This window comes from Eschrichtius robustus, chromosome 19 (assembly GCF_028021215.1).
Source record: "Eschrichtius robustus isolate mEscRob2 chromosome 19, mEscRob2.pri, whole genome shotgun sequence".
Lineage (NCBI taxonomy): Eukaryota > Metazoa > Chordata > Mammalia > Artiodactyla > Eschrichtiidae > Eschrichtius > Eschrichtius robustus.
The window spans coordinates 61,446,188-61,501,005 of record NC_090842.1 but is presented as its reverse complement, the minus strand read 5'-3'; the positions used below and the strand labels follow the sequence as shown (position 1 = coordinate 61,501,005).

At 52.5% G+C, this 54,818-nt stretch overlaps 2 protein-coding genes across 15 annotated transcripts; one reads left to right on the top strand and one right to left on the bottom strand.

The window, feature by feature from the left end:
- The first annotated feature begins 1,483 nt into the window (after positions 1 to 1,483).
- Positions 1,484 to 14,235, top strand: MEIS3 (Meis homeobox 3). 12 transcript variants are annotated; one of them, XM_068529089.1, is made up of 14 exons: positions 1,484 to 2,028; positions 3,592 to 3,706; positions 3,814 to 3,995; positions 4,218 to 4,377; positions 4,474 to 4,524; positions 5,653 to 5,694; positions 5,926 to 6,024; positions 8,895 to 9,006; positions 9,170 to 9,342; positions 10,300 to 10,376; positions 10,616 to 10,674; positions 10,778 to 10,864; positions 11,217 to 11,286; positions 13,762 to 14,235. In XM_068529089.1, the coding sequence occupies exons 2-13, from the start codon at positions 3,650 to 3,652 to the stop codon at positions 11,264 to 11,266; spliced, it is 1,149 nt and encodes a 382-aa protein (XP_068385190.1). In that variant the 5' UTR covers positions 1,484 to 2,028; positions 3,592 to 3,649; the 3' UTR covers positions 11,267 to 11,286; positions 13,762 to 14,235. The 12 variants fall into 12 exon arrangements, with proteins under 12 accessions (XP_068385190.1, XP_068385185.1, XP_068385189.1 ...); XM_068529084.1 differs by having other exon boundaries at positions 1,485 to 2,028; positions 5,875 to 6,024; XM_068529088.1 differs by having other exon boundaries at positions 1,485 to 2,028; positions 5,644 to 5,694.
- Positions 14,236 to 24,239: 10,004 nt separating this feature from the next.
- DHX34 (DExH-box helicase 34) lies at positions 24,240 to 51,745 on the bottom strand. 3 transcript variants are annotated; one of them, XM_068529070.1, is made up of 17 exons: positions 51,676 to 51,745; positions 47,826 to 48,818; positions 45,135 to 45,446; positions 43,636 to 43,890; positions 40,486 to 40,588; positions 39,310 to 39,527; positions 35,545 to 35,719; positions 34,008 to 34,201; positions 33,226 to 33,327; positions 31,397 to 31,639; positions 30,963 to 31,136; positions 30,471 to 30,603; positions 29,178 to 29,284; positions 26,524 to 26,805; positions 25,561 to 25,737; positions 25,207 to 25,345; positions 24,240 to 24,481 (listed from the first exon to the last, which is right to left on the bottom strand). In XM_068529070.1, exons 2-17 carry the CDS (start codon positions 48,528 to 48,530, stop codon positions 24,348 to 24,350), a joined length of 3,453 nt encoding a protein of 1,150 aa, XP_068385171.1. In that variant the 5' UTR covers positions 48,531 to 48,818; positions 51,676 to 51,745; the 3' UTR covers positions 24,240 to 24,347. The 3 variants fall into 3 exon arrangements, with proteins under 3 accessions (XP_068385171.1, XP_068385172.1, XP_068385173.1); XM_068529071.1 differs by having other exon boundaries at positions 30,486 to 30,603; XM_068529072.1 differs by lacking the exon at positions 26,524 to 26,805.
- Between the last annotated feature and the right edge of the window lie 3,073 nt (positions 51,746 to 54,818).

Genomic DNA, 54,818 nt, shown 5'->3' with positions numbered 1-54,818 from the left:
AGTTCACAGGCCTCCTGATACCCACTTATACATCCCCTCGGGAATCTGAGGCCACCAGAAGATAAAGACACTAGTGTAGAAAAGCCAGTGAGAGAATGAATCCCAGGGGTCTCAACCTCCCTCCCCCCAACCCCATGCCCTCTCCTGCCCTCGCTGGCCTCCAAAACATTCCTGCCCCAGAACCTTTGCACCTGCCATTCCTCTGCCTGGAATGATCTTCCCCAGACATCCGTATGGCTCCCTCCTTCCCCTTCTTCAGGTCTCTGCTCAGATGTCACCTCCTCTGAGAACTTGCCCTGTCCAGCTTTTGTCACCCCCCTGTCCTTATTCTGCTTTGTCTCAGAGCACTTATCACCTCCAGGCATGATTTTATACTTACACATTTATTTACCGGACTAATCTCTCTCCCCCACACCATCCCCAGTAGCATGTGAGCACCAGGAGACCAGGAACGGTTGTCTTTTGTTCCCTGCTACATCTCCAGAACGTCACCCAACACACAGTAGGCGCTCAATAAACTTTTGTTGCAGAAATCTTTCTTTCATTAGAACACCAGTTTCAAAGGCTGCCTGGGTCCCAGGCTCCTGCTCCTCCAGGAATCAGATCAGTGAAAAATTGGCAGAGGTGCAGAGTGATAGTTCCAGGCATGTGCACGCATGCGCGCGCACACACACACACCACTTACACACCCACTATATTCAGAAACAGAAACAACACACCCACACCAGGCATGATCCAACAACCAGACACACACAGACACAGCTGGGGACACACACACACACACACACAGATGGCTTCAGGCAAGCGCACAAGTGTCCTTGTCTCCCGGGGTGGGAAGTTAGGGGGGGCTGGAGCAAGAAGAGAAAGTACAACATAGGGTTTGGTTACTTCCAGCCTCTGGTTCTCCTCTGAGCTGTCTCCCAGTCAGAGAGAGAGAGAACGGGGAAAGGGGGAGGGGGAGAGGGACTGATCAGAGGGCCTGAGTGGGAGCCTGGGCGGCCAGGAGAGGCAGAGATGTGGGGAGCAGAGACGGGAGAGAGACACAGACACAGAGACAGAGACAAAAAGAGAGAAAGAAATGGAGAGAGAGAGACTTGAAGACCTAGAGAAAAGAGGGAAGCAGGGAGATGGAGAGAGAGAGAGACGGAGACGGGTGGAAAGGAGGAGGAAAGGGGGGAGAGAGAGAGACAGGGACCTGGGGCGGCCGGGAGGGGGAGAGGCGGAGAAGACCCGAGCGCGGTGGGAGGAGAGCGCGCGACGTGGAGAGAGGAAGGCAGGCGGGGTGGGGACCGAGGCAGACCAGACACTGCGAGACTCCGATACAAAAACCCGCCCCCGAGAGCGGCCGCAGCCCCCGGGAGGGGGGAGGGCGAGGGGAGGGGAGGGGGCTCCGGACGCTCCCGCCCCGCCCCGCCCCGCCCCGCCCCGCCCCGCCAGCGGCCGAGCCGCCGGCGGACAGTGGGTTAAGCATCTCCGCTGTGGAACTTCCGGATGTGACCACAGAGAGAGGGAGAGACCGGGAGAGGGGGAGAAGGGGAGAGAGGGAGAGACGGAGCCGCCAGCATCCCTCCGGCCCGCCACCGCCGGGACCCCGCACCGCGCGGGGAGCCGCCGCCCGCCCCCCGGGCCGGGCCCCCTAGCGCCCCCCTCTCCCCCGCCTCTCGGTCTGTGGATCTCGGGCTGGTTCCATCCTCCCAGGACCCGGGGGAGGGACTGGGGGCCCCGGGGAGGGGGCCTCGGGCGGCCCTCCCCCGCCTTCTCGCCCCTGCCCTCGCTGGCAGGAGCCCCTAGCTGTGACCCCCGCGGGGGCAGGAGGCTGGGGGTCCATGCTCGGAGCCTCCGCTCGGCCCGGCGCCTGCCGCTGACGGCGGTGGGGGTGGGGGGGCCGGGCACCCAGCCTCCTGCCCCACCCCCTGGCGTCGGCACCGCGGGCCATCTGGGGCCGCTGCCCCTGGCTGCGCCCTCCCCGCCGGCCAGGCCCTGGAGGGACCCGGGAGCTGCCGCCGGCATCAGCCCATGGCCCGGAGGGTAGGTCTGAGGGCGGGCGATCCTGTGCCCCGGCCGGTGGTCGCATCCCCCATCCTTCCATCTCCTCCCTGGGGAGCTCTGGCCCCCATCAGCCCATCCCGCTCTCTCCACCATCTCTTTCTCTGCCTCCCCTCTTCCTAACCCCGGGTCTCCCCTCTGCCTGCCCCTCAGTCTCCCCTCTCTGCCCCTGGTCTCCCCTCCACCTCAGGCCCTTTATCCTACCCACCCCTCTTCTTTTTCATCCCTCCCCATCCTTCTCCCTGGTCTACTTTTGTTCCAAGTCCTCCAGAGGGTTAGGCGTGGGGACAGTGCTGGGAGAGGTGGGTCTCACCAGGCAGGGCCAAGGGATTCTCTTTCGCTGTCCTGGGGATGGAGAGACAGGCGAAGAGGTGAGTAGGCACCTTTGGGGGTGGAGGGGGGCAGGAATACCACAGGATTCGAGGACATCCTAAGATGTGCGATGAACAGTGGGGGGCAGATGGATTCAACTTCAGTGCTCAGGAGAAGTTAGGAGAAAAGGAAAGACACACACACACACACACACACACACACACTCAGAGCCCTCCGCGCACACACCCGCGTGGCAGGAACACTGGTGCTCCCCCCTCCCCAGTCCCTTTGCCTCTTTGAACCTCAGTTTCTTCATCTCCGAGGAAAGGATTGGACGTGGGTGACTTAAAGGTCCCCTGGCTTCCCCGGTGCGTGTGCTTCTGTGATGACAGGACACAGAAATCTCACGCGTGATTTCTCTTTGGGGCTATTGGCACAAGTGCGTTTGTGTGGTTGAGCCGGGTTATACTTTGGTTCAACAAGTGTTTACTGAATGTGCGCCAGCCACTGTGCTAAATGTCTCATGCATTGATTCATTCACTCACTCATTCATTCCTGCGCCTGGCTTTTGGCTGTGTGTGTGTGTATGTGTGTGCGTGTGTGGTGGGTTCACATGGGGAGTGGAGTGTGACAAGTTAAGATGCACTCAGACGTGCATATTCATCTGTGAAACGAAATTGAGCGGGGGAGACTGTATGTGTACATTTGTGTACAAACAATGCACTGCTTTGATGGGCAGTGCCCACGAGCGAGAATCAATTTCTCTCCCGGCTCCTCTCTCTCCCCTTCTCTGTCTCTCTGTCTCTGTCTCTGTCTCTCTCTCTCTGCCCCCTGTCTCCCTTTGCCTGTTTCTCCTGTATCTTCTCTCTGTGTGTGTCTCTCTCCCTTTCTGCTCTTCCCTCTGACTCTACATCTCTCTTTATCTCTTGTCTCTTTCTCCACCTTTTTTGTCTCTCCCACCATTTCTCTCCCTCCCTCTCTCTCTCTCCCTCTAATCTCTCCTTCCCTCTGTCTTTCTCTTGCATCTCCCTCCCAGTCTCTCTCTTCCCTCACATCTCTCTCCCTCTCTCTGAATCTCTCTTCCCCCCAACTCTCTGTGAGAAGCTGGCAGTTACCAGCCAGCCATCCCTGACCCCCCAACCCTGACCCTCAGATCCAAGACCTGGGTCAGTCTCTCTCCCCTGGATCCTCCTGCCCACACGCTGGGAATCTCTGACGGGACATTTTTCACAGTCCACGGGTCCAAGGGAAGGCTTGAGGACAGGGCCTTCAGTCCCACCCAGACAGCTCCATGGGACATCGGGGGCCTAAGGGAGCACGGCTGGGACACCTGGGGACAGTAGGGCAGGTGACTGGGGCAAGGAGGGGGCATTTCCTGGGTGCGAGGGTAGGGAGGTTTCTTGTTGGTGCTGACACCTCCCTGGGGCTCTTCCCCTCTCACCTCCCCCCACCCAGTACGATGAGCTGCCCCACTACCCCGGCATCGTGGACAGCACTGCAGCCCTGGCTGGCTTTTCGGAGGCAGTGCCCTCGGCACCGAGAGACCCCAGGCCCTACGGCCCCCACCGGCCTCCCCAGCCCCCGCCCCTGGGCTTGGATAGTGATGGCCTGAGGAGGGAGAAGGATGAGATCTACGGGTGAGTGGGGACAAGGCTGAGGGCTCCATGGGGTCTCGGGATGCGCCCCCCGCCCTGTTTCTTTGTCTCTCTGGATATGTTTCTCTTCTCTGACTCTGTCTCACTCTGTTTCTGTCTCTCCACCTCTTCCCTCTGGGTCTTCTCTCCACCTCCCGGTTGTGCCATACTTCCCAGCCCCCCTGCCCTCCCCTCATGAACTCTCACCTCTCCTGCTTCCCCCAGACACCCACTCTTCCCGCTGCTGGCCCTGGTCTTTGAGAAATGTGAACTGGCCACGTGTTCTCCCCGTGATGGGGCTGGGACTGGGCTGGGCACACCCCCAGGCAGTGACGTTTGCTCCTCCGATTCCTTCAACGAGGACATTGCAGCCTTTGCCAAGCAGGTGGGCACCCACCATCCACTGTGCGCCAGCAGAACCAGTGAAGTGGGGTGGGCAGGAGACAGGATGTGCCCTCCCTGGCCTCTCTCTTTCTCTCAGGTCCGCTCCGAGAGGCCTCTCTTCTCCTCCAACCCGGAGCTGGACAATCTGGTGAGACCTGGGCCTTCCCCAACTCCTCCTCCTCCAAGGGGGTCTCCTGTTCCACCCTACATAGCCCTGGGATTGGTTGTGGGAGCAAAGAGGAGACTGCCTGGCCCACGTCCTCAAATAGTGATAATTGTTGCCCGTTTGCAATGCAGTGTAGCCTAGAGTTTGAGAACAGGGACCCGATGGCCTGAGTTCGCATCCCAGCTCTACACTTACTAGTTCTAAGAACCAGGGCAAGTAGTTCCATCTCCCTGGGCCCCGTTTTCCTCATCTGTGAAGTGTAGCTAGTAATAATTTCTATCTTGTAGGGCTGTTGTGAGTGTATAATGAGTTAAAGAGAGTCAAGCATGTAGCACAATGCCTGGCACTGAATGGGGACTCATTAAGTGTTCGCTGTTCTATCAGTCAGAACAGGGCTCACACCAAAATGAATAAAAGCAATTAGCTGTAAAGGAGAGAGGAGAGGAGAGAGAAGAGAGGGAAAGGGAAGAGAAGGAGGAGAGGGAGAGAGAGGGAGAAATACCACGGCTTGTCCCTTCCTTTTGCGGGCCAGCTCCCACCAGAGCTTCCTATTGGCTGAACCCTTTTGGCAAAGGACTCTGGGAAATGTAGTTTTCAGGTGAAGGGTGGGAAATGGATCCAAGGGCAAGCCGACAAAGGATGTGGTGTTATTATTAGAGCATACCTTAGCTCACTCCTCTTGTGATGGGTCCTCTTCTGTCTCTTGCACCTCTTGCTTCTCTTTCTTTGTCTCTGATCTCAATCTCACTCTCCCTTGTTCCTTAATTCTGGGTCTCCATCTCTGTTCTCTGTTTCTCTCTGCCCCTGTAATTTTGTCTTTGTCTCTCTTTGCACTCTTTGTCTCTTTGTCATCCAATGCACTTTTTGTTTCTCTCTCTTCTTCTTCCTCCTCCTCCCCCTCTTCTTCTCCTTCTTCTTCTCCTTCTTCTTCTTCTTCTTTCTTCTTCTTCTCCTTCTCCTTCTCCTTCTTCTTCTTCTTCTTCCTCTTCTTCTCCTCCTCCTCGTCCTTCTTCTTCTCTTTTTACACCTCCTCCTCTTCCTTCTTCTCTGTCTCGCTCCCTCGCTCCCTCTCTCCCTCCCCTCTTGTGTCTCTGTTTTCAGATGATACAGGCCATTCAAGTGCTCCGCTTCCACCTGCTGGAGCTGGAGAAGGTGAGTGCTTGTCACTTCCCCTCATGCCCTCACTTGCCCCCCATCCCTTCCCTTCTTGCCCCCTCCACCCCTCCTTCAGGCTCTCTCCCCACCAGAGTTGCAGCAGAAGGCCACCCCCATCCCTATACACCCCAGCCCTGGCCCCCGGGTGGCCCCCCCAGTACCCCGGTGCCCCCTCAGGTCCACGACCTGTGCGACAACTTCTGTCACCGCTACATCACCTGCCTCAAGGGAAAGATGCCCATCGACCTGGTCATCGAGGATCGGGACGGCGGCTGCAGGGAGGATCTCGACGACTACCCGGTCTCCTGCCCGAGCCTCCCAGATCAGGTGGGCCCCAGGATGGGGCAACAGGCATTGCCCTGAAACCAAAGGCATGCCCAGAGAGCTGGGTTCCAGCATCAGGGCGCACACAACACACCACACAACCTCAGACAGCCACTGTCAGACATGGCCTGACCACAGGACATGCACCAACTATGCAACAGCTACATAGACTGCAATACAGCTGGATGACAGCACACATATACACCCCAACAGCTGCAGATACCACACATAGACTTGGCTACACCCACATAGGTTCACAAACAGCCACAAAACCCATTATACTCACAGTCAGGTGACATCATACGCCACATACTTAAACACTCACAGCCCAGCAGCATAATAGCGTCATAGATCACACAGCCTGATTGAGACACTGCTGTTCTAGAGTGTGTGTGTGTGTGTGTGTGTGTGTGTGTGTGTGTGCAGTACACACACCTCAACAACATAACAGCCACCCAGCTGGAGATGGAGGAAAATGGCCCCAGATCCTGCGACATAAACTCAGCTACACCCACACTTAGACCCAGAGCAGCCACAGTGCCTGCACACACACACACACACACACACACACACACACACACACACATGCTACCCTAACCTCTTTTTCTTTTTTATAAATTTATTTCTTTATTTTTGGCTACATTGGGTCTTCGTTGCTGCATGCAGGCTTTCTCTAGTTGTGGCGAGCAGGGGCTACTCTTCCTTGCAGTGCACGGGCTTCTCATTGCGGTGGCTTCTCTTGTTGCAGAGTATAGGCTCTAGGTGCGCGGGCTTCAGTAGTTGTGGCACACGGGCTCAGTAGTTGTGGCTCACGGGCTCTAGAACTCAGGCTCAGTAGTTGTGGCACACTGGCTTAGTTGCTCCATGGTAGGTGGGATCTTCCCAGACCAGGGCTCGAACCCGTGTCCCCTGCATTGGCAGGCAGATTCTTAAGCACTGCGCCACCAGGGAAGTCCTACCCTAAGCTCTTAACAATTGGACTGCTGTAAGTGTGGGCACACACCTTGCCACTCAATGGCCACGTGGCCCCAGATTCATTCAGTCTCAGATACAATGAGACTATAGTTTCATAGACTTAAGCACCCAGGCAACAATCACACAACAGCTGTGTGGATCCCAGTGAGGCCCATACCCACAAGGCGGTCACACTATCAACACAGCAATTATACAGCATGACACCCACACCCAAATACAGACACGTGGCCGTACCACAACTACGCAGACTCGAGCATGCGCACACAGCAGTCACAGGTGAGCCTCAAGGACCCTCTGCTCCACGACCCATATTATGCACCTGCTCAGTGGCACACCATGTGCGTGTGCTGATCAGTTACAACCCCCTTGGAGGCAGAGCCATATTCTATATCTTCACACAGCTGCCAACACACGCCTATGGCCATCACCCCCCGCCAGAGAATCACGGAGCTGCCTGCCCACTCATGCAGGAATCAGGATAACCACACATTGTCTCCCAAATAGGACACCAACCCCTAGAACTACAGCCACAAGCTTAGAAAAATAAATGTAGCCTTGCAGTTGTCAGATATAGCCACCTGGCCGGTTGAGAGAGTGACACAATCATGCTCAAATACGGCTGCGTGTCTTAGCTCTGCCCACGTGACACCTCCTCTCCAGGGACAACCTTGCCTTGTCGGGCACGGACGTAGGCATATTCACACTTACATGCTGCGTGACAGTCTCAGGACAGCTTCAGGTACACTGACATGGACGCTTATCCGATCGGATCCAGTGCCAGAAGGGCAGGGTGACAATTCCAACAATGCTCAAAAGCCTTCAGACCTAATGATTCTGTCGTTTGCACACAACCCATCCCCAATGCCCTCAAACTCTAAATTCCACACAGATATTCTGAGCCCGGAGAAAACTTCTCTAAGGTGCCATGTCTCAGGCTGAGCCCTGGCAGGACACAAATGATGCATCCACACTGGGTCATTTGCAGGGGTGGGGGACTAATTACAAAGCAGAGGGCAGGGTCTAGGACATTCAACAGGGGCAGGGGTGTACCCCAGGGCTCAGCAACAGCAGGCGGCTGTTTCCATCCCCACTTCCACCCAATCTGCCTCCCAACAACTGAAGAACCTTAAACCAAGTGACAAAGAAATGATGCATCTATACAGGTGGGTGGGCCTCCTGGGACACAGAGCTGTGGCAGGGGGTGAATTCAACACATTGTCAAGTTCCTCAACGTGTGTAGGAGTTTAGATAAAGAAAATACAACCCCCGACTCCCTGATCTGCAGTTTGGAGGCCCCCAAATCTCTGAAAACTAGAAGTTGGTGGTTTTTTCCCCATAAGTTTAGTGCAAACTCATTGGGCAGCAAAATCTGACCTGAACTAATGAGAGGCTATTTATAGCCTTTATTTATTCCACTTAGTTAAATATTCATCCATTCTGCTGCAGAAATGTTAATGAGTTTGATGACGAGGTTATGCCCCAGACCCTGTGGAGGTGTTTGGAAATACATGGCGTGTGCACTGATTTACTGCCTAAAGATGTGAAAAGTTTTGAATTTTGAAAGAGCGCTGGCTTCCAGGGATTTCTGATAAGGTGCCAGAGATCTGTACAAGCTCATCTTTCCTGAGTGATTGCTGTGTGCCTTTACGTAAGTTAACTCACTGAATCCTTACCACACTCTGTGAGGGCGGTGGGGATGGCTATTGTCCTCCATTTTTCCAGTTGAGGAAACTGAGGCACAGAGAGGTGAAGTGACTTGCCCAAGGTCACACACAGCCAGGAAGGAGGCAGACACAGTCTTCACACTCAGGACTCCTAGCTCCAGAGCCCGTGGTCTTAGCCACCGTAGTATATTATACCCCAAGCCTTGGCACTGACTTCCAACTCCTATTTTCCAGAATACTACATGGATTAGAGACCATGAAGACAGCGGGTCTGTACATTTGGGGACCCCGGGTCCATCCAGCGGGGGCCTGGCCTCCCAGAGTGGTGACAACTCCAGTGACCAAGGTGAGAAGCTTGAGAGGTGGAGGGGAAAGGTGGGAGTCAGTCTGAAGATTGAAGCTAGACAGCAGGTAGGACTTCCAGAGGGGCAAGGATGACTGGGGTGTGGAGTGGTGCCTTGGGGGAGGGTTCTGGGTCCCTCTGGTCCCCCCACCTTTCCCGTCCACAGCACAGCGTGCCTCTCCCTGCTCAGGAGATGGGCTAGACACAAACGTGGCCTCTCCCAGTTCTGGGGGAGAGGACGAGGAGCTGGACCAGGAGCCGCGGCAGAACAAGAAGAGAGGCATCTTCCCCAAGGTGGCCACCAACATCATGAGAGCCTGGTTGTTCCAGCACCTCTCGGTGAGAGCCCTGGGGCCCTGGTGCGGGGTGGGCAGAGAGAGAGAGATGGGGAAGGATGGCTACACAGAAACTGAGGCCCGGAGAGAGACCCAAAGATGGGAGACTGAGGCAGCAGGGAAATATTGAGGGAGAATCTCAAGCAGATGGGAATTGACAAGCGCACACACCCATGAGCACTACCTGTGTGCCAGGTGCCACTAAGGGTTCTTGACTCATTCAGTCCTCTCCCCCACCCCCGACCCTCCCATCCAGTCACCCACCCATCAGTCATCCACCATCCAGCCAAACATACCCCGTGAGGACAGGGATGTTATTAGCTCCATTTCGCAGATGAGGAGACTGAGGCCCAGAGGTCTCACAGCCAGAAGTGGGTTCAAATGCAGGCAGTTTGACCTTAATTACCAAACCACCCTGCCTCAAGGAGACAGGAGGACAGACAGGGAGAGGCCGAAACAAAGATAGAGATGGGGAGTTATGGAGAGCGTTGAGTCAGAGCAAGAGAGACACAGGGGGAGACTGAGTCACATTGGGGGAGAGACAGACAGACAGATAGACACAGAGAAAGATAAGAGATTGGGATGGGGAGAGACATGCACAAGGACCTGACGGACTCAGAGAGGGCTGGTGCTGGGCTTTGCCTCCTTTCTCCAGGGCGGTGGAGTTCCCCCAGTACCCCCCTCCCCCAGCTCCACCTCCCTGATGAGAACTGGCCAATTAGCCTCTAATTGCTGGAAGAGGTGGGGGGACACCCACCGGTGTAATTGCCCGAAGCTTGGCTCTGCCTCCCTCCATTGGGCCCCGGGGAGCACGGAGAAGCTCAGACACGCCGCCATCTCTCCCGTCTCTCCCGGCCTTGCCTCAGCCTGGGCTCACCAACTCCCTGGGACCTGGGCAGGCCAGGCCTTGGGGATCAGAGGGCAGCCAGGCAAGCAGGGTGACTCTTGCTGGTGGCCACAGCACCCGTACCCCTCAGAAGAGCAGAAGAAGCAGCTGTCGCAAGACACGGGGCTCACCATCCTGCAAGTCAACAACTGGTGAGAGACGCGGGAGGCCGGGGCCGTCCGTGCGCCAGCCCGGGGTGGGAGGCCGGGCGCTGTCCGCGGTGCTGAAGGAGGCCCCAAAGCCCCTCGGAGCCTCTCTTCTTCCTGCCTCTGCTTTGCCGCCCCTGTACCCGTCCTCTCTTGCCTGCTCTCTCTCTGTCCCTGTGTATTCATTTCTGCCTCTCTTCTACTCCCTCTTTGCACCCTCCTCCGTTTCCATGACCCCCTCCCAGGTTCATTAACGCCCGGAGACGCATCGTGCAACCAATGATCGATCAATCCAACCGCACAGGTACGGGGAGAAGGTGGGAAGAGAGGGCCTAGTGTTCCTGGGGGAATATCAAAGCCTGAACCAGGCATCCTGGGGCTCAGCCTGCACCCGTCAACTCCCCTAGCAGGGCAGGGTGCAGCCTTCAGCCCAGAGGGCCAGCCCATGGCGGGCTACACGGAGACTCAGCCGCAAGTGACTGTCAGGCCCCCAGGTAAGCCCCGCCCCCTAACTAAGCCACACCCCCAACACTCCAGGCCCCTCCTCCAAACAATGTGCCCCACCTTCTGGGATTAAGTTCTTGAAAAATACCTTGCTTCATTTGCTTAAGAGGGGAGTCGAAGATGCAAATGCAGATTTCCTGGTTCCCATCTTTCCTCCCGGACTTTGCTTCTTCCAGGCTTCAACCACCCATTGGAAAGCTCCACTTTTCCTTAAAGGACCAACACCCTCTTAAAGGATGACTCAGTTTGTCCTGATAGAGGAGTCCCCTGGGGAAGGAAGGGGGAGTGGGGCATATGGGGGTGTCTGGTGAAGACCACTAACACTCCTCTTTTGTCTTCCAGGATCAATGGGGATGAGTTTGAACTTAGAAGGAGAGTGGCATTATTTATAGAGGCTGGAGTCAGAAGAAATGTGAGTGTCCTAGGTCTAGGGGCACTGGGTTGGGGATTGTGCTATTCTCAACCCTTCGTAAGACCTCCAGACTCCCAACAGTGAGCCCACACAGAGCAGGGTCAGCCTGCATCCCTGAACTGAGGGTTCTCCTATTCATCCATCCATCCATCAATTCACCCATACATACATTTATCCATCCATCAGTCATCCACCAACCCACCATCCATCCAAACATACATTCACCCACTCATTCATTCATCCATCCACCCACCTAGCCACTCATCCGTCCACCTCCAAACTGATCCACCCACCCACACATCCACCCACTTATTCATGCATTCATCCACCTACCTACCTACCTGCCTACCCATGGATCCATCCATGTATGTATCCACCACCCTTCATCCATCAGAAGATACATCTACCCACTCATTCACCCACCTCCACATTGATCCACCCACCCACATGTCCACCCACTTGTCAACTTACCCATGCATTCACCCACCTACCTACCCACCCATTCATCCACCCATCCACATATTACATACATTTCCAAACATATATTGACATGCCTCAGGTAAGGTCCAGCTCTTGAGAAGATTCTGGGCTCATGAGGAAGTGGACATCAGAAACCAATGGCAATCTAGTCCAACAGTTCAAACAATAAAACACAGCTATCATCAGCTATCTCTGAGATATCAGGGAAGACTTTGTAGAAGAAGTGGCTTCTGGGTAGGGCATTGAAGGATGAATAGGAGACCACTGGGCAGAAGGTTGGGGGCAAGGTAGCAGGGTGCATTCTTTTACTCTCCCAGGTCTTAAGTCTAGAGTATCTTCTCAGTCTTTACAATAACCCCAAAAGAGAGAAGCTATTATTATTTTCATTTTACAGATAAGAAAACTGAGGCTCGGAGAGAAGAGTTCACATGTGCAGGTTCACTCAGCTTAGAAAAGCAGAGGGAACAGCATGTGCAAACGCCCAGGGTTGAGAGGCTGCCTGGAGTTTCTAAAGCACACATCAGATCTTGACTCTCCTTGTATTAAAACCCTTCTGTGGCTCCCTAGTGCCCATTGGATGAGGTCCAAACTCCTTGGTTTGGCATCTATTCATTCATTCATTCCATACACATTCCCTGAGCAACTGTGTGCCCATCCCTGTGCTGGGTGGTGATGGGGACACAGCAGTGACCATGACAGCCCAGCCCTGTGCCCATGAGGCTCACAATCCAGTGGGGGAGACAGATCTGTCCCCAGACAGTAATGACCTACAGTGGGCAGGGCTGGGAGGAGGGAAGCCAGGAACTGGAAGAACCCAGAGTGGGCATTGGGCCCCGGCTGGGGGGGTTCAGGGAGGACTTCCTGGAGGAGGGCACTTTGGAGCTGAGACCAGGAGAATAAGAGGAGTGAGACAGGAGAGGAAGGAACAGTATGTGCAAAGGCTATGAGACAGTCCCTCACTACACACACATGTACATACAAAGGGACTGGGCTGGGCTGAGGCGGGTGAGTAATGAACTCAGGGCCCACAGAAAGGCTGGGAGATGAGAGTGGAGACCTGTGAGGGCTTAGGCTTGGAGCGCACTGGAGGCCTGAGCCTGGGAGGAGAGGATTGTTCAGTGCCCAGCAGGTCCATGGGGGGGTCTCAGCTCTGCCCTGACCAATTGCAGACAGGTGAGCCCTGGTCCAGAGTCAGGGGACCTCTGGGACCAGGAGTGATGGAGGGAGCTTCTTATCCTGCTCCCCAAGCAAGCTGCCTTTTCTCCCTCCACTTCTCTCTCCACTCTTTTCTGTCTCTCCCCAACCCCTGCCTTTTCCTCTTTGTCGCTCCCTTTATATCTGTCTCTCTCATTCTTTCTCTTTCCACATCTCCATCTCTATCTCGATGTCTCTTCTCTGTCCTGCTCTGTCTCTCTCGCCTTATCTTTTTTTTTTTTAATAATTTATTTATTTTTGGCTGCGTTGGGTCTTTGTTGCTGCACGCGGACTTTCTCTAGTTGCAGCGAGCGGGGGCTACTCTTCGTTGCGGTGCGCGGGCTTCTCATTGTGGTGGCTTCTCATTGCAGAGCACAGGCTCTAGGTGCACGGGCTTCAGTCGTTGTGGCACGCGGGCTTAGTAGTTGTGGCTCACAGGCTCTAGAACGCAGGCTTAGTAGTTGTGGCTCACGGGCTTAGTTGCTCCTCGGTATGTGGGATCTTCCCAGACTAGGGCTCGAACCCATGTCTCCTGCATTGGCAGGCGGATTCTTAACCACTGCGCCACCAGGGGAGTCCTCCTTATCTTTATCTCTTTCTTTGTCTTGACTGTCTCCTTGTCCTTTTTTCATCTCTGTCTGTCTCTTTCCCTCCATTTCTGTTCTGATTCTCTGCCTCTGTCTCTGCCTCTCTCTCTATGTCCCTCTCACTGTGGGGCTGGTGGGGATAGCACGGAAGGCCTGATGTAGGTCCAGACCCCCTCCCCATCTCCTGACTTGGCCTCTCCTCTCCTCTCCACAGACCCCCACCTCTGGACTGTGGCTGCCAGGCTCATACCTGCTTCTGGTCGACGCCTGGCCCTCTGGCTTCAGCACCCCACCTCCTACGGCCCCCCAACTCAATGCCTACCTCCCTGGGGCCCTGCCGGGACATGAGGGGCCTGAGCGCCCACTCGAGGGTCTCTAAAGGACAAAGACAAGGCCTCCAGGCCCTGTGCCCCACTTCTGCCCTCACCTCTGCCTGGAACCCGAGCGGAGATCCTGGGCCTGGGTGTTCAGAAGATGGTGGCTGGGTACCCCCCCCCCCCACCCCTAGGACAGAGAAGGGATTGGGGGTGGGCTGGGGCCATCAGGGAAGGAGGGTCACCCAGATCCGACATTTAGAGAGGTTCCCTTCATCCTCCCAGCCCACCCTCTTTCCCCCTCCCCCACCTCCCTCTTGTGTTGTCTTCTTTTTTTTTTTAAGCATAAAGTCTTAAAAACAAAAGGCCACCAATCTGAGTTCGTGGGTCTCTTCCAAGATTCAAATTCTCATCAGTTTGAAGCTCATGAATTACTAATTATAATAATAATTGATGCCCTTTATCCTGCTCTCTCCTCAGGCCCTCTGTATGTATCAGTTAGCTATTGCTGTGTAACAAACCATACCAAAGCTTCATGGTTCAAAAGGCCAATTAATTTTTAGCACATTAATCTACGGGTTGGTGTAGTAGGCTGAGCTGGGCAGTTCTCGTGGCTTCAAAAGGGCTCTCTTGTGTGTCTGTGGCCAGCCACAGGTCAGCAAGGGGGCTCTGCCGGCAGGCAGTGGGGGCAACAGGAGTGACTGGGCCGCATGGTAACGTACACCAGCAGGCTGACCTTGTTTGTGGAAAAGGACCAGCTCAGTCCCCCTTCGGGGTGTCTGTCCTGGCTGTTCCCTTTGCCTGGGACACCTTCCTGGCTCAGAGGTCACCTCTGCAAAGACACAGGAACAGCCACACCAAAGCACCCCGCTCTGTCCACCGCTCTCTCTCACCTCATCCCCTGTCCCCCATCACCCCCTCCCTGGAATTCTTTCCATCATTTATTTGCCTATTCATTATTGGCTGGAACCTCAGCACTTCCAGAAGGCAGGAGATTGTCTCTCTCTGTCACCGTGGTGACCTGGGGCCTCAGACAGCAAGCACCCTCTACCCAGCAGGTGCCTGGGAAACAGGTGGAGAACGGAGGAAGAAATTCCATAGTTCTGAGACTCAGCCGCCTTCACCTCGTCATTCATTCCTCCTGGCCACGGGTATGCCCTGGACATGCACCCTCTGCTCGTCCCTGCACTCGAGTGAACAAACCCAAGGCCCTGCCCTGGGGGAGCTGACGTCCTAGTGGGGAAGACCCACGATGGACCAAATAAATGAGCACATCATTTAGTCTGTTAGAAGCTGACAGTGTCATAAAAAGCAGAGCAGGGTAGGGATGGGAGTACAGGTGCCTCTTTTACACATTTATTTACCCTTTCTCTAGTTCGTGCTGTGCCAGGCTCTGTTCCAGGAGCTTTATGCCTATCAATCTGGTAAACGCTTACCACTAAGCCCCAGGAGGAGGAATGATCACTGGCCACATTTCCCAGATCAGGAAACTGAGGCCCAGAGAGGTGAAATCTTTCGCCCGGGGTCACAGAGCTGGAGAGCGGGTGTTCCCATTAGAACCCAGGCAGGTTTTGAGCTAACCACTTGCCTCACAACCTCTCATTTTTAAAAATAGAATTCTAAGAGTCTATGATTTCTAAAGGGCCTATATCACCAACTGTTTTCTGAGTTACATATTGTTTTGGTGACTATGATTACAGTTTGTCTCTCCCCAAACTCCCGGGGGCTGAAGTGGGATGGATGAGGGATATACAGCAAGAAGGACTTCCAACACCTCTTCTCCCCACTTTTAAAGGCGGGTGGGGGAGGGTTATGGGGGAGGGGGCAGGGCTGGGCCAAGGCCTGAGGTCTACATCAAGGGGAGGGCTTTGTATTCCTGCAACCTGGCCTGGCTGGCAAAGGGACACTGGCAAGTGGGGGAGGGGAAGCTCTCCTCTCCCCCTCCCCCACCTGGTTGAAAATACCTCTCATTTAATCCTCTCTAATTAAATCAATCGGCTGTGCCATGGGGGAGGAGGGAAACTGGGCGGGAGGTTAATTGTAACTAAAAATACCTCCCCCACTTCCTGGGGTGAGGAAACAGCTGAACCTGGAGTTCCGAGGCTGCCTGTGCAGTGGGTGGGTGTTGCTGAGTGGAAAGGGCAGAGAGGTGGGGACTCTGATGGGTCTGCAGGGTGGCCCGTGTGGGGCTGGGTGGCAGGGCCGGGTGGTCACCGGGGTTGGTGCATGTGCGTGTGTGTGACAATTGCATGACTGCTGAGGCCATGGACTTAGGATGCTGGGGTCGACGTGCCATTGTGGGGAGGGGCATCGGTGTAGCGGCCGCCTCCAGGAGTGTGTCCGCCGCCGAGCCTACTACTGAATGGGACGTATGTCACTGAGGAAGGGCTGTGGCTGTCACGCTGTGCCTCATAGGTTGTATGTCTCCGTGTGAGTGCGTGTCCATGACTACAAGACAGTGGGTCTTTATAACTGGGGACCACCTTGCGTGTGTCCAAAGCCTGGTTGTGTCTCCACGGCCGCTCTTCTCTCCAGACCAGACCTCACGGTGGCCGCGCCTGAACTGGGAAACAAGTGCAGTGGGGATCATCCGATCCGGGGGCGGCTGGGGCTAAGACGCGGCACTGAGCCGCCAAAGGCCAGGTGGGCGTGGCCACCACGCTGTGGGCGTGGCCACCACAAAGGACAGCCCCGCAAACAGCAATCGGAAGAGACCATGGCGCTGGGAGTTGATCATGGCGCTCCTAGGAGGGAAATAGATGTCCTCTCCACTAAGTTCTGGCTTGGTCTGTATACGCGGAAGAGTTCTGGGTCTAGTGAACCAAAGTCTAACCTGAATCCTAAAATCAGAGAGTCACGGGCCCTCCGTCAATCCCCAGACTTGAGCCAGGTTACAGACCCAAGGCCCCTTGAATGAGGGGAGGCCGGGTCCCCTCGAGGAAGGACCCCAGTACACTGCCCAAAATTCATACTGTTAATCTTTCTACGGGTCTTCCCCAAAGGGACCTACAGCCTTTGACCAGGGTCACTGCGCACTGGGAGAAAGGAAATAATCAGACCTTTTGGGGACCGCCAGACACCGGCTCTGAACTCATGCTGATTCCCAAAGACCCCAAACTTCAATGTGGCCAACCAGTCAGACGGGGTGCTCATGGAGATCAGGTGACTAATGTTTTTTTTCCACTCAGGTCCGTCTCACCGTGGGCCCAGGGCATCCCCGAATCCATCCTGTGATAACTTCCCCAATTCTGGAATGCACAATTGAGATAAACATACTCAACAGCTGACAGAATCCCTGACAGACACCACCTTGGTGTCTGGCTGGGATGGTGGGCGAGGCCACTGGGCCACCTGGTACGGTCTGGGGGTGTGTCTGGGTGGGATCGTGTGTCAAAGTGAGTCATTATAACTGGGGGCCTCCTTATATGTGTCCATGGCAGTGTCTTCTGTGTGTGGCTTTGCAGCCTCTTGTGTTACGTGTCCACAAGAGTGTGGGGTCATCCAGCGCGGATGCACCAGAACGTGGGGCCGGGCAATGAGGCAGGGCTCCCTCCAGAGGGCGCTGGGGAGCCAGGGAAGTTGTTTGATAGCAGTTTTATTGAGATATAATTCAAATACCATAAAATTCACCAATTTAAAGTGTGTAGTTCAATGACTTTATCTTCACAGAGTTGTGCATCCATCACCACAATCAGTTCTAGAACATTTCCATCACACCCAAAATAAACCCTCTACCTCTTACCAGTCACCCCCGATTCCCCCTCCCCAACCCCAAACCCCAGGCAACCACCAATCCACTTTCTGGCTCTGTGGATTTGCCTGTTCTGGACGTTTCTTATACATGGAATTATACAATACGAGGTCTTTTGTGTCTGCCTTCTTTCACTCAGCATAATATTTTCAAGGTTCATCCGTGTCATGGCAGTGCTTCATTTCTTTTTAGGGCTGATAATATTCCATTATCTTGGAAGAACTTTGAGCAGAGAAAGGACAGAGTCGGTTTGTGCTTTGCCCCTCGGGCTGCCATATGGAGGGTGGAATAAAGGGGGGGTGTTATGAGTGGAATTCTGTCCCCCAAAGAGATATACTGAAGTCCAAACTCCAGGACCTGTGAATGTGACCTCATTTGGAAGTAAGGTCTTAGCAGATGGTCAAGTTCAGATGAGGTAATCGGGTGGCAAATCACCAAAAGCTGAGAGAGACAAGGAAGGCTTCCCTTGTGGGTTTCAGGGGTGACAGGCCAAGGCAGGGACGTGGGGAAAGAATATGAGGAAACAGGGCCAGACTTTTTATTTTTTATTTTGTAAAATAAATTTATTTATTTATTTTTGGCTGCGTTGGGTCTTCGTTGCTGCGCGCGGGCTTTTCTCTAGTCGCGGCGAGCGAGGGCTACTCTTCGTTGCGGTGCGCGGGCTTCTCATTGCAGTGGCTTCTCTTGTTGCGGAGCACGGGCTCGCGGAGCACGGGCTCTAGGCGCGCGGGCTCAGTAGTTGTGGCTTGCGGGCTCTAGAGCGCAGGCTCAGTAGTTGTGGTGCACGGGCTTAGTTGCTCCACGGCACGTGGGATCTTCCCGGACCAGGGCTCGAACCCGTGTTCCCTGCATTGGCAGGTGGATTCTTAACCACTGCGCCACCAGGGAAGTCCAGGGCCAGACATTTTAGAGATGAGAGTGCCATCAAATTTCTACATGGTATCACAAGATATCACTGTGCTCACCCCCACAGCTCATGGTGTAATTGCAAACACTCAAATAATGCCTACTATGTGCCAGGCACCATTCTAAGCACTTTACATATATGGATTCACTTAATCTTTGAAACAACCCAGCAAGATAGATACTCTCATTACCCTCCATTTTGCAGATGGAGCAACTGACACCCAGAGAGATTGGGTAACCTGCCCAAGGTTGCACAGTGAGTATGTAGCAGAGCTGGGATTTGAATCCAGGCTGTCTGGCTCCTGAATCCATGCCCTTAACCATGATTCTATGCTGCGTGGAGAGCCTGCTTTTTCTACAGCCAAGGAGAACTCTGAAGCATAACTTATTCAGCCATCACCCAATTGATGAGTGTCTTTGTGGCTTCCAATTTTCTGATATAATTGGGTGCATCCAGGTTTTGTGGGGCCTGAGGCTCATACAATTCGAGGGGCCCTCTTTTGGAAAAACTATAGAACTATCAGCACATTAGGTGCAGGGTCTTGAAAAAGGCCTGAACAAGTGAGGGTCCTGAAGCCCCGGCGGCACTATCATCACAATAAATCCTCCTCTGCTAACTGTACTGCAGAAACAGTACTAGCTGTAGCAAATAGAAGCACAGAATATCCACATGCAGTCTGCACATGTGTGCAAGTGTTAGGAGGAAAGCTTCCTAGAAGTGAAGTTTGGACTTTCCATCCCCAATGCCTAGAGCAGTCGTGCCTTCGACATAGAATGTGCTCAATAAATAGTCGTCAGATATCTTTAACAGGACACAAAAACACTAATTGTACAGAAAAACTGGACAAACTGAAGTATAAGATGAATAACTCCTGTTCGTCAGCAGACATCATTAAAATAGAAAGGCAAGCCACAAATAAGAAGATACTGGTAGTACAGACATTCAACAAGCATTTGTATGCAGAATATATAAAGAACTCCTACAAACCAGGAAGAAAAAGACAACGCAATAGAAAATAGATCAAACACTTAAATGGACGCTTCACAAGAGACCATCCAAATAGCCAATAGGAACATGAAAAGATGCCCGAGTTCATTAGTCATCAGGGAAATGCAAATTAAAAACCACAAAGTGGATCTACCGGAACCTTCGAATTGTGAGCGGGAAGGTAAAGTGGATGAACCACTTTGGAAAACTGTTTAGCAGTTTCTTTTAAACATAAACATACACCTACCTAAGGCAGCAATTCTGCTCCTAGGTATTTACCCAAGAGAAATGAAAACATATCCACATAAAACCTTATACATGAATGTTCACAGCAACTTTATTTCATAAATAGCTCCCCACTGGAAACAACCCAAACATCTAGAGAATGAAGAGACTGTAGAATATTCAGACACTGGATTATCACAAAAAGGACATGCTGTATGATTCCATTTATGTGAAATTCTAGAAAAGGGAAATCTAATAAATGGTGACAGAGAGCAGATCAGTGATTGCCTGGGGCTGAGGCTGGGGTAGGGCATTGACCCGAAGAGGGGGGAACCATGAAACTTTCTGGAGTGTTGAAAATGTTCTGTGTCAAAACAGACTCACAGACTTAGAACAAACTTATGGTTACCAAAGGAGAAAGGTGTGGGGGAGGGATACATTAGGAGGTTGGGATTAACATATACACACCACTATATATAAAACGATAACCAACAAGGACCTACTGTATAGCACAGGGAACTCTACTTAATACTCTGTAATAACCTGTATGGGAAAAGAATCTGAAAAAGAATGGATATATATATATATGTATAATTAAATCACTTTGCCATACGCCTGAAACTAACACAACATTGTAAATCAACTATACTCCAATATAAAATAAAAATTAAAAAAAATAAAATGATGAAATAAAAAAAAGAAAGAAAATGTTGTGTCTTGATTGAGATGGTGGTTACACGGGTGTGTTTGCCAAAATGTATTGACATTTTATTATATGTAAACTAGACCTCAATAATCTTGATTTAAAAAGAAAAATCACCCTTTCCTGTCTTCCGTCCCCACCCCTCCTATCCCCTGCCCTTCCCTCCACAGAGATGACCATCATTCAAGTTTGCTGTGTATCTATTGTATCTGGTGTGTAATTCTATTCAATTATGTGAGCATATGGAAACATAAATGCCAATTTTTTAAAAATTGGGATATCACACATGGTTCTGCAACTTGCTTTTCTTCACTTAGTATAATTTGGAAATATTGTTTGTATCAATACAGAGCCTGCTCGTTGTTTGGCATGGCTGCATAAGTGGTCCATTATATGGATGGGTTTTATTTAAGCAGATCCATATGGAGAGACGTTTACACCGTTTCCCATATTTTGCTCCTACAAACAAAGCTGGTGTGAATATCCTTACACACGTCATTTCCAGATATATGTGTATCTGTAGGATAAATTCCTGAAGGTGGAATCACTGGTCCAGGGGAAGGGGCATTTTTCACAGGTCATTTGATAGATTCTCCCAAATGTCTTTCCAAACAGGCTGTACTGATTTACATTAATTTCCCCTGATTGCCAGTGAGTCTGAGCATCTTTGCAAATTATTCTGGGCCATTTCTATTTCCTCTTCTGTGTGGGTTCAAATCTTTTGACTGTGTCCTTCCTAGGCTCTTTATCATTTTCTTATTGGTTTGTAGCAGCTCTTTATATATTTTGGATCTTAAGCTTCATCATAGATATTACAAACACTTCTCCCAGTTTGCTGCTTGTCTTTTGGCTTTATGGTGACTTTACCCTCTCAAAATGTTTCCATTTTTTGGTTGTCAAATCTCTATCCCTTTTCTGTTATGGCCCCCGAAAATGACTTCCCAACTCAAGGTATTAAAAACAGAGAAATAAATGGAAGAAGGGAGGAAACTCTAAATGCCCAGAGACAGCCATCAGGGCATCTGTCAGAATTGAGGGCCCAGAGGTCACAGCCCCTCAGGGGTGAATTCTATGGCCCTTAACAGTTCCAGAAGCTCTTACTATCCATTAATTACCTGGGGAAACATGTCTGTTCCAATACGTGCATAAAAATTCCAGGTGGGGCTGTGCCTTTGCCGTTCTCAACTGCCTTAAATAACCCTCGTTTTGACATTATTTTTCACCCATCAGATTGACCCAGGTTAAAAAGATGACGCTCACTGCTGGCGAGGCTGTCGGGGAAATGGGCTCTTTCATCTTCCTTGAGGGGAATTTGTACAACTTCAATTTAGCAGGATCTTTCTAAATACAAAGTGCGTAGGCATTCATTCAATAACCTTTTAAAACTTTCTCTTGAAACTTAATATACAGAAAAGTGCACAAATCATTAGTTTGGTGAGTTTTCCCAGAAAACGAAACATACCTGCGCCACCAGCATCCAGACCAAGAAACAAACCCTGAGCAGCCCCCCACAGCCCGGCTGGTGCTGCCCCCGCCCCCACTGCGTTGCACGGAGCTGTGGTTTAGTCCTTCTAATGTATGAATTCATCACAATTATTTAACTATTCTTCTGTCAATAGGCATTTGGCTGGGTTCCAGTTACAAATGCTGCTGCTGCCAACACACCCTGGCTTTTGGTGGACACACGTGCATTTCTGTGGAGTGTGTGTCCACGAGCTGAACTGCCAGGTCACAGAACGTGCCCAGGTTCGATTTTAGCAGATTCTTTGAATTATTTTCCAGAGTTGTTTTACCAATTAATGTTCCCGCCAGCAACATATGTGAGCTCTGATTGTGCCACACATTGAATTAGTATTGTATTTTTTTATGTTAGCCATTCTAATGATATTTACTGTGATATTCATTGCAGTTTTAATTGCATCTCCACGACAGCTAATGATTGCAAGTATTTTTTCATGGGCTTATTAACCATTTGTTTATCTACTTTTTGTAGTTTATATTCAGTATTTTGCCTCTTATAAAGCAGTTGTCATTGATTTGAAAGAATTCTTTGTATAGTTTATATATTTATGTAATATGTATAGTTATTATATATGTATTTGTTAAATATACATATATAGTGAATATTTTCTCCAAGTCTATACTTGCCTTTTCATTTTCATTCTTTTTTTTGTTGTTCTTTTTCTTAGTATCTTTTGCAGAACAGATTTTTAATTTTGATGAAGTTTGATTATCATTTTCTTTTATTACTTGCACTTTTAAATAACTTTTATTATTTTATTGATTTTAATTGTTTATCTATTTATTTTAAATTTTATTTTTATATTTATATTTCTCTTATTTTTATATTTATTTTATTATTAAATAAAGTTAAACCCAAGATTTCTATATCAAAATGAAACCTCTGGGGAAAATAGTTTAGCTGTGTTCATTTGTCAGAGAAAAGAAATGTTGGAGCAGAGCAGTCAAGGGGGTTTACACAAGGCCACAAGGTGTTGTTAAAATTTGTCTAACACATTTTCTGTTTTTAATACGGTGAATCACACTGATTGACTTCCAAATGTTAAACCTACTTTGTATTCCTAGAAGAATGCCACTTGGCCGTGATGTACTACTGTTCTTTTTATATGTTGCTGAATGAGTTGCTAAACTTTTAGGAAGTTTTGTGTCTGTGTGTCGTCTGAGTCAAGTTTTGCATTAGGGCAATGCTGGCCCAGAGGTGTCGCCTTCCACACTGTGAATGAGCCGTTGTTGAGTCCCTTCCCCGTCTGCTGGAGGTCACCAGTGAACCCACCCAAGCCTGTCCTCTGTGTTTGTAACTATGAATTAAATTTCCTAATAGGTTCATAGCATTGTGCAGTTTCTTCTTGAGTGAGCTTTGGTAGTTTGTGTCTTTCTCTGTTTCTCTCTTGCTGTGTCTCGTCTCTTGTTCTCTCCTCTATCCCGCAGCTGTCTCTGCCTTGGCCACGTCCATCCTGTTGTCACCCAGATTTCAACTGAGTCGTGGAATTTACTGGCATCATCCTCGTTCACAGCGTTCCCTATCCTTTTCATGTCTGTCGGGGAGACATGGCCAGGGAGTCCAGAGGGGACGGCTGAGGACTGCCCACGGACCCCGTAGCAGAACGACCCTGGTGAACAGGCAGCCTGTGGGTCCACAGGAACACTGAACCCACCCCGTCCAACTCTCAAAGTGGCACATGTACATGGGCCAATGCAGCGCCTCCCGGGTTCAAGGGAAAGCAGAGGCCGTGAGTACAGACTCAGGAGAGAGCAGTCGCCAGGGGCGATCAGATCCTGTACCTGGAATCTGAGGTCCCTGCTCAGCCTCAACTCCCCGGATCTACCCCAAAACACCTCAGATGGCCTGCTGCAGCAGGAGGGATGAGAGCCAGACCATGAGGAGGACCAACAAGAGGCAGCTGCTACTTTCTGGATGGGCAGGAGCAGGCTTAAAGATCTGAGTCCATCGGTGAGACTTTTTTTTTTTTTGGCTGCGTTGGGTCTTCCTTGCTGCGCGCAGGCTTTCTCTAGTTGCGGCGAGCGGGGGCTACTCTTCGTTACGGTGCGCGGGCTTCTCATCGCGGTGGCTTCTCTTGTTGCGGAGCACGGGCTCTAGGCACGCGGGCTCGAAAGTTATGGCACGCGGGCTCAGTAGTTGTGGCTTGCGGGCTCCAGAGCGCAGGCTCAGTAGTTGTGGCTCACGGGCCCAGTTGCCCCGCAGCATGTGGGATCTTCCCAGACCAGGGCTCGAACCCATGTCCCCTGCATTGGCAGGCGGATCCTTAACCACTGCGCCACCAGGGAAGTTCCATCAGTGAGACTTTATTCACATATTTATGCTCCCTCCCCGCGTAGGCCGGGGGCTTGGGCGGGAGCCCCGGCCCCGGCCCTGGCCCAGGACTGGCTGGGCTCACACGTGCTGCCTCCTGTGCCGCAGCACCTCCGTGGGCGTGAACAGAAAGTCCTTCTGGCAGGCCTCGCAGTGGTAGGGCCTCTGCAGGGCGGATGCCTTCTGGAGGGGCTCGGGGGCAGCTTCCTCAGCCCCTAAGGGAGAGGAGACGGGAGGCTGTGAGGGGGACGCGCCATTGCATGCTCTCACCCCCACCCAAATCCCAGAAACCTGGCGGGGTTAGGCTCTCTCCTGGCCTCTGGGGACTCCAGCTCTGTGTCCTCCAGGAAGCCCTCCTTGATCAATACACACACAGAGGCGAGTCTTTGTGTCCCAGGGGGTGAGAGAGACACAGAGAAAGACACAAGCAGAGACACAGAAACTGAAAGAGACAAATAGAGCCCAGGGGTGGGACCACGTGGCCCTACAGCCATCTCCCCAGCAAGCGCCAGCGTGTGGCGTGTGGGGCACCACAGCAGACTCTGTGCCCGGGTCTGCCCACTGCAGCGTCCCCTGGCTGACAACAGGATGGACGTGGCCAAGGCAGAGACAGCTGCAGGACAGAGGAAAGAACAAGAGCCACGGCAAGAGAGAGACAGAGAAACAGACAGGAACACACAGGCCGACCGGACAGGCGGAGACACAGAGACCAAAGAGAGACAGACACCACGACCTGAGAATGAGGTGGCTCCAGGGCCTCCTGGTCCCAGGCTCTGGGTCCTTGTGACGGGGTCCGCACGTGGCCCCAGCCAGAGCAGATGGCTGAGGTCGTGGGTCCCCAGAGTGTCGAGCAAGTGCCCAGAGGCACAGTCAACAACCACAGGCTGGACGGACAGCTGGGCAAACACAGGCGCCCCGGCCGCCACCGCCCCAGCCTCACCTGGGGGACCGTCCTGTGGGGCCTTGGGGCAGGTGTTCTCGTGGGCGATGCGCTCCAAGGGCGTGAAGGGCATGTGCAGGTCGCAGTGGGGGCAGGTCCAGAAGGTGCGGAGACAGTCGCTGTACAGGTCCGCATCGCTCTGCGACAGGCAGGTTGTGTCAGGCCTGGCTCCCCGCCGCCCCCCGCCGCCAGCCTGGGACCTTCCCAAAACCCCTCGGGGCTGGCAGGCCCCTTTCTGAAACTGCATCCCTGGACTAAGCTGGAGTGTGGTTGGGGGCAGAGGGTGGGGGGAATCACTGAAGTCACATTTTCAGGGGCAGGAGGATGAGGGGCCAAGGTGGGGTCCGTGCTCACCGTGAGGCAGCTGTAGGTGAGGAAGTCAGTGACTGCGTAGCCCCCTTTGGTGGGATGGGGGGACGGGGTAGAGCAGCCAAAGAGGCCAGGGAGGCTGGGGGCAGCAGTGATGGTCTGGGGTCCCACATAGAGGTTCTGGATTTCCAACCCTGTGAGCCGCCGGAGGCTGTAGGAAACCTGAACAAAGAGAGACAGGAAATAGGGGAGAGGCTCAGGCAGACATGATCGGAGCACCTGGATCCAGCCGTGCCGAAAGTCCACCCCTGGACTTTTCAGTTATGGGGGCCAATTGCTTAAGCCAATCACAACACGGTTTCAGATACTCATGACCACAGGCTTGTCTAGAACATTCCCTGATGCCCCATCCCCCATCTCACCTGCCTTCCCCAGACCCCTTCTCTCCTTATGACTGCTGGGAACACATCCAGACCTTAAGTCTGACCTGCAAGTCTGGCCACCTTGCCCCTTCTCCTCCAGCACGTCAGCCTGTTCCCCTTTCCCTGGTCCACTGGGTCGCACCCCATCCACGGGTAATAGCAATAGAATCAGGAGCAATTCTCAACTCCCCACCACTAAAAGAGGTGGGGGATCAGTTTCAAATCTGCTCCGTCCGAATTCTTCCTGTCTGTCCTCCACAAATAGACAGATACCTTACAGCTTCCCTCTCACACCCTGCACGCCCTTAACTGCAAACGAGGGGTAACCTGCACCACACATGCAGTATGTATTCATGAATATCTGTTGAATGAGGGCCGCAGGGGTTAATGGCATGGCTCCTGGGGTCAAACCCTGGCTCTCCCCTTACCAGCTGTGTGACGTTGGGCTTGTCATCAACCTCTCTGGTTTGAAAACCCCCAAATGTGTGCATACTGATGAGCTGGAAGCCAGGCCTTCCAGAGCTTTCATCCCTATGGCTGATGGCCCCTCTGGCCAAGGGGGTGCAGGTGCCCCGGAGGCGGGTACCTTGGACGCCGTGAACTGCAGCAGCTCCCTGCTCAGGGCCGCCACCTCCTTGCGGTTCACGGGGGCCTCCTCCTCCTCATCTCTGTCCTCCAGCCGCCACCGGGCCTGGTGGGCCAGCTGCCGGTCCAGGGCGCTTTCCCAGTGGGCCCGGAGCCGCAGGGAAGCCGCCAGGAGCCGGACAGCACTCTCACTGTCCGCAAGCTGGAGCTCCAGCCAGCCATCGGCCACCAGACGGCAACAGTCACCATTGGTGTCCAGGGACCGGCTGAACAGCAGGAGGGACTGGAAAAGAAGGGGCAGGAGACAGGCAGTGGCAGGAGGGGCAGGATGCCATCATAGAGGGGCCCCCCGCCTGGCTGGGCTCCTGCCCACCCCCCACTCTCCCACCCACCCATCCAGACGTCCACCTGTCTCTCCAGAGCATCCACCCACCCGCGCAGCCGTCCACCCAGCCCTGCAACAAATACTGGCCACGCGCCTACTCTGTGCCAGACACTCTTCCGGGTGCCAGAGACACAACGTGAACAAGATGGACTCAGGCCTCGCCCCACGGAGCTGAAATTCTACTCGGAGAAAGAGACGAATGAAGACTGAAGAGTAAAACACAGAGCAGGTTCCAAGAAGTCAGGGAGTCGTCACCTGTGCTGGGGGCCAGTGGCCGTCTCCATCTTCTTAGGGTTGGGGCTACACGTGTGTGTCTTTGTCAACACTCGTCAAATGGCGCGCTTACTATGTGTATGCGTCAGCCTCTATACCTTTTATCCTCAAAATACATACACAAATACTGAATGCTAGTTAACGGGAAGCAGGCTGAAGTGCTTACAGGTGAAGGGTACTGATGTCAGCAACTTACTTTAAAATGCATCAAGAAATTCAAAAGAAAGCCCACCTATTAAAACAGATTGATGAGTGGAGAGGTGATAAAGCAAAGACCGAATGTTAGCTGTAGGACTGGGGAGTGGGAATATTGAGTGTTCACTCTACACTTCTTTCAACTTTTCTCTTTGAAAACTGTCAAGATAACACGTTGGGGAAAATTCTATGGGATGGGGCGGGGGTGAGTGGATAGGGCAGGACTGGCCACGGGTCGAGGGTCTGTGGGGCTGGTGATAGAATATGAGAGTTCAGTGTGCTATTCTGTCTACTTTTGTGCATGTTTAAAATTCTCCATCATCAGAAACTGTACGGGGCAGGGACAGGGGCAGGGTGGGGCGGATTAAAATATCAGGCAGCATCTCGGCCAGCAAAGCCGTGTTTCCGTCCTGAGGTCCTGCTGATCACCAGTGCTCCGGCCCTCGCCCCACCTCATTCCTCCATCCGGCGCTGGTACGGCATCTGGTGTGGTCTCTTACATTTGTGCTTCTCTTTACCATCTGCCTCCCCCACTTATACATGAGCCCCACGAACACAGGGAATCTTGTCCATTCTGATCACGACTGCATTCCCAGCGCCCGGAAGAGTACTTAGCGGCTGGTGCCAGGTGGCCACTCAGTACATGTTTGAACGAAGACATAACGGAGCAGATCAGAGTTCGCTATCTTGGTGCCAGTGGAAATCAGCGTCAACAACATCTCCCAGGGCTCTAGGAAGGGTTTCTCTCTTCCCTCTATGTTCCCTGGGATGGAAGCGAGGGGGTCGGGGTAACGGGGACGCCCACCTGATGGGGGGAGGCCTTAGGTGTGGCCTGTGACCCTGAGCTCAGGCTCAGCCACTTGCTCGCTGTGGGGCTTAGTCAAGGGACACGCCCTCCTCCTCACTGCCCCCTGCCCCCAGCCCCATCTTCTCCCCTATGAAGTGAGAATTGTGGCCAGGCCTGGAACCACAGGGTGGCCACAGTGGGCACACAGGTGTGGCAGCTACTGCTGTCAGGAACCCCGCTTCCTGGCTGCAGACACATATACACACGTATATCTGCAACCTGAGCACGTCCTCAGCCTCCAGCGCCACCCGCTCCTGCCCTACGACTGCAGTCGCCTCCTTGCTGGGCTCCTGGCCTCTGCCCCGTGTCAGACGCTGTCCCAGCTCTGCTCAGAACCCTCTGGTGGTGGGGGGGAGGGGGATCCAGTCTCACCTGCCTCCCTGACCTCTTCTCCAGCCACGCTCTCCCTCACTGACTCTGCTCCAGCTGTTCCGTGTCCACACCAGGCATGTGGTGCCTCAGGGCCCTTGCACTTGCTCTTCGCTCTGCCCAGGACACTCTTCCCGCAGAGATCCCTACGGCTCCCTCCCTCCCTCCCTCAGGTCTTTATTTGACTGCACCTTCTCAATGAGGCCCACCCGGATCGCCTAATTCCACACTAGAACCTGTCCCCTCCCCTCCCCCCTCAACCCACCCCTCCCCAATCCCCTTACCTGTTATTTTCATTTTCCCCAAACGCTTATCGCCCTCTACCCTATCATTTAGTGCTGCACTGCGTTTAGTGCTACTGCCCGCCCTCCCTCCGCGAGATGTGAGCTCCTGGAGAGCAGGAACCGGGTCTTGCCTTGTGCAGCTTCCACAGGTCCTGGCACCTGGCAGGCACTCAGCGAGTAATGAATGACAGCAGCCAGCCTGGGGGAAGGTGGCTCCTCCAGGCCCACCCGGGGCCCCCTGCCCTGGGACACAGCCATGGCACCGGGAGCCGGGAGGCAGGGAGGCTGGGGCGGGGACGCACCTGCAGGGCGGGGATGCGGACGCAGTTCACCAGGTACGGTTTGTTGGTCTCCAGCAGGGACACGAAGGTGAGGAGCTGGTGCTTGCTGCTCATCTTGTCCTTGTCATCTGAACGGGACGAGGGGACGGCTCAGCTCCCCCCCCTCCCACACCCGTCATCCCCCAGCGGCTGCCTGCCCCACCCGGGCCATTCACACATCCACACAAAGAACACGCTCACGTGTGTAACGATAAAATGCCTGTGGCTTATTCTTAAATACTTTGCCAGGCTGGATGTGATTTTGGCTATTCAGTGATACTAAGAGCTACTGTTAATTTTGTCAGGGGAGATGACAGCATTGTGGTGATGCAAAAAAACAATCCTTAAGAATATGATTTTTATTATTATTACTAACTGGTAAGATGTCTGGGACCTGCTTTAACATGCTCCAGCAAAAAGGAAAAAAAAAAAAAAATTCAAGGGGACAGAAGAAACAAGGATGGAAAAATGGTGACAGCTACAGCTAGGTAAGAGCACGGAGGGTTCCTCACACTCTCTCTACTGGGAAGATGCTTGGAACTTTCAAAATGTTTTCAAAAAGGAGTAAAACAATGTAATAGGAAGAGGGTAAATTCACTTGGAATTTATAGCACTTAAAGATTAGAGAGAAAATTTCAAATTCTATCTTTGGTATTTAAAATCATAAACCTTACCTTTTGGGGTTACTGTTTACCATTTTAGTGCAGTGTGTTACTTTCTTTACAAACAGGAGAAGGATGAGCTGTGTTTCAGCGCTCAGGCAAAGCACACAGCTAGTCCTTCACGTTGCAGACGTGAAGCCCGCTCCTGAGTGCAGGGCCTGCGCCTGGGGAAGGGCACCCTGGTGGGACTGGCCTGGCCTGAGTGCAGCCTCAGCTGAGGCGACTTTTGTGGCCTGGATCCCACTAGCAGGTAGACCGTATCCAACTGCCTGAATGCTGGGGCTGGGGGAGCCCCCCAGGCAGGACCAAGCCCTGAAGTTCACGGGGCTCCCGGGACAGGTCTCCTGGCAGGCGCTGCTCTAATTGCTAAAACCTCAGGCCTCGGGGCTCGGGGCAGCCAGCACGTAGTGGGAGGGCAAGGCTCAGCAAGGGGTGGACTTGCCAAGGCCACCCAGCCAGGTCTGGCTCTTGGGACCTGCAGGTCCCACGTCAGAAGCCCCAGCGAAGCTGAATGTGGGGAGGAGCGAGGGGGTAACCCCAGATGGCAAGGGGCACCCTGAGGTCACTGTCCCGCCCCTCACGTCCCCGATGGAGGGCTTCTCCCCACCCCTACCTGGGCTCACGGTACCTCGGCTCCCATCGCCGCCCCTGGCCTCCTGTTCCTGTGTGTGCAGCACCTCAGGGCTGTTGGCGAAGATGCAGGTGGGGTGCAGCACGGCGCCCTGCTTGGTCTCGGTGTGGAAGATCTGGAGAAGCCGAAGGCGGGCGCTGGGTGACAGAGGCCCTCAGACTTGCTCTTCCCGCTGCCAGGTTCCCTCCTCCTCATCTCAACTCAGAAGTCTCCTCCTCCAGGAAGCCCTTCCTGACCTCCTCCAAGGCTGATCAGGTCCCCCTCCGCCCCTGGGTCCCCATCCCGACCCCAACCACTCTGGTCATCTGTCTGGGAACGAGTCTATCCCCTGCCCCTGCCACTAGACTGCAGCCCCACAAGGGAATGGCCAAGGCTGTTTCAGTCACTGCTGTATCCCCAGCACAGAGCAGGTGCTGGGAAGGGGTGACAGATGACAAAACACACACGGGGACGGGGAGAGGGAAGGAGACCCACCTGGTCCAAGTCCTTGCGGCCGCTGTTGAACGGGTCCGGGATGGCAAGCTGGGGGTAGAGGCCCCGGCCCAGCACCAGCTTGAGCAGGGCCATCTGGTCCCGAGTCAGGGCCTGGGCCGAGCTGGCGGCCGCCTGCAGCTGCTCCAGGTTGTGCCGGAGCTTAAACTTCACATCCTGGTGGCAACACGGGGGAAGGTGGGTTCCCGAGGGCCCTCCCCGCTACCCCAGGGGCTTGTACTGCAATCTGTGGATCCAAGGGTTTCTGTAGACTCCTGTCCATGGAAACCTGCCTCCTGAATGAGGGCAGGGCTGTGTCCTCTCAGACCCCAGAGCAGGGCCATGTCCCATAAGACCCCCAGGGCAGCCCACATCCCCACTCTGATAAACTCCATCCCCACCCACCCCAGGCACCAGTCAGCCCCGCGGCGCCTCACCTGGATGTCCACGTTGTCGCCAGCCCCCTGGGAGGCTGTGCCGCCCCGGTCCTCATCGCTGGAGCCGCCGTCCTGGTCCTCCTGGAGCCGTAGCACCTTGCGCCTGCGCCCCTGGCCCTCCTCGTGCTGGCGCTTCAGCTGGTAGAGCGCCTGGCGCTCCCGGCGCTGCCGTAACCGACTGTAGCTGTCCCCCGGCTTTGAGGCCTGGGCCCTGGCCAGCAGCCCGTGGTCTTCCAACAGCTCCTGGGGGCGGGCGGGGCCCAAGTGAGGGACACGGGGCAGGCCAGGCGTGCTCTGGATGCAGACGCACGTTCCGGTCTGGGGCCTGCTGCTGGCTGGCACAAGACCTCACCCTTAGAGCCACACTTTTCCTCAAATGAAAAACGGGGCCCTTCCTGGGACCTCCCTGCTAGGGCTGTTAGGGCTGAAAGGGGCTGTATGAGAACAACTCTTTGCATGGTGCCGGGCACATGACTGCTCCGGGAAACAGCCGTCTCTGTCATCAGCCAACGGAACACCTGGGCCAGCCGCCAGGAGGGAGGAGAGGAGGCCAGGCGATCACCACCCAGGGTCCTCCCCGGGGCCTCCTCTCCACACAGTCGTCAGCAGGCTCCGGGTACGCTCAGAAATGCCAAGACCTGGGCCCCATCCCAGAATGACTGAATCAGAATCTCAGGGGGGGTGGGTGTGGAATCTGGATATCACGGACCCTCCCCGTGATTCCAATGCACATTAGAGACCTACTGCCCACGCCTTTGGAAGCAGTCTCCCAGGGACCTACTGGATTGGACCTTCTGTTTCTCATCAAGCCCCGACCAACGAGGAGAGATAGGATATCATATGTGACTCAGAGAGTGAGAGAGAGAAAAGGACCCGCACTTTTCATTAGTTTCTCAGCGTCTGGGGCTCAACAAAGGTTGAACCGTCGCTCTTTAGAAAGTCAGAGATGTATAAAAAAAAAAAAAAGAAAGTCAGAGATGTTGAGAGATGCCGAGAACAGCTGGGATGTTGGTGGTCCCCAACGTGGAGACCCCTGCGATTGCGTGGGAGGCCTTGGCAGTGACCGTCCACTCTGGGCCGCAATCTGCCCTCCTGTAGCCGAGAGGAACGGTTACACCGTTATTTTCGTTCCGTGGCACGCTACACGACCGCAGAGAAGTCCTCGGCACTGGATCTTTTTGTGCTCGAATGGAAAGATGCCCGTGGAATATTAACGACACAAGCAAGCTGTAGAACCACATCCTCATAATGACAATGAAAACTGCAAACATTTGTATGGGAACACCTGTGTGTCAGGCCCTTCTAAATAGCTCTACGTGTATTAACTCATTTAATCTTCATGGGAACGCTGGGAGGCAGGGGCTGTTTTTAGCCTCCCCGTTTTCAGAGCGAGGAGCTGAGGCCCCGAGAGGCCCAGTAACTCGCCCAGGGTTGCACTGCTAGCAAGCAGCAGAGCTCAGATTCACTGCTGGGACGTCCGGCTCCAAATCTGGTGCCCCGTGCAGCCTGCCGGCACTCGGCCAGCTCGGCTCCCCCACTCCAGAGAAGGCGGCTTTTTGTGAGGATGCGGCTTGTGACCCTGTCCACCCCTCCAGGAAGCCCTCCTGGATCTCTACCCCTTTGCCCGGGCCCCACCCCACACCTGGTGATGTGACGGTAGGGGAGGCACGTGTAGGGTGGGACTCATGACTGTCAGAGGATGGGAAGCCGTGCCGCAGAAGGTGTTCATGCACACCCCACTCCAGCGCCCTCCACCCCCGCTCGCCAGGTCTGTTCCTGGCCCTGTCTGCCTGGGCAGGCCGGCCCTCACCCCTCCTCCCGGGCCTCACCTTGAACTGGCGCCGCAGGTTGGCCATCTCATACAGCCGATGCTCCTCTATGCCCCGGTGGCGGCACCACCTGCGAGAGTTTCTGCTCCGTTCAGATTTCACCTGGGTGGAGGTCCGGCCACCAGAGGGTCAGGGCCTGGCCAGCTGGGAGGAGGGATGGGGGTGCCGACCCACTGCCCAGACGAACCCAGTGTGAGCCCAAACACCAGCCTCTGGGAGGATGGCAGGCAGGCCTGCCGGCCCTCCCTCAGCACCACCTGCTCTCCTCCTTTTTCCAGGTCTCAGCCCCACTGCCCCCTCCTACAGGAAGCCCTCCCAGACACCACATGGGGTCAGACACCCTCCCTGGGCTCTCCCAGCCCCTTGGACTCCCCATCACAGCCCATTCTGGGTGGTCACTGTCCAGGGACGGTCTCTCTCCTGCACTGAACTGGGAGCCCAGGAGGGCCGGGCCAGCACTGCCCAGAACAGGACCCGGCCCGGTCAGGGAACGTGTGCTCGAGATAGAGCCCCCACCCTAAGGCATCTAAACTCTCTCCAGATGGCACTGGCTTTCGTCAGTGCTTTAGAAACCGCAGGCTCCCCCTCAGGCGGGGGCCTCTGCACGTGCTGGTCCCATGAATGGAGTCGGGGTCCTCCGCAGACAGGCCCGGCCTGCGGAGGGCTCAGTGGTCGTCCCTGGGGTGGGGGTGGGGCGCACAAGGAGGAGCCACAGCCTCAGGGAGGCCCTGGCCCCGTGAAGAACGGCAGCCAGACGGGGGGCACCCTGCTGTCAACCTCACCTGCACCCAGGTGTTGAAGACGTTGAAGAGCGTGAAGGGGTCGCCCTGGTCACTCTCCAGAGGTCGTCGCGCCGCCACACACTCGGGGTTGCTCTGGGCGCCGCGGGTGAAGGGCGACTGGACGCTCAGGGCGGCGGCGATGGTGAGCACAGGCTCCGCCAGGTGGAACATGGAGCCCAGGATCAGCATCTTCCCTGGGGGCAGACGCCGCGCTGAGCCTCCTGGGCGCCTGACAGCACCCCCAGCCCTCTGGGACCCCTGACCCCCCCTCCACCTCACCCACAGAGGGCCTCGGGAGCCAGAGGGACAGAATCAAACCCAGAATCGGATCCCAATGTGATGGAAGACTGTTTCCACCTGCCCCAAGGTCAGTGGCCTGCATGCCATGCATCTGACTCACCCTCACTGTTCCCCTAGCCTACGTTTCCAGAAAGATCCTGTTACACATGTAGCCTCATAAGATAAAGTAGGGCAGTAAAACAAGGCTGTCCCAGAACCCCCTAGCTCTGTCACCTCAGGCAAGTCCCTCCACCTCTCTGTGCCTCTGTTTCCCCATCTGTGAAATGGGTTAACTGCAGCATCTACCTGCTGTGAAGATGAACTGTGTTTCACCTGTGAAGCACTGGGAGCTCCACCTGGCACAGAGCAAGAACGGTGACTGAGCCACCTGGGCCCAGAACTGCCCAGCACTGCATCATCTGTGTCTCCTGCTCCGCAGAGCCTGGGGACCGATGGTGCCAGCCTGCCTGGGGCGTGCCTCCCTGGCGAGCGAGGGACAGCCTTTCTCTGAGCCTCGTTTTCCTCAACTGTACAACACGAGCGCCCAGAGGCCCTCCCCTCACCAGGTGAAGATGAAATAAGGGCCACAAAGTCTTCCATTGACACAAAGCAAATGCTCACAGACTGTTCCCTTTCGTCTCAGATCTGATTCTCCTTGCACTAGCCCTGTTTCCTTCTAAAATAAACAAAAATAACCATTTCCATAGCTGTGGGTGGCCCCCAGGGTTGGTGGTATCCAGCCCGCTGCCCGTCCTGACGCTCCAGCGTGTCGCAGTGATGGAGACTTTAACGACACTGACACAGGCAGAAAGCTCTCCTGAGCATTATGCTTGGGAAGTGGTGCCCCAGGTGGTAGAACTCAGCTAGGAATATTCTCTGGGCCGTGGATTGCTGGTAGACACAGAATGTCTCAAGTCAGGAGGATTGGGCAAGATGAATATGCCTCGGTCAGCAAGTTCCTCGGGAGGGGCAGGGATGACTCAGGAAGAGCAAGAGGAAGAGGCAGGCGGTTTTGACATCCAACCGCAAGAGAGGGGGTACCACGGTGGAGCTGGGGACAGGCTGTGCAGAGGAGGGAAGTGTCTGTTTTGTTTACTGTTGTATCCCTGGCGCTAGAACAGGACCTGACACAGAGGACCTGAGAATGAATGGACAGGGCCCAGAGAAGGACCAGACTTGCCCCCGGGTCACTCAGAGCGAGCGGTGTCCCACACCCATTCCCAGGACCCTATGTGATCACCCAAAGGGGGGTCCTCACCAATCACGACATCCACAGGCAGCTGGGCCAGCAGGGACCCGATGGGGGTGAGGGCCTCTGAGCTGTCCAGGGCCCCCTGGTCCCGGAGGTAGACGATGGCCGTTTCCAAGCTGGTTGGTGGGGGGGGCTCGATGAAGGGAAAGGTTCGGGGGTCCCCCACGCTCATGCTCTTCATCTGGAATGAGAACCAAACCCTGTCAGGAATGGGGAACACATGAGCCACTGTGGAACACTGGGGGACCCAGGGATCACAAACTTGTGATACTTTAAAATGCGCAACGTCAAGGCCCATTGTACAGAAGCAGGGAAGGAGGGCCATTATCTGTCTGTCTGCCTAGCAGCTCTTCTCCACACCCTGGCCATGGAGTGAGCAGACGATCTAAGCTGGACCAGTTGAGGTTTCTCAGCCTCTGGTCAGAGCGACTGACTAAGGAGTGAGCACATGACCTGAGCTGGGCCATTCAGAATCCTTCCCTGGGACTTTGCAGACTGGAGCTGAGAGAGAGAAGCTCCAGCATCCTCTCTGGTTGTGAGGGGCCAGGATGGAAGCCCAGAGCTATTGTGGTTAGTTTTTCCACTGCCTGGAAATTAGCCCAGTCACAGCAGATGGAGAAATCCTTAATTTTTCCTAAGCTAGACTCCCCCCACCCCGCAACATGGACACACAAATCCATAAAATCCCCTTTTCTGCTAACAACAGTTTGAGTTGGGTTTCTCTCACTTTTGACCAAAGCATCCCGACTGATCCAAAGGCCCAGAGGGGTAGCAGGTCATGGGGAGGAAGCAGTGACACAGGTAGCATCACCAGGCCTGGCATGGCATAGGGAAGGACCACCTCTCCGGTGAGTGGATGAAGGCAAGGCCGGCATGCGGCTCACGTGACCATGAGAGGGTGAGAACAAGGCTCAGAGAGCCTAGGGGTTCAGCCAAAGTCTCCGCGTAAGGTGCCCTGCTCTCCTGGGCCTGATCTGGAGGGCACCGGAAGTTCTGGCATCCACCCAGCAACCAGTGGTACCACCTTCCTCCCTGCTCACGAAGCTGTGGTGTTGTCTGGGAGATCACTAATACTCATTAAAAGACCTTTGAACTAGAAGTTCTGGGTGAGGGGTAGGGCACGGATGTTTTTTGTTTTTTTAAGCGCTCTCGTGATTCCAACGTGCAGCTGGGACTGCGAATCACTGCTCTGATCCAGTCGGGCAATGCCACCCACCCCCCGGACAATTACAGGTCACAGAGTGGACACGTGACCCGGTTCTGCTGACAAGACAGGATGGGAGACCAGCCAGGGGGCTTCTGGAAAAGGTTCCCACGGCCTTAAAAATGAGACCCACAAATTGGGAATTCCCTGGCGGTCCAGTGGTTGGGACTCCGCGCTTTCACTGCCGTGAGCCTGGGTTCAATCCCTGCTTGGGGAACGAAGATCCTGGAAGCTGCTTGGCACGGCCAAAAAAAAAAAAAAAAAAATGAGATCCACAAAGAGGGGCAGTTCATCGCCTCTGCAGCCAGATAGTAAAGAAGGAGGAGGTGCTGCCCATGGCTACCAGAGCCAGGTGGCATTCATGAAGCACGCTCTGGAGCTTGGAGCCTCAGATGGAATCCGGGCTCTGCCACTTGCCAGCCATACCACATGGATCAAGCTACTTAACCCCTCTGCATCCTTTTTCTCATCCATAAATTGGAATTAAGTTTACCTACTACAGAGATTGTGTGAGGAGCAAAAGTTATATACGTAACTCAGGCACCTAGAACAGAGCTAGCACACAGGAAGTACTAGGTAAGTGCTTTTCGTCATCATCATGATCATCGTCATTAGAACGGCTGCTGACAAGCTGAGGCTGGAAAGCTAGAAAAAACCCTGGTCCTTTATGACATCACCATTCTATTTAAATAACCAAGCCTGGGGACTTCCCTGGTGGTCCAGTGGGTAAGACTCCACGCTCCCAGTGCAGGGGGCCCGGGTTCAATCCCTCGTCGGGGAACTAGATCTCGCATGCCGCAACTAAAAAAAGATCCCACGTGCCGCAACTAAGACCTGGCACAACCAAAATATATTAAATAAATAAATAAATATTAAATAAATAAATAAATAACCAAGCCTGGAATTTCCCTATCTCAAGGTTTCTTGTTATGTGAAACGGTACGTTTTCTGTATTGTTCAAGTCAGCATTTTTCAAACAGCAGGTTATGTGAGTCAGAACTCCATGACATGGGTCACAACTGGCATTTTTTTAAAAGGAAATCAAACGAACAGAAACAATCAGTGTGCATCACCCATAGGAAAGGGGGCTGGTTCATGCCTCTCTCCCACCTGGGCACGTGTGAGCCTGAGGCAGATGCCACCTGCTGTTCCCCACTTTCAATTTCTGCTTCTTCCTGAGCACAGAGACTACACTTCCCAGCCTCCCCTGCGGCGAGATGTGGCCACCGAACTGAGCTCTCACCAGGGTGAGTGGAAGGGAAGTACACTGCTTGTGGACATGGCCCTCACACCCTCCCAAACGTTAAGTCCCACGCTCTCTCCCCATTGCTGGCTGACACACATGATGAAGAGGCCCCAGGGAGATGACGGAGCCATGAGAGGAAAAAGGCCTAGGTCTCTGAATAAAGGAAACTGCCCACCAACCCAAGGACTAACGTTCTGCTGTGTTGGCTGTTATGTGAGTGGGTCTATTTGTCACAGCAGCCTAATCTAAGCAAAACTAACTACTGAGATACGAGCCATGACATAAAATGTACTGAGAAACCCTGGTTTTTTGTTTGTTTGTTTTTGTTTTAATAAATTTATTTATTTTTGGCTGCGCTGGGTCTTCGTTGCTGTGTGCGGGCTTTTCTCTAGTTGCAGAGAGCGGGAGCTACTCTTCATTGTGGTGCGAGGGCTTCTCACTGCAGTGGCTTCTCTTGTTGTGGAGCACAGGCTCTAGGCGCACAGGCTTCAGTAGTTGTGGCATACGGGCTCAGTAGTTGTGGCATACGGGCTCAGTAGTTGTGGCTCACGGGCTTAGCTGCTCCACGGTATGTGGGATCTTCCCGGACTAGGGCTCGAACCCATGCCTCCTGCATTGGCAGGCAGATTCTTAACCACTGCGCCACCAGGGAAGCCCAAAACCCTGGTTTTAAAAGCCACTTCTTGGGGCTTCCCTGGTGGCGCAGTGGTTGAGAATCTGCCTGCCAATGCAGGGGACGCGGGTTCGAGCCATGGTCTGGGAAGATCCCACGTGCCGCGGAGCAACTAGGCCCGTGAGCCACGATTGCTGAGCCTGCGCATCTGGAGCCTGTGCTCCGCAACAAGAGAGGCCGCAATAGTGAGAGGCCCACGCACCGCGATGAAGAGTGGCCCCCGCTCGCCACAACTAGAGAAAGCCCTCGCACAGAAGCAAAGACCCAACACAGCCAGAAATAGATAAATTAATTAATTAATTAATAAAAAGAAAATTCACCCATTAAAAAAAAATAAATTAAATAAATAAATAAAAATAAATAAATAAAAGCCACTTCTTTTTTTTTTTTTTAAAGCCACTTCTTGATGGATTTTCTGTTACAGCTGAAAGCATTCTGATTGAGTCACAAGGTTCTTCCCATGACCCTGTGGATTTGGGGGGATAGTTCTCCCCTCAATACGGGATCTGACATTTGGAAGGAATGAGCTCCACTCAGTGGCCTGGCCAGCCCTGCCCTTCCTGACCCTGAAACCATGTCTAAATGCCTCCTGGGTTCCTCTCTGGCACCAGCACTCAGGATCCAGTCCCTTACCAGCCCCTGCCTCACCTGCAGCACCAACGCATCCAGGGCGACCCTCCGAATCTCCGGGACAGGGTAGGGGGCGAAGGCATCGTAGTCCGATTCGGCATAGAGGCGGAAGCAGACACCAGGGCCCGTGCGGCCCGCCCGGCCCTTACGCTGCTCAGCACTGGCCTGACTGATCCAGAACTCCTGCAGCCGCTGCAGTTTGGCCTGCGGGTCATAGCTCATCTCCTTCACCTTCCCTGGGTGGGCAGGAAGGTAGCAGGGAGGGAAGGGAATGTGTGTGCGGGAGCCACGTGGGCCCTCCGTGCGCCTGGCCCTCTACCCAGCCGTTCACTCACTGACACCCTCACTTACCCCTTTGTCCCAGTAACACTAACTGAGAGCTTACTCTTGGCCCCACCCTACCATTTTGTTAATGTATTCTTTAGTTTCCTCATTCACTTATCTTTTCATTTATTTTCTCAAGCCTTTTCTTACTCAGAGGTTCAGTCATCCAACATAAAATTATGGAATCTTTTGTCATCAGTGGCATCAGATTCAATACAATAAGATAACCGCTGACATTTATTGAGCATTCACCCTGTGCCAGGTACCAGCCTCAGCCCCCAAATGTATTAACTTCTTTAATCCTCACAACCTGAGGGAGGTGCTGTTATTATTGCCATTTTACAAATGAGCAAACTGACGCACTGAGAGTCACACAGCCGTCTGTCACACACCTGCAGGCTGGCCCCAGTGTCTCCTCGCCACTAGGCTATGCTGACTTTCCAGAGAACAGTCTAGTTGGGAAGACAGACAATAAATAGATTGAGATATATAAAATATAATGCCCGTACTATGAAGAAAAATAAAGCCTCATAAGGGAAGTGACAGTGAAAGGAGATCACTTAGATAAAGTGAACAAGTGGGCTTCTCTAACGGGGAGACATTGGCACAGGTCCTGAAATAAGGTGAGGGAGTGAGCCATGTAAAAATCTGGGGAGAGACAGCTGCCAGCACAGACGACGGTAAGTGCAAAGGCCCTGAGGCAGGAGCAAGCTAGGAAGGCCTGAGCAAGATTAAGATGCTGCCACTGCTCCACAGCCCTAAACACTACCTCCTCCCTGCTGTGGTCCGGAGTTCCCTCACGACATGTGCACAGCTCCAAACCCCACACTTCTCACCAGATCCTTGAGGTAGCTGGGGGGCAGCGCTTACCAGAATCTACGACAAAGCGGATCCCATCAATGGTGACTGAGGTTTCAGCGATGTTCGTGGAGAGGATACACTTCCGGACTCCAGGTGGGGCCATGTCGAACACCTGGGGTATAGTGAAGAGGCGGCATCAGTGCCTTGTCTTTCTCTCACCCCAGGCCCTTTGCACAACTAACTCGGCACTCACTAACCCATGTGTCCAGTGGCCTCCTGGATGTCCCATGGGCACCTCACAGCCATATGTCTAAAACAGCCTCAGCACCTTCTACTGAACCCTTCCCTACTCGGGGCCCCATCTTAGAGATGGCTCATCATCTACTGCATCACCGGGGCCAGAAACCTGGGCTGTCCTGGGTGTTCCCTCCCTTCTCACCCACCCAGCCACACCTGACTATCTTAAACATCTCATGAATTCATTCCCTCCTCCGCAAACCCACAGCCCCTGCCCTGCTCCACGCCCCTCCTTTCCCACCCCAATCCCGCTCCAGCTTCCTCCCTGGTCTCTGGTCTCTAGTCTCATCCCCTCCCATCCAGCCTTCACATGCAGCAGAGGGATCTGCTAAAGCACAAACTGGCACTGCCCGCCACCTTGCTCAGAACCTTCCCATGATCCCCCCCGGTGCCCTCAGGACAAAGCCCACCACCACACTGGGTCTTCAAGGTCCCTGGTGGTCTAACCCAGCCCACCTCTCCAGTCCCATCTCTCCTGACTTCCCCTTCACAATCTGGACCCAGCCACTTTGAGTGCAGTTTCCCAGCTGTCCCATCTTTCTCTCACCCCACGCCCTTTGCACAAGCCCTTCTCATGTACCCAAGAGACAGCCAAGCACAGTGGTTAAGAGTGGCTGTCAGCAACTGCAGCCTGCAGGCCAAATCTACCCTGCCACCTGTTTTTGTAAATCAAGTTTTAATGGAACACAGCCTCACCAGGTCAGTCTACAGCTGCTTTCTACCTGTAATAGTGGAGTAGTTACGACAGAGACCATAGAGCCCATAAAAACTAAAAATTTGCCCTCTTCACAGAAAGTCTGCCAACCTCTGGTTAAGAGTATGGGCTCTGGTACCAAATTACCAAGTTCTACAGCCTGGCTCTGCCAATTATGTGACTTTGCATAAGTGCCTACGCCTCAGTTTCTGTATCTGTTGAATGGGGACAACAGGACCTGGCAGACAGGGCGGCTGTGAAGATCAGAGGCAACGAGTACACAGAGCTCAGGACTCCGCCCAGCACAAAACAAGTGCTCCACACACTTCAGCTGGGACACGCTTCTCCTTACCCCCTTCCTAGAATGGGGCTTTCTCAGGTCTCCACGTGCAGAGTCCCTTCCTCCAGGAAGCCTTTCCTGAATCCACCAAGACTCTGCTCTCAGAGTATCCAGAGTCCTCCTCTACCACTTGTGGGATTGTCAATTACTTGTCTATCCCCCCTCAGCAGACCAGCAGCTTGAGGGGAAGAACCATAACTCAGCTCCCACTGTGTCCCAAAGAGGCCCCTTGGAGCAAGGGGGGCATTAAGGAGGTGCTCAAAGGTTGTTTCTTTAATCACTAAACAACCAAGTCTGACCTGAAGGGATTCTTCCGGAGGTGACTATGGTAGTCAGCCTCCAGGACAGCCTGGGGGAGTCTCAACTCCTGGGATTCACACCCTCACCCAGCACCTTCCCCCTGAACAGGGCAGACCGGGTTAAAAACTAAGGGATAGGGGCTTCCCTGGTGGCGCAGTGGTTGAGAATCTGCCTGCCAATGCAGGGGACACGGGTTCGAGCCCTGGTCTGGGAAGATCCCACATGCTGCGGAGCAGCTGGGCCCGTGAGCCACAATTACTGAGCTTGCGCGTCTGGAGCCTGTGCTCTGCAACAAGAGAGGCCACGATAGTGAGAGGCCCGCGCATCGTGATGAAGAGTGGCCCCCGCTTGCCACAACTAGAGGAAGTCCTCGCACAGAAACGAAGACCCAACACAGCCATAAATAAATAAATAAAGTGTTTAAAAAAAAAAACCCAAAAAACTAAGGGATAGGGCTTCCCTGGTGGCGCAGTGGTTAAGAATCCACCTGCCAATGCAGGGGACATGGGTTTGAGCCCTGGTCCAGGAAGATCCCACATGCCGCGGAGCAAGTAAGCCCGTGTGCCACAACTACTGAGCCTGTGCTCTAGAGCCCGCGAGCCACAGCTACTGAAGCCCACGTGCCTACAGCCCATGCTCCGCGACAAGAGAAGCCACCACAATGAGAAGCCCACACACTGCAACGAACAGTAGCCCCCACTCGCCACAGCTAGAGAAAGCCCGTGTGCAGCAATGAAGACCCAACGCAGCCAAAAATAAATAAAATAAATAAATTTAAAAATAAATAAAAATAAATAAATAAAATAAAACTACCTACTATCTGGAAATTTAAAAAAAAACAAAAAACAAAAACAAAAAAAACTAAGGGATACTGTTTTCATCATTTTTAGAAATGATGGTTTGTGATTTCCAAAGCTAGGTCATAAAAGATGTGGTGGCTTCTACTTTGGTCTCTTGGGAAGAGCCAGCCACCATATTGTGAGGACACTCAAACAGCCCCCTAGAGAGGCCCCCAGCCAAGAGCCAGCTCCATCTGACAAGATAATCCTCCAGCCACAGTTAAGCCTTCAGATGAGAGCATCCCCAGCTGACATCTGACTGCAACCTCATGAGAGTCCCTGAGCCAGAACCGTCCAGCTAAGCTCCTCCCAGATTTCTGATCTACAGAAACTATGTGAGATAATGAATGTAACAGTAAACGTGCTGCTAGGTTTGGGGGTAATTTGTTACACGGCAATCAACAACTAAGACAGTGACCCAAAGGCCTCTCTCCCAGCACCCTTCCATTCCAACCAGGCGGTCTCTTCACCTTTCCCCACACCCCACTCACAGGTTCCCACCTCCAGGCCTTTGCTCAAGCTGGTTCCCCCCACCTGGACTGCCTTCTTCCCTCTTCTCCTACTCAAAACCCTCCTTGTCCTCCAAAGCTCAGCTCCAATGCCTTCCACCTCATCAGGAGCTCAAAGATGGGAGCAGCCCCTCTGCAGCCCACAGCCCTGGCTTGTGGAGTCACATCAGTCCTGCATTAGCCGCCCTCAACCCCTCCTAGACCCGCATCTGCCCCACGCGGCCTGGCTGCATGCGCCACCTTGTCCTGGTCGGCCACAGAGAGGGCACTGTGCAGCGGCAGCACCGCCCAGCGCTGGGTGTGGCTGGCGTAGGTCTGGGCGGCCTCGAGCACGGCGCTGATCTCCGCCATGCCACTGAGGAAGACCAAGAGGTCACCCCGCTCCTCGGGTGGGTACTTATTGTCAATGGCCTCCAGCACCCTGAGGAAGGGCCGCGGGTCCAGCTTCTCCGACTTGGATGTTGTCGGCTCGGCCTCCTGCGGCTGGTACACGACCTGTGAGGAGACAGCCCCAGGCAGGAGCATACCTTGTCACTCCAGCTCCCGAGCAACGGGGCGGGGAGGTCACAGGCTGACAGAGAAGACACAGATCAGTCAGGCAGCAGACAGCACACTCAAAGACGATAATTTGAGGAGGATGTAATAAAAGGTCAAAGTATCAAGGTAATTGGAAGGTTTCTGGGGTGCTGGTAATGTTCATGTTTTTTAATCTGGGTGCTGGCTCTATACAGGTATTTAATTTGTGATAATTAATTGAGCTGTACACTTGTGATATGGGTACTATTTTGTATCCAGAGTGTTAACTCCAACAAGAACAAAATTTTAAGGGGCAGAGTTGGGATTAAAACTCTAGAAATCACTTCTCTGAAAGCATCCTCACTGTTTCTAATGGCTACTTAGAAGACAGACTGATGGGCATTTAGACCCAGAAACCACAAGGGACAGTGCATCTCCTGGTGCTAGGAACCTCAGAGCTCTTAGCAATTCCTGGGCCCAAAAACAAGAGGAAGTAGTGGTTATCAAAACCATAAAGGAGAGAGCTGTGTGGAGAGACATCTCGAAAAGGAGCTGTGACTTCGGGTGAGGATCACAGTTCACTGGAGACCTCGGGGGAGGGGGCTGACTCTCCTTTTCCCACTGGTCAACCAGAAGGCAGAGGGGAAAGGGGTCCGTTTGTGCCTCCCAGGGAAGACAGGAAGGTGGGGAAGGGACAAGGAGATCTGGAAGGGCAAACAGAAGCTATCGAGCACAGGGCCATGTCTGTCTGTGAGTGGGATTCAAGTCCTGGCTCTGCCACTTCTGAGAAACTGCTAAACACCCTGTAATGCACAGGGCAGCCAAGAATTATCCAGACCCAAATGTCAAAAGCGCTGAGTCTGAGAAACCCTGCCCTAGGAGATGGTAGAGCAATGAGAAAAGAGGAGCCTGGGTCCCTGAATGACCACGTAGAACAGAGCTGCCCATCAGCCTGGACCAGCCACATTTGGCTGGCTTGGGTCATATATGAAAAATTTATTTCTATGTTATTTGAGCCTTTAAATTTTGGGGTCTCCTCTAACAAGCACTTAGCACTCTATCCAGCACACTGTAAATGCTCCAAAAACAGCAACTTTAAAAAAGAGAGAGAGAGAACATCATTAATCGAAGAGATGGGAAACAGAGAAGAGAAGAGAAGGGACATGTCCAGGGTGGCCAGAGGCCAGGTGGGAAGTCTGGGGAGGGGGGAGGGGGGCACCGACCGTGATGGGGAAGAGCCTCCCGGGCACCTGTACCACGGGGGCATTGCCGAAGTAGCTGGAAAAGAGCGAGATGTTGATGGTGGCGGACATGAGGATGACCTTGAGGTCAGGTCGCTGGGGCAGCAGGCGCCGGAGGATACCCAGGAGGAAGTCGTTGTGGAGGTGCCGCTCGTGGACTTCATCCACGATCAGGACCTGGTACTGCGGCAGGCTGGGCTCCCGCTGGATTTGCCTCAGGAGCAGCCCCACTGTCAGGAACACGATCTTGGTGGCCGCCGAGCGTGTGCTCTCGAAACGGATCTGGTAGCCGACCTGGGGGTGGGGGGCAGTGGGAGCGTGTGGTCAGGAGAGGACCTGGGCCTGGGCCACAGCCCCTCGCCCTCCCCAAACTGAAAATCTGAGCAAATGTCCCACATCAGACTCTGGAGTCCAACAGGCTTGGGTTCAAATGCCACCTCTGCCACTTAGTGCTGTTGACTTGGGCAATTCCATCCCACAGATGCATATTTTTTCCTCCTAGATGCTGTGAGAATTACATGTGCTAATGCACATAAAGTACTTGGCACAGAGCCTGATGTATGATACTAATTAATTATAATAGTAATGCTTAACCTTTCTTTGAGTCCTTTCTATGTACCAGGAACTACTTTAAATCTTTATGTATATCAACTCACTTCATCCTCACAACTACCACACAATATAAGCACTAGTATTACCCTCACCTCAGAAATGGAGAAACTGACACCAGTCATCCAAAGTAAAACCGCTAAAAAGTGTTATTGAGAGGAAATGTATCTTAACCCCTACCTCACATCATACACACATTGATTTCAGATGAATTACAGTCTTAAATGTAAAAGTTTTTAGAAAAAAACAGAACATCTTCATGACCCTAAAGTATGCAAAAATTCCTTACACAGAACCCAAAGAGTGGCAACCATGAAAAGAAAATGACAGACTGTATTATATTTAAATGAAAAGACACCATCATCAAAAGACACCATTCAGAAAATGAAAGGAAACTCACAGAATAGAAGACAAGATTTACCATACATAAATTCTACAAAGGCCTCATATCCAGACTCTATAAAGACATATAAATCAAGCACAAAAGCACAGAAAACACAAAAGCGAAATGGGAAAAAGACTTGAACAGACCCTTCACAAAAGAGGATCTCCAAATGGCTAATACATACATGAAAAGGCACTCAACGTCCTTAGTCATCAAGGAAACACAAATTAAAACTCACAATGCAGGGACTTCTCTGGTGGTCCAGGGGTAAAGAATCCGCCTTCCAATGCAGGGGACGCGGGTTCGATCCCTGGTCGGGTAACTAAGATCCCACATGCCGCGGGGCAACTAAGCCCTCTCGCCACAACTAGAGAGAGAAAAACCTGCATGCCACAACTAGAGAGAAGCCCGCGCTCCACAAGGAAAGATCCTGCATGCCTCAACAAAGATCCTGCATGCCACAACTACTACCCAACGCAACCAAAACAAAACAAAACTCACAATGCAAATTAAAATGTGGTATCACTACAGACCCACTGGAAAATCTAAAATGAAAATGATTAACCATAACAAGTATTGGTATGACCCAGTGATCCTACTCTTAGATATATACCCAACAGAAATGTGTACCAAAACACACCAACAGGCATGTTATAGAATGTTCGTAGTGGTACCATTCACAAGAGCCTAAAACTAGAACTCTCCCCAGTTCCCATCAACAGTAAAAGGAACTAATATCTGTGGTGCCTTCACAGTGGAATACCACACAACAGTGTGAGTGAATGGTGTACATCTACATGATAATACTACAGGTGAGTCTCACAAAACTAATATTGAGCAACAGAGGCCATCACTGGCAACAGTGAGCAAGAGAACATACTTTTTGATTCCATTTATAAAAAGTAAGAAAAAGAGGGACTTCCCTGGTGGTCCAGTGGGTAAGACTCTGCGCTCCCAATGCAGGGGGCCCCAGTTCAATCCCTGGTTGGGGAACTAGATCCCGCATGCATGCTGCGACTAAGAAGTCCGCATGCTGCAACTAAAAGATCCCGCGTGCCGCAACTAAAACCCAGCACAGCCAAAACAAACAAATAAATAAATTTTCAAAAAAGTACGAAAAAGAGGAGAAAATAGTCTAGCACTAAAATGACAATCTATCCCTAAGAATAGTGATGACTCTTGAGGCCTCAAGGCAGTAACTGGGAGGCGAAACGAGAAGGTTTCTGGGGTGCTGGTAAGTTTGATTTTTTTACCTGAGTGCTGGTCACAAAAATGCAGTCAACTTATGAAAATTCACAGAGTTATATACGTATGATACGTGCATTCTTCTGTATTGAGAGTATGATAACTTCAATAACAAAAATGTTTAAGTGGTCGAGCCAGGATTAGAACCCTAGAACTCATTAGTAGGAAGCACCCTCATTCTTTTTTTGTGACTGCCTAGAAGAAGACTGATAAACACTGAGGCATTTCCGATTTTTGACTGTTAAAGTGCTACACTGGGTAATGTTAGTGCCTCTGTCATTTGGACCATCTCCAGGCCAACTGATAGATAAATTTCTAGAAGAATCATCACTGGGTCAAAGGGTAAGCGCTTTCGTAACAATACTGCCATAGGGCAACCAACTTATTCCGCAAGGTCACTGGGAAAAACCGGAAACCTGTTCTGTCCCACTCACCTGTGAGCCATACTGACTGAGGCTCTCAAAGCCAACCCGCTTGGCCAGTGAGATGCAGGCGATTCGCCGGGGCTGGGTGCATGCCACGTGACTGAAGCCAGCAGCCAGCAGGTACTGGGGCACCTGAGTGGACTTGCCGCAGCCCGTGTCACCTGCCACCACCACCACCTGGTGCTCCTTCAGCGTCTGCAGGATGCGGTCCCCGTACTGGGCGATGGGCAGCGCCATGCGCTCACGCTGCAGTTTGGCCAGCCGCCCAAACGCCTGCTTCTGGCCAAAGTCCAGGTAGTGCAGCAGGGCCTGGCGGAACTCAGACACTCTCTCCGGGGCCAGGCGCCTGCCTAGCCCCCGAGAGCGCCGAGTGTCGGGGCCAAGGACGGAGAGGTTGATGCGGTAGCGTGGGTCATAAGCGCGAGGTAGGTCGGCCAGTGCCGGGATGCTGTGCTTGGGATGCCTAGAGTCTTTCTCCTCCTTGCTGGTGGTCTTGAGATTCTGGAATCTCTGCAAGCGTTCAAAGAAGGTCCAGAACTTCTGGCACTCCTCAGAACCCTGCCGGATATAATCCTCATCACCGAAGAAGGCGTCCTCGAAGAGGTGACGTGTCTCTGGACAATTCCAGTCCCATTTCTCTGGGTCCTCTTCCTGATGGGGAGCCGGGGATCGGTCTCGGGGACCCCTGCCCTCCCTTGTTCTGGGAGGCGGCATGCTGTGGCTAATTCCAGTGTTGTCACAAAACTGGCCTCAGTTCTGATCACCTGGACCAGATATTCTCAGCCATTCCCCACCTCCTGCGGTGAGAGGCCAGTGCCTGCAATAAGGAAGCACTTTCCCTTCAAGGAGCTAATTTCCTCCTCAGGGGTGGGATAGGATCACGGCAGGTGCTGGCAGAGTAAACGGCCTGCGGCCTGGGTCAAGCTGGTGACACGCAGGGCACCTCATGACTCCTGTGGTGAGCTCTGGGATGGACACAAGTTCATCCTGGGATTTCGGGCCCTGAATGTTTGCGGGAGAGAAGAGAGGACATTCATTCATTTTTAGAAACATTTACTAAGAGCCCGCTGTTTCGCAAGCACTCGACTAGGGGGAGGGGCAGCGAGGAGTATGAGCACAGAGTCCCACAGGTGGTCATTTCGCCAGACTCGGACAATCCCGAGATGGAGGCTGTGATAAAGGAAGCCCAGGGGGCTGCAGGAGCCTTCCTTGACCGTGCTAGGGAGTCAGGGAAGGATCCCCGGACGAGGGAATGTTTGACCTGAAGGAATGTAGGTCATGTGGCCAGTCAACAGCAGAACGTGGTCCTGAGAGGTAATAACATGAGAGAGTTGTGGTCCACTGAGTTTCAGGACCCCTGAGGACCCTTTGAAATCAAGTGCACAGTTTTGCAAGTGTTGCATTATGTACATTTTGTTTTTGCCTGCCCGGCACTTCTTTTTTTTTTTTTTTTTTCAGAAAAACGTATGCACTTTCCTTTGGAGAGCAGCCCTTGTTGGAATCCACATGGTTCCCACTGCCTTTAAGTTAAGAGAATTCCTACCGGTTGGGCAAGTGACAAAGGCCTGGCCAATCACAATAGCCTACTCCCCCTTTAACCAGTGACTGGTCTGAGGAGTGGACACATTGGCCCGAGGAGGGCCAATCAGGGCCTTTCCCTGGAATTTACACTGTTATTAGGAGAGAAAAGCTTATTTACTGTGGCTAAGCAAGGACAATATAAACAGGGAGTTGTCTGCAGTAGCTCTTAAATAGTCTTTCCTAGAAATCTATCCTACAGAAAAGCCTGCACGTGGGCACAATGAGGCACACACAAGGATGGTCAGCGAGCAACTACAAGGAGAGAAGTGGAAGAGGGATGGGGAGAAGCTTGGCAACATCATTTAGTGCCTGAGGCTTAGTTCCCTCCAACCCTCCACTTCATGGCTACACAAGAAAGTGTCTTCTTCTTAAGGTTTGGTTTCTGACTCATAGCTGATTAAGTCCTAACTAACAAAGCACATCCCCTTGTATGTGCAATTTTCTGGAGGGAAGCCCATCACTCAGATTCTTAAAAGAGTTTATGATCTTAAAAGGGTCCCGAGACTTCCATGGTAAAGACTTCATGGTCAGGCAGATCTGGGTTTGAATCGCAGCTTTATCATTTATCAGATGTGTGACCACTGGCAAATTAAACCCTTTGCGGTTTTCTCCATCTATAAAATGGGGACAATACCCATCTCAAAACACTGCAATGTTTATCACCTAGCCTGGCACAGAGAAGCTAAATAGGTAACTGGTACACAAGTCCAGTGCTTTCTCTGCACCATGACTAATAGCGAAAACAGTGAGAGGAACCACGGGCATATAACCTGGGAAAAAAATTTACACTCAAATGGCCACAATTCACCTTGGTTCATTAGCAGTGCTTTCACCTACTCTGCCTTCAGTCTCTGAGGGCCATCACGGAAGAGTCCAGAGGTTCCATCTCTGTAGCCTCAGAGGGACCCAGACCAACCCTGGGAGTTATTAGAGCCAGGGGAGGGTTTCAGCTGAAGAACTTGAGAACTGGCAGAGCTGCTTCCCACAGAAGCAGCAGCCATGTGCGGGGATGTCTGGGGAGTGCACATCACTTCCTGGTAAACACCTGGGCTGCGTGATGCCACAGCACCTTCAGAGGGAATTCCTGTTCTGGAAGGGAAGGAAAAGGCCTTGGAAGACTGCCGTGACGCTGAGCCAGTGTTCCTCAGAAAAAGGCAGGGACAATTAGATGGAGGAGAGCATTCCTCCCAGACTGCTGACTGCCTATCCTTGCACGTGGGCCAGACTGAGAGCACCCTCATGACTCTCAAGGAATCCATTCTCTTAAGACTACCTTTTAGACCTCCTGGACCTACTAGTTTCTCTGTAACTGTGTCTCGGACCATCTCTTGGTCTCTGGGCCTGTGTTTCCTAGGCTTAAGGCTTTTACAGGTTTTCTCTGCTTCCCTATTTCTCTGCTGTCTGGATCTCCATCTTCAGGTCTCTTGTCTTTCTTGGTCCATCTTGCTCACCACCCTCATCTCTCTTCCCTTTCCTTGCCTGGTCCCATCTCTTTTCATTTATCTAATGTGCTCCCATTCTGATTCTGTTCTTTAGTCTGATTTTCTCTCCAACTGTCTTTCTCGAACTGTCCATTCGACGCCACTCCACTTCAGTTTTCCATCTGACTGTCTCATTTTCTGTTTGAATCTTTTTTTCTGACTCTCCGTTTTCGTCTCTCTCCATCACTCTCTTCCTCCATCATGACTCTCTCATTTCTCTCCACTTCTCCCTAAAATTTTGTCACTCAGTTGTCTGAAGTTTTAACAATAGCTAACATTTACTTAGGGCTGACGCATATACCAGGTACTATTCTAAATCACTCATATACATCTATATGCATACATATACATCATACACACATATACACACTTTTCTCGCAACCCTAGTTTTCCACTCTCATCTTTCTACGTTTCCCTCCATTTCCCAAGTTCCCGGTGCGATCACATTTCTCTCGTAGTCTCTCTGAACCTCTCTCGGTAGGACCCATCAGCCTCTTGCCCTCGACCTCTCCAGTCTTCAGCTTCCCTCCTCTCTCAATCTCCCCGTCTCTCGGTCTCAGTTTCTCGAAGCTTCTTTCCGTGCCTCCATTTCTTTCAGCCTCTCTGACCCTCAGGTTCTCTCAGGAACGCTCAGGCTCCACCTCGGTCTGTTTCTCCTGGCTGCTCGGCCTCCTCCAACACACTGCCTCATCTCGGGATTTCCCTCCCCACCTCAGCTCGCTCCCAACACGTTCCCGGACCCGATCGGACTCCGGTCGCCGCCGCCACTGCCCTGCGCAGCCGCCCCACCCCCTCACCTCGTTAACCGCCGCGAACGCCTCAACTTCCGGTCCGCAGGGTCCCTCACGCGCCCGAAACCGGTCCTGCGCCTGCGTACGCCATCCTCGCAGCCCAGCCCCGCCCCACTGCAGACATGAACCAGTGAGCAGCTGCGGACGCCCAAGACTCTCTCTGCGCCTGCGTACAGCGCGCTCAGGCCCCGCCTCGCTTCGGGCGGAGCCTCGGGTGACGCTGCGCCCTCTAGGGGTCGGTGGAGGCGTGACGGTGGAGACTTGCTCTACCTTGCGCTAGAACAGCTAGTACTTGCATCTGGGGATCGCCTGGACGCTGGGGTTTTAGCCGAACTAGGAAGCTAGCCGGAGCCCAGACACTATTAAAACAGTCCCGTTATTTACTTATTATGATTCATAATTATTAATACATAATTCTATCAATGTATAATTCACCCTATCAACTCACTAATGAATAATACAACTCAACTTCCCAGCTTTCTGTCTTGGAGGTCCTATGTTTTCCAGCAACAACCACAGGGATTAGATAGTCGTTAAATGTTTGTTGAATGAATGACTAAATGAACGAGAAAAGTCAGTCCTCTTTAGTCCTAGATGGGCCACTCATTGCAGCACTGAGCCTCAGTTTCCCTATTTATAACACGAGTATAATACCTACTTTTCAAGATCGTTGGGAAAAATAAATGCAAAAGTATACATAAGGTACATAAACTTTTTTCACTATTGTACATATAGGCGCTTCATAAATGTTAGATCTTTCTTTTTTCTTTTTTTTTTTTTTATATCCTTCCTGTCATTCTCCTCTTACCTTTGGATAACTTTGCAGTTAAGGAGGTACAACCTTCATTTCTGGAATCAGTTCTAGGCACTGAGGATACAGAAACGGACAAAACAAAGGAGCTCATATTTTGGTGGGGGAGACAGACACAAAGATTAAAATACATAGACTATCAAGCAGAACTGCATCCTCTACGGAGAAAAACAAAGCAGGGAAGGGGCAAGGAGTGATGCTCTTTGGCCCAGTGACAGTCAGAGAAGACATCTCCCAGAAAGTAGCATTTGAGCAGAGAGCTGAAAATAGTGGGGCTGCAAGCCATGGGGATCCCTGGGCGGGGATGTTCTTGGTAGAGGAAGCCCCAGAGGCAAAGACTGAGATGACCACAAACTTGGAGGGTTCAAGGGCCAGCAAGCAGGTTTGTGTGACTGGATGAAGCATAGGGGAATAGTAGGGAGAGAGAAAGAGGACAGATCGTACACACCAAAGTGAGGACTTTGGCTTCCAATCTGAGTGAGATGGGCTCCTTGGGCAGAGTTCCATGTGACTTAGATTTTAACAGAATCCTCTGGCTCCCATGTGGGGAACAGACTATAGGGAATCAAGATGAGAAAAGGGGACCAGAGAGGAAGCTACTGCAATAGGTGGCTGGACCAGGATGATGGCAGAGAAGATGGATATTTTAAGATAGAATCTGCAGGATTGGCTGCCAGACTGGCCATGGAATGTGAGAGAGAGACGTCAGGGATGACCCCAAAGTTCTTGGCCTGAGCTCCTGGAAATACGGAGTTGCCATCAACTGAGATGGGGAAGATGCAGGAGGATGGCTGAGAGAGAAAATCCAGAGTTCCATTTTGAGCATATTGAGTTATTTATTGTTCATTGAGTTGGGATGTCAAGTGGAAAGTTGCATGTAACTATCAAACCCTTGGGAAACAGTTTGAACATAGGCCAATTCTTGCGTCATTATCAAAAAAAGAAGAGGAAGAAATTGACTAACATCTGCTTAAAATGTACAAAAGAGAACTACAGTTTTTTTTAAAAAAAAAGGAAAATGGGAGGAAGTAAACAACAAATATGAAATCAGGAAGAAAATCACAAACTACCGACACTAAGATTGAGCAGCAAACTTGAAACTACTTCTTGGAAAAACTATTAAGACCTGGTTCTTCGGAAACCTAAGGAACTCGATATATCCATGCTAACAATAAACAAAAACAAAGCAACAAACTTGAGAACAAAACGGGGAAGTTACAACAAACAAAAAGCAGGATTTTTCTTTTTTTAATAAATTTATTTATTTATTTTGGCTGTGTTGGGTCTTCGTTGCTGTGCGCGGGCTTTTCTCTAGTTGGGACGAGCGGGGGCTACTCTTCACTGTGGTGCACGGGCTTCTCATTGTGGTGGCTTCTCTTGTTGCAGAGCATGGGCCCTAGGCACATGGGCTTCAGTAGCTGTGGCACGCGGGCTCAGTAGTTATGGCTTGTGGGCTCTAGAGCACAGGCTCAGTAGTTGCGGTGCATAGGCTTAGGTGCTCTGCAGCATGTGGGATCTTCCCGGACCAGGGCTCGAACCCATGTCTCCTGCACTGGCAGGTGGATTCTTAACCACTGTGCCACCAGGGAAGCCCACAGGATTATTTTGAATGATTAAGGGACTTCCATGGAAAATTCCACAGAAATACATCTGAAAGCTTTCATGAAATTGATTCTTCTTAACAAAAAATAAGGCTGATGCAATAAGAAAGGAAAATAAATTTCAAAAAACAGAAAAGACTCTTCGTAAATGTATCAAAGAAGAACTCTCCTAAATGGCACCTGTCCCTAATGGATTAACAGCAGGATTTCTCCCAACTTTTCATGAAGTTATATAAATTGTCACAGGACATAATTCATTCTACAAGGCAGTCTTGGTCTTAATAATTCATGTGTGAGAGTTCTGAATAAAATATCAAAAAATAAAATGTGTCTTGTTGAGGACCTACTAAGTGTCCCTGTATCAGATAAAGAAAAAAAAAGATAGCAAGAAAGAGATCCCCCCCCACAAAAAAATAAAAATTAAAAAATTAAAATGGGCAGAAAAAAAAGAAAGAAAGAAAGAGATCTCCACCAGTGGGAAGCTCACAATCTAGTTGGAAAAAAATAGGGTATAGACAAATATAGTTTGTCTCTTTTTAAGGCTTGGGATGGGTGGAGGAGAGACAGAAATTAAATTGGCCCAGATGTTGTCCTTAGGAAATTTACAGTTTAGCTGGGAATTTTTGGTCCAGAAACTTGGACAACTGAACACTACTTCCTCCCTGGGAGGGGGATGAATCAGGGAGAGCTTCCTGGAGGAAGTATTATTTGAACAAGGCATTGAAGGAAAATTTTGG

Excerpts from the sequence above, each read along its gene's own strand:
- MEIS3 (XM_068529082.1), top strand. The coding sequence starts at position 3,650 with ATGGGACATCGGGGGCCTAAGGGAGCACGGCTGGGACACCTGGGGACA. Across the intron at positions 3,996-4,217 it reads GAGAAGGATGAGATCTACGG|ACACCCACTCTTCCCGCTGC; the intron begins GTGAGTGGGGAC and ends TGCTTCCCCCAG. Across the intron at positions 10,865-11,216 it reads AGTGACTGTCAGGCCCCCAG|GATCAATGGGGATGAGTTTG; the intron begins GTAAGCCCCGCC and ends TTTGTCTTCCAG.
- DHX34 (XM_068529070.1), bottom strand. The coding sequence starts at position 48,530 with ATGCCGCCTCCCAGAACAAGGGAGGGCAGGGGTCCCCGAGACCGATCC. Across the intron at positions 39,528-40,485 it reads CCGCTTTGTCGTAGATTCTG|GGAAGGTGAAGGAGATGAGC; the intron begins GTAAGCGCTGCC and ends CTGCCCACCCAG. Across the intron at positions 35,720-39,309 it reads TGGATGCGTTGGTGCTGCAG|ATGAAGAGCATGAGCGTGGG; the intron begins GTGAGGCAGGGG and ends TTCTCATTCCAG.